The sequence below is a fragment of the Syngnathoides biaculeatus genome, chromosome 3, assembly GCF_019802595.1.
Source record: "Syngnathoides biaculeatus isolate LvHL_M chromosome 3, ASM1980259v1, whole genome shotgun sequence".
NCBI classification, from domain to species: Eukaryota; Metazoa; Chordata; class Actinopteri; order Syngnathiformes; family Syngnathidae; genus Syngnathoides; species Syngnathoides biaculeatus.
The window spans coordinates 19,157,153-19,229,241 of NC_084642.1; the positions used below are offsets into that span (position 1 = coordinate 19,157,153).

At 42.3% G+C, this 72,089-nt stretch overlaps 1 protein-coding gene across 1 annotated transcript; it reads right to left on the reverse strand.

The window, feature by feature from the left end:
- Nucleotides 1–1,846: 1,846 nt before the first annotated feature.
- Nucleotides 1,847–57,426, reverse strand: nkd1 (NKD inhibitor of WNT signaling pathway 1). Its single transcript, XM_061814817.1, has 10 exons — nucleotides 56,121–57,426; nucleotides 55,975–56,007; nucleotides 55,722–55,828; nucleotides 14,967–15,018; nucleotides 10,364–10,470; nucleotides 9,965–10,060; nucleotides 7,396–7,540; nucleotides 5,204–5,285; nucleotides 4,832–4,965; nucleotides 1,847–4,433 (listed from the first exon to the last, which is right to left on the reverse strand). Exons 1-10 carry the CDS (start codon nucleotides 56,143–56,145, stop codon nucleotides 3,898–3,900), a joined length of 1,317 nt encoding a protein of 438 aa, XP_061670801.1. The 5' UTR covers nucleotides 56,146–57,426; the 3' UTR covers nucleotides 1,847–3,897.
- Between the last annotated feature and the right edge of the window lie 14,663 nt (nucleotides 57,427–72,089).

The window sequence follows — 72,089 nt, forward strand, 5'->3', positions numbered from 1 at the left end:
AGTACAAGCTTTCAGACTTTAGAATGCATGTACTAGGAAGAGGGGGTGCGCCAAATCTGTCAAGATGGGTAAGGTGGAGCGTCTGACATTTTTGAGGGCATGTTGCAACTTTTTCGGATGTTAAAGGATGTACGTATTTGTGGAAGGCAGCTTTGTGTGTATTGAAGTGGAACAATGGAATGTTGGGTCATGAAATGAGGATGCGCTTTTTGAAAACAAGTTGTTGTCTGGTTTCGGGCGTGACCAATCGCTTCGCCCTAAATTCCTCGTAAAGAAGGCCTCGCAAGTGGTGACCGATTACTGTGGACTGCGGTGGAGCCATTTCTAAGCGCCAACAACGTATGTGGTCGTGTAAAAAAGGAGTTGAGGAAGTCAACGTATGGGGCCCAGCTGCAACGGCCCATCCCTGCTTTTCTGGGATGGCGGCGCCTCCAAGTTACGACGGCCCGCAGCTGTGAGAGGAACGCGGCATTCCCGCTCACCCCCAAAATGCACGTTGATGGCAGGCTAACGTGTCAAGCGGTCATAAATAACAGATAAACCGTTCACAGGACGACCCGGACCAGTGCCGGACATTTTTAGGGCGACTCCTAAGCCACACGTATACCACAGTAGTGCAGTTCAGTCACTGTGGTATTGTTTGAATCTGTATATCATCAATGATGTGAGGATTTTGAAGGGGAAGCGTGGCTTGAAATTTTTTTCTGAGGGTGATTGTGGGGGACAAAGTGCGTCAACTCGGTCGGTTCCAGCCACATTTATGTTGTGTGGATGCGTCGACGTGTGCGTGCCTGTTGCATTGTGGGACGGGCAGGTGAGCAGACAGGCACCCAGGGTGGGCTGGGGCGGGAGATCCCCCGGCTTGGGGAGTGGAGACAGCTGGGAGAGGAACAACACAAAATGTTTTTGGCGGATGCCACATGCTGAAATAGTCCGAAGCGTTGAGGGAGGGGTCGACACACGGGGATGCCAGGAAAAGAATTTTCCAACCATGCAATAAAATGAAATAAACATTTTAAAAATCTTTTTCTGGGGGTGTTCCAATTCTGTCTGTATGTTGAAGGAGGAGTAGAATGAACTTTGAAACTTTGAAATACGAGGCCGCTTCAATAGCTTTACAGCCTTTTTGTAAGCGTCGACGAGCGGGGGATGGGGGCTACACCAGCTCCATTTAGATGAATCAAAACGTTTTCAATAAAAGGCCTTTCAGACTTTTGGAGGAAATGTGCACAGGGGACTGGGATCTCCAGATTTGTTTATGGGAAGGGGTGTGGGGTTCAAGGGTTTTGGAAAGACTGCAATAAAAACTGTCCAAATGGTAAATGACCACAATCGGTCAGTGGATGTTCACGCAAAAATGACCCATTTTGTCATCATGCTATTAAGACGTGGAACAATGACGAGATGCATCTGGAAAAAAAAAATGAAAGCACTCGTGAGCTCGTTTTCAATCGGGGTCCTTTGAAATGCGGCCTCAAACGAATTGCTGTCTGATCTTACCTGTGATTGATCACAAGCAATGTCTTTGAACGCATCACGGGACTGACACGTGAGAGTCACATCAACATTGAGATGGCGGCTTCAAAGGAATGTTTTATAATTATTATGTCATCTTGATAAAATGACTTGGATGCCTTTATTATCAAAGGCTATGCTCACACTGCAGGTTTTGCCCAATGTGATTTTATCATGTTCACGTAAACAGTATAATTGGGAGGGTTTTTCTTTTCATATTCTCTCAACAGCTTATCCTCACTAGGCTCCGTGGCCTAGTCCAACAATGTGGCTATTAAATTGGATAAGGATGTGACGTGAGTGCATTAAGGACCCTCAAACGGTGAGTCAATTTTTCCTCATCAATAAAAAACATTTCTTTAATTTTATTTTAAGAACAGTTAACAGCAATCACAGCAAATCAAAACACTTGTTTATTTTTCAAACACACACACTTTTTGCTCATAATAGCTCCTCCCCGGCACACAAAGATCTTAGAACAGTGGAGTTATTATCTCTTTCACATACTTCCATGACACCAATTACTACTTTCCTACGAGCTAACGGTCGGCCACCATCTTGTGGCATGTTACGGTGATAAAGAAAGCAGAAAAAATGTGCCTGGAACAGCAAATAGGAAAATTTTGCAGTGAATAGCTGAGCGAAGGCTCCACAGAAAAAAACTAAAATGTTTTAATATTGAACTGCAGACAGGCCCAGGCTAATCTATTTAGTTGTCTTTATTTCAGAAAATATTTTTCCACTCTTCTCTTTACGGTGTTACCTGGAATCAAGCAACCATTTGCTGACCACAGCAGAGAGTTGGGATTTTAATTTATACGGGCGTTAAAAAAATAGGAAGACAAACAAGTGATCATGTTTGGATAACATTGTTGAGATGGCCGTGTGAGACGGAACCAGACAGACACGAAGAGAGAGAGCGCGTGTCACCGGAATACAAAACGAGGCTTTGCACAGTCATAAAAATTGGAAACAAAAACGGAGTTTTACAGCATCGACGCAAAGATGTCACAGAAGCAATAAAGCTTATAAAATTCATAGCAATATAGATAGTTAGATAGATAGATATGTACCTTATATACAGTCAGTTAGTCAACGTAAGGAGCGCTACTGCAGATTGGAAAAAAAAATATACATGAAAAAAGTGAAAATGAGGATTAAATTAGAGGTAGCAGCAGATTTGGGATTTTTTTTTCCTTCCATTTTCTTTCCAACATTAAGGGACACTCAAATGGGATTCTTCATTTTCCAGTTTAAATACTTGCGCGGCCTTAAAAGAGTTTTCAAGCGAGACCGACCAGTGTTGCGACACGCACACACTGCTTCCTTCATAATATGTTGAGCTTTACATCACAGTCCTGCTTTGGGCTCTTGGCTTAGTGGTTTAGAAAGGTTCTTCTGGGTTGGGCCCATTACTGAACCACCCTCGGTGCCGCATCCATGTAAAAAGGGCACTAGACTGCTGGGTGTGGGGAGGTCCTCCTGCCATGATCCTTCTCTGTACAGTGGTCCTAAATCCTGTAATCTGGTCGCAACACAAATTTATCTTGTATTACACATATCCTGATCCCCCTGACTTCTGGATCACCGTCTTGGGTCCCCACTTCCTGTGTTGAGGATGCTTCCCAATGGTTCCCAGACCAGGTGAGCAATTCAACTCGTAGAACTGCTGGCAGTGGTACTTTAGTGAATCCACTTGGTCTTGCTTTATTGGAGAAGCTCCCAAAAGGTCCCCGTTCAGGACTGGTAGAAGTGGGGGAAGGGGCTGTGGTGGGAGTACCTTCCTGTGTTCTAGAAATTCCAGAATGTGCCCTAAGCTATGTAGCCGTTCAAGACTAGTGCTGTTTTAGTACCACCCCCGCTAGCTTGGTCCACCCCACTTCTTATGTAGAAGAAGCTCCCCAAGGGTGTTAAAGTGGGGCAGCTATTCTGGGCTATTGGAAGTCTTCCTAGTGGAGAGTGCCACCTCTACTTCCTGTCTCAAGTAAGACTTGAAAGGGTCCCAGGTGGACTGGTAGAAGTCACCACCACGGTCATGGTGGTGACTCCCCAAAGGGTTGTAAAACAGGATGAGAAGTGAGAATAGTAGAAGGAAAAGTAGAGGTGGTGGTGCTTGTCATGGTGCGCTAGTGCTACCCCACTACCTGTGTCAAGGAAGCCCCCCTAGGGTCAAAAAGTTGGACAGGAGATTAGGACTGGCAGTAGCAGTGGTGTTGTTTGTGGAGCTGGTAGTGGTACTCTAATCCCAATCTGACTACACGGGTCCAGCCCCACTTCCTGTTTCAAAGACTTTTTACAATAGTTCCAAAGTGGTAGACATGTTGCTAGTGGGGGGTTCGACCCAGTACTTCCGTCGAGAAACCCATCGTGGGTCACAGGCATTCAGGACTGGTAGAAGTGGTGGTAGTGGTGGTGGTGTTCGTGGTGGTGGTGGTGTTCATGCCGCTGCACGACCTGCGCCAGCCGGCCCTCATAGAGCAGAACCCCGGGAAGCTCCCTCACCTGCTCCTTCTCCACCCCGGACCCGACCAGAGTGCCGAGCGCCCGGAATCCCTGATGGTCCTTGGAGCGCTGCTTGTGCTTGCGGTAAGGGGCGGCCGACTGGTGAGGGGGCGTCTGGCTGGGGAGCACTGGGGGAGCGGGCAGACCCCTGCTCCGCATCACCCGACTGCTGAGCTGAGCGGGTGGCGTGCGGCTGTGGGTCTTGGGGGAGCGGACCGCGGCTTTTGCGGAGTCTTGGCCTCGCGTCCGGCCAGGGTGGTGGCCCTCGGGAGGGCTGGCGTCAGTGATGGCCTGCAAGCGGCGGTGGTGGTGGGGCGGCGGTTGATGCGAGTGGCTGTTTTCTGGTTCGTGGGATCGAGAACGGGTCTGGTTGGAAGACCGGGCATGGGGTTCTGCCTTAGGCTGCTCTGTAGTTGCTGAGAAACAAAAAGAAGCAGGATGGTTATTGGAAGTGTAGCATGTTTTTTTCGCCCTTTTACTTTTCTGCTTCCATCAATCGCCGTATTAACAAAGTGAAAACTTTTTTCTTGAATATGGAGCGGAGGTTAGCTTTGCAGGTTTTAAAACATTTTCTTAAGTCAATGCGAAACTGAAGTATGAACATGGACATTTTAAGACCTTTTGAAAGCCACTACTAAACCTTGAGATTTTGATCACGTGTAGAAAGTCGTTTATAAAACATAGTGATTGAAGATGGAACACAATTGATTTGGGAAAAAAAAATGCACAAATGGTCTCCTTTAAACACTTTTTGGAAATGTTCACATGTTTGCACTAGTAGCCCTGTAGCATACTTCCGTCGGGGTCCACTCACCGGCTCCAAAGCGGGACGTGTAATTCTCTATACCGGCCAAGTCCAAGTAGTGGTTCCGTCGCTCCAGGTTCTCGTCCACGCAATGGCGCTGGCAGCCCGACGGGGCATGACTGTGCTGGTCGCTGTGGTGGCGCCTGGGGGGAAGGGGGGATGGAGGGGGCGGGAGAAGAAGCAGCGCCTCTCATTTAGCGAGCGGTCCATCACGGGCAAAACAAGCGCTCCCTTGTCATCAAGTGGCCATTGTCAGAGCAGTCGGGGAAAATCACAGGTCTCTCTCAGAAACAAACAAGTCAAACGATAATTTTCTCTGGGATGGGAAAAATATAGAAATAAATAAAAAAGTACAACTAAGAGGAAAAAGTAGGGATTTACCTTATCACCGCTCGACTTTTCTTCTCAGCACTCTTGGGGTCTTCGGCGCACTTGTCATTTCTCTCCTTGGGGTGGGACGCATCTGTGTGTGGGGGGGGACAGAAGGCTATTATCAATGAGAACAACATCCAGACACACACACAAGAAGAAAGCAACCTTTGTTTTGGGTTTTTACTTTGAAGATCTACAGAGGAGGAGGAAGAACAAGAAGAAGAAGAAAAAACAAGGCTTCATTTATTCTAGTTTCAACTCTCAGCATCTTCTAAATTAAATTGGGGAAAAAATAGTTCGAAGAGACTTGAGAAATAGTTTAATAATAGAGGCGCCAGATCTGACGCAGGCTGAAATTAGCATAAAGACGAACGGGCGATGTCAGAGACTCTCGAGGTGTATTTATAACTGGAACAACAGGACGGCGGCGGGTAAAAATACAGGATATGTTTTTTTTGTGCAACTTCCTCCCCTCATGAGTCGTAGTAGAGAAAGGTGAACATTGACAGATATTTTTGACAGCTTTTTTTTTTTTTTTTTAACTGAGCCTCAAGAATGATAATGTAAAATGTTTAACTAATTTTTGAGAATTGGTACCTTCTGGCATTTTTTTTTTTTTTTTTTACAATTTTTGGGACAATTTCCACATATTGTATCCCCCCACCTCATATTCTTGACAATGTTTAACTAATTTCAGTGTTATTTCCACACATTTTTTCTAAATTCATTTAATCATTTCCACAATTTTTTTTGTAAGTTTTCAATAGTTATGTAGTCTTTTTTTTTTTTTTTTTACCATTTCACTCAGTGATTAGTTTTGCACAATTTCTCAATTTTTTTGCTGCACATACCATTTGGCCATTTTCACTCTTTTCTAAATTGTTTTTAAACAAGTTTGATGACAATTTTTCATTTGCTTTTTAAAATTTCTTCACTAATTTGACATCATTTAATTTATTTTTGACAATTTCCTTTACAATTTTTTTCTCATTTTTGACATTTTTCACACAATTCTTCCTTTATTCCATCTTTGACTTCCAGCATTTGCCACAAAGGGAAAAAAATACTTTCTTTTTTAAATAAATGTCAACAATTCAATACGGAGTGCTGTACATTAGTGAGGGAAATAAAAATGGACCTAAATGATTTTAGCAAATGGCTGCAACAGAGTGCAAATGTTATGTGGGTCTGAATACTTTCCCGACTGACTAGCTTTCATTCATTCCTGATCAACTTCGTTTGTGAAAAAAATGTTACCATAATTTCTCAAGTATAATACACTTTTCTCTTCTTAACCAGAAGGTGCGTACAATACATAGGTTCAACAGGGGAAAATTTTCATTGTATTGACGTAACGATAGTGAGGAGGATGTAAAAAGGGGTACTTTTACTCTCATATAGTAAGTAATGTGTAATGTTAAAGAAAGTTTTCTCCGCTTACAGAAAATCATAGCAGTCTCATGAGCACTACCAGATACTGTAGGATCCCTGTTCCTATTTAGCCAGGCTCTATTTTTCACCTACTTTCCATTGGAATGCGATCTACGGCTGGCTACCTTTAAACGCTTAGCTCGGGAAACTTACCCTTTTTCTGATTGCTACTTGGCATCGCTACAGAAGCTAGCTCTTAGGCTAGCAAGTCTCTCCAGACACGGAGCAAGTCACCCGTGGGAGAAATAACGGCCAGTGGACTGACTAAACACCAATAACTTGATTGGAGCGCAAGCACCCTAACGGAGTTCGACCACTTCAGTTTTGTTGAAAAACGTAATAAAATACAAATTACTATGTAGATATTACTTCATTTTATAACCATGGATATCAGAAGTTAGAGGAGTATGATCCATAGGAAGAAGGAAAAATCACGCTTTGAGATGAGCTTTCAGGGGAGCATATTTGATATATTTGAGAGCATGTAATATTTAGAGAAAATATAGTACTTGTTCTAATCCTTTAATAGGGAGAAATTCCACCCATTTTTGTTGAATAATCATTTATTTTAAACATTTGCATTACAATTCATGCATTTTCTCATTTGTGTTTAACAATTTTCACATGCATGCAACTTTTTAGTTTGTTTGGCAAATTTAGAACATTTTTGAGAGTATTTTACTCTGTTTTTTTCGTCAAATAATATTCACTCATTTGGACAATTTCTTAATCCAGCGTTTGACAATTTTCACACATACTTGTAGGCATACCTGTGGCCTGGGCGCAACTCCTCCACCGCTGGCTGGAGTCTGGAGCCACCGACAGTTTGACCCGCAAGGTCTTACTGTTACTGGGTGAATGATTGACGGAGGCGTCCACTACCTCGTAGATCGTGTGGAGGAGGCTGGTAATGTCCTGGAAGGAAATGACCACACAGACAGGGATTACTGTGATAAATGGCCTTTTTAGGGAGAGTGATATTAAGGGAAGGAAACTGTGTTTCAAAATGTGTTGTAGTACGTCCAAATGTGTTTAAAGAAAGTGAAAGGGGTAAGGAATTAAAAAAAGTTTCTTTTATATGGTCTCTCTGATTTTCACCAAATTGGGTCTGGAACATACCAACCACGATAAATTCTTAAACTGCTGAGAATTGAACAGATGATGGCTTCCTTTTACAGCAAAAAAGCGAAATATGCAGGAACGGCTGCGTGCACATTTCAGTTTCAAGCACTGACACTCAATACAAAAACGGCTGTGGCTTGACGGCATGAAAAGGAGCATGAGAAGAAAGTGTTTGCCATTTCGTCAGTCGAGCGACACACAGCCCAAGATTTTTTGGGTGTTCTCTTGGATCTCTCAGGGCACTGAGTGCTGCTTCCCCATCTGAAGATGAATCCTGACAGTAGACTTTTTATTTGGATGTAGTGGCTTCACGGTTGATGCTTATTATGCGTGTTACCGTGCCCGACATCACCTCAGCCGTTTTTATGGATGCTGCAGAATTCTACTACACAGCCTGCACTTTGCTGGGATGTATGTATGTGTTCTTGTTGCCCTTAATCTCCAATTGGATAAAAATTTCTTCTCACACACAGTACCAAATATCCAGCAGAGTCCGGTTCGCCATTACGCAGATGAACAACAAATATATTGTCTAAGAATCTGTTTAGCTGATCGAGAACAATTTTGATAGACTGAATCCGAATATTACATTGGTTTTGCTCAACAGGGGAGATTTTCTGAACAACGGCCAATTTTTTTTATTTTTTTTTTGATGTACAGTTGTATTCACTTTAGTGGTTCAAGTAAATGGCGGTTCATGCCCTGAATTTTAAACAATGACATAACAGTCCATTTACATGTACTTACTTTTATCATTATCTACTATTCAATTTGGCAGCACGATGGAGCAACTGGTTAGAGTGTCTGTCTCACGGTTCTGAGGACTGGGGTTCAAATTCTGGCCTCCCGCTGTGTGGGTTTTGACCGTGCATTCCAATCCCCTCCCACATCCCACAAGTATCCATTCATTGGGGACTCTAAATTGCCTCTAGGTGTGATTGTGAGTGTGATTGTTGTCTGTCTCAATGTGTCTTGAGATTGGCTAGCAACCAGTTCAGGGTGTAGCCTGCCTCCTACCCGGAGATAGCTGGGGGAGGCTCCGGCACTCCCGTGACCCCTGTAAGGATAGGTGGCTCAGAAAACGGATGAATGGATAGTATTCAATTTACACGAAGCAAAATGTGCTACATTTTATTGAAAAACTTTACAACTAAAATAAAAACCTGACCTGAACAAGAGGAATAGATCTCATTTTTGAATTCAGCAAAGCAAAATCAGTTGAAAGATATTTACAACTTTTTTGTTTTCCCTCCCAACAAAAAATGTTTTGTGTTACCCAGTATTATTGTTGTTTGTCAGTGTGTCTCGTCTGACTGATGTGTTTCCTGACGGGCCCTCATCTCCACTTGGATAAAATTGCGGCTTCATTGTAACATTTAAGGCAACACAAAAACTCAGTTATGATAAATTAATATAAGTGCAATGTTAGCATAGCTGGGAAAAAGATGGATGGATGATGCACTATCATATTCCACAGTCTCTATCCGAAGTCTCCTCTTGGACAGAAATGTGTCTCTGTCTAGATTGCCGAGAGGGAACAGGAGAGCTTGGTTGTTCTCAATTATTGTTTGCTGACAAATTTCATCCTAATGCGTTTTCTTGCTGCCTTCAGTCTCCTCTCACATAGAATTGTCGCATCGTTGGAACATTTGAGCCTCCAAGGCTATGAATGTCGAAATACAGTCCCCACTCGGATGCATGCTGCCCGTTTTCTTGACGCAATTAAGCTCTACTCAGATTAAAATTGCAGTATCACTGGAACATGTTGGGGCAATATAATATTTGAGGCAACACAGCTAGAAATGAATACAAAAACACACTTGCTACTGTCAGTTTAGGCGATTGATATCCTTTGGATGCTCAAGTATTATAATCCACACTCGCCACGGTGGCTGGTTTTCATACCAAGAAAACATGAGAGCCGTGCTGTTTGTCACGCGTCTTCATCCCTTCAAAGTATTTAAGACTTACTTTGGGAATGTGTTCACTCTTTGATGTTTTATTAGTGAAATAAGATCGACTTAAGATCTGCGGTTTGATTAATAAAAGAAAATTCCAGATGTTCATGTGCGTGGAGATGTTTTGGCAGATGTTTGTCGGATTTACTTGTTCATTCATTGATCAAAGACTTGCTGCTCCAGAGTCAAAATCACCCCCCCCCCAAAAAAAAAAAAAAAAAAAAAACAAAAGCCCACCCTTCGGCTTGAAGACAATTACCTCTCTGGTGACTTTCCCGTTGTTGTCAAAGTCGTAGAGGGTGAACGTCCACTCCTGTCGGTTATCCTCCTCCATGGAGACAGCGCACTCCAGCTCCTGAAACAGCACAGGCCCATCAATGTGTGTGAGTGTAGCTCTGTGTGTCAATGTGGCAATGTCTGTCTGTTTGAGCATGTATGCATATGTCACAGTGTGTTTGTGTGTGTGTGTGAGTGTAAATACGTGCTTCTATGTCAGAGTCATTGTGTGTCAGTGAGTGAGACCGAGTGAATGTGTATTGACGTATGTGCATGTCAAAGCATTTGGGTGTCAGGATGTACACACGTACTTGTATTTTCTCTCTCTCTCTGTCTCGCCTAATGGAGGTCCCATTTAGTTTAGACAAAGTGGCAAACTCACTTCAAACTGGAGCTGCTTGTGGGTCCCCCCAAGGGATTGGCCGTCCCGCTCCTGCATCATCTTGTCCTCCAGGCAGCAGCTGTCCGTCTTCTCCGGGGGCAGAGCCACTGCAGACACATGACAAAAACTCAGCGTCAAATGGTGGGTGCGGCAAAACCTGATGATAGGTTGCTGCTTGTAAATGCCAGCATCCTACCGAGGCAGCAGCTGCAATTACACGTTAAAAGGAACAAGCTAAAAGTGACACACTGGTAGATGTAATATGGATTTTATATACTGGACTTGAATGGTATGAAAACCATGTGCCAAAAGACTCCTGGCATCAATGCCAGCCCTCTTAATTTACTTATAAGTTCACAATAAGACATCCTTATATTAATTGGACATCAATTGAAGAATTTGTATTATTATTTTGCTTTCAAGTGGATGTGTCCAATTTGTTCCATTGAAAATTAAGTACCAGCAGCAAAATAACAGTAGAAACAAAAGAGACCTTTATAAAATTACAGAAGCACCTTGATAAAAGGGATTAACGTATATAAAGGATATTCCAAATATATCCATCCATCCATCCATCCATTTTCTTAGCCGCTTATCCTCACAAGGGTTGCGGGAGTGCTGGAGCCTATCCCAGCTGTCAACGGGCAGGAGGCAGGGCACACCCTGAACTGGTTGCAAGTTAATCCCAGTACACATGAAGACAGACAACAGTTGCACTTACAATCACAACTTGGGGCAATTTAGAGTGTCCAATTAATGTTGCATGCTTTTGGGGATGTGGGAGAGAATCGGAGTGCCCGGAGAAAATCCACACAGGCACAGGGAGAACATGCAAACGCCACACAGGCGGGGCTGGGATTTGAACCCGGGACCTCAGAACTGTGAGGCCAACACTTTTCAGCTGATCCATCGTGCCAAATATATATTAATAACAACATATTTTTAACCTGCCTTACATTTTGAAATCATATGTGCAGTGACGTAATGATTTCCACTTCTGATGCAATGTCTTGTGTAAACGTAGTAATACGTTTTATATTTATATTTCTAAACACGTATTGATTGGCCTGTTATTTTGTTCTTGGCTACTCATGGTTCCAGCCAGGTTTATGTGTATCGTTCCACCAAAACAATTTTTTTCAATGTTTTTGCGATTGGTTGTAACAAAATCTTAGCAACGATCACCTCGTCTTCCCTTTGTGACACTTTAGTGAGAAGTAAGTTAAAAACTGTATGTTATTCGTTTGGATGGATGTCAATGACGCCCGTTGTATTGACACTGCGCAAAAAACTTTTGCCTCCGCGACTTGGCAGCTGGGGAGCGAAATAAAATAGCATACACTAAGCAGGTGTTCAAAATGCTGCGCTGGTAACATCAGATGTTGTTGTACCCCCGCAAAATTTCCTGAACAATCAAGTGTTGACAGCCATAACGAGTCAACATTGTGATTTCTGTAACAAAATACGTTTAAAAGACGTTCCGTAACATTTGCCAGCTCTGTGTCAGGGGTGATTTTAGAGGGTAAAAGCCTCAATCAACCAATGCTCTGTTCCACTTTGCAGAATGTATTGTCCCATGCAATGTTTTAAAAAACTTGGTTAAAAAAGTTAATTCTCATTGTGGTGGTTTTATGTTACAATTAGTTAATTAATTGTGTACATGTGAAATTTATGGTTTGAGTTGCACTGTTTTTTCAAGAAACTGCGACTTTAAGTTGTATGAAAGAGTTTAGTCCGAAAGGCCATTCATTGTTGAAGCAAGAATTTTCTATCAATACCGTTGCACAATTTTAGCTCAGCGCTACTAATTGAGATCCGATATATTAATTGATATATTAATGATATTAATATTATTATACAACCTCTTGTGCTGTAGTTAGTTGTCACAACCACAGGTGCAGTCAAAATAACCCAATTTAAATTGAACGCCAGATTATTTCATGAAAAAATATGCGGTATGCACCTTAATGACAAATATCGATAAGTGACTTGACTGATAATCGGTAAACTAGCAAAAATTAAGAAAATTAAGTACAGGAGTTGAATCAGCACTTGTATTTTAAATACTTTATTTTCTTACACAAGTATCTGTATTTCAACAGTGTGTGAGTACTTTTGCCACCGCTGCGATCCACACCCCCGCTCTTCCTCTCTTTTTAGTCTCGCCTCCCATCCCACTTTGAAGTCCCCATTCTCAGACCTTCTGGAAGCGGATCAGTCCAGCCCGTGGAATAAAAACAGAATCACTAATTAATTAAGCAGAGTCAAATCAGAAACACTGTTTGTTTGTGCGCCAGCCGGGGAACCAGACACAACACGAGGGCTCACTTTCTTCCCGCGCCATCCGAAAGCGGATCAAAGACGAGCTGTCTGATCATCCCCGTCGCGTCAGGAGGAGGCCGGAAATGAAAGGCGACATCCTGGGGAACTTTTTTTTTTTTCTGGAGATTGGGAGAGGCGGGGCTCCCGCTGTTTGATCGTGCGCATGAGGGGCAAATCTGTTCAGTGGCAGGCTCAATATGGAGGCAAGATAGCTAATGAAACGCCGGGAGGAGAAACAGTAATGTGGGACCAACAGAATACCCCCTTCTCTCCCCCCACCTCTTAAAGTGCATACGCCAGGAAGCCGCCGCAGGATTGGCTGCGAGGGGCATGGCGAGGGCAATCCGACGCTCGCAGGTTGGGAACGCTGCCAGTTGCACTCATCCAGCTTGGCTACTGTATTACACATATTTCCTGCCTCCTGTCCCGCTTCCAAGGCAAAATACAAGGGGATGAGGAGGATGACTCTGGATTTGTGGGCAGGAGAGTGCACGTTTTCTTCATCTGGCGACAATGGAGTTAATTCTACTCATTTTTTATAGCTTCTTAGCAACCGAGTGTAATTGGTAGCCAGTGCGCAAATACTACAAACAAGAAAGCATCTATCTTCTCGGGATACATCTGAACTGGTTTTAAACTAGACCCTGTATTTTTATTAAAATTAAAAACAGTTTCCAGGAGTCTTAATAATATGCCATTAAATACCGATGCAGCTCGTTTTATGTTCTTCCCACATCTGAGACTCACAAAAATTAGCAGGAAGCATATTGAATCTGCTTCTGTTGACGCGTGGTTTAAGACCCCCGCCTACGCCTGTGTGTGTCTGCGTGTGAGTGTTGGTCCACACAGAGCAAATAAAAAATATGAATCCTGTCTTGGTGTGAGCCAATCAGAGGGGAGAGTAGAGCAGATTAGCCTTAATCTCGTCTATACAATGAAAACACAGGATTTTTTTCTTGGCTCGATAAAAAAATGAGTAGACTTCAATCTTCTTCATCCCGATTGAGTAGCTTTTATCAGTGACTCCCAATTCCTGTGACACGGGAGATTATAAAATATGCTGCCCAATTTCACTTAATATGACTGACCAGTATTATAAATTTACTACAAAAAACCTCTTCAAAATGTCATTCATCTATCTACAGCAGGGCACGGTGGTGCAGCTGTAAAGTATTGAGCTCACAGTTCTGAGGATTCGGGCTCAATCCCGGCCCTGCCTGTGTGGAGTTTTCATGTTCTCCTTGTGCCTGCGTGGGTTTTCTTTGGGCATTCTGTTTTCCCCCTACATCCCCAAAATATGCAACATTAATTGGCTGGCACCCAGTACCCCCGCCTCCTGCTCGTTGACAGCTGGGATAGGCTCGGACCCTTGAGAAAATAAGTGGCTAAGAAAATAGGTGGATGGATGAACAACTATCTATGGTAGGGCATCTAAAGACAGACAGAACAAATGCAGAACGTGGATAATTGACTTGTGTATCCACATTTTTTTTAACTTACACTTGTTGAATCAAGATTTGGTGTGCTGTAAGATTTTTCAAATCTACGATATGTGCCTTGGCTCATTGAGGATTGGGAATCACTAATTTACAGCATGCCAGTGACGTACAATGACTGGTCCCACTTATCAGAATTAAATGCTTTGCCCCTAGATGACCAAAGTATCTATCATATTGCTCATCATCACTGCAAATGTCAGTATAGGCTGGCACAACCATAAATTAGAAATAAACAACGTGAAAACCTCTTAGTTGGATCTTAAAAATACCAGTAATTATCTAGAACTGTATATAGAATATACAATGTGTCTGAATGTCTATTTTTTTTACCAGCTTTGAAGTAACTCAAAGTAAAATGTAAAGCACATGCAAAAAGACCTAAAAATAATGCTCATTTGAGGACCAGTCCAAAATTTTTATGTGCACTCCTGATTTTAATGTGAAGGTCTGAAGGTGTGCCAACCTCAACAATTTTCTGTCACCTTTCTGCTTTCTGTCTTGGTGTCAGCAGCTCTCATCCAAGTCTGACTTTGAACAGCGAAGGAGGGGCTTCCAAATAAGAAGGATAATGTCACACTAGGGAGGGGGAATCTTTGCGTTGGGTGAGGGGGTAAAAGTAATGGGGACCTCATCAGCACATTGTAGCAGTTTAGAGGGATTGGGGTGGACCTGGGGGATGTAAAGCCTTAGCCTAAATGAGGATGTCAATACTTGGCATTTTGTTCATCCTAAACATAGACATTGGGTTAAAAAGAAGAATAGAATGTTTGTTGATGGCTTACCTTCTAAGCGGTAGTGCTCATCACCTATCCGCTCAGCTTCATTTATTGAGTCCTGAAGGAGAAAGAAGACAAAAAACACAAAAACCCAAGAGTCATACAGCGTGTCAGTGAGGCTCTCATTTTGGCACATAAAAACAAACAGTGCAAATCCACAGCATGACATTCCGACACGGAGTGGCATCCCGACATCTAACCACGAGCAATCAGACATCCATACACAAACAAAGTTTTACATCAGCCGAAGAAGATAATTGCAGTGCCAGAAACGCACAACACTGGACCGGCAGTCAGGCCAAAGCTACTGCGTGCAACTGGAATTCTCAAAGTTTCTGGGTACAAAAATACATCAGGGGTTTTCAAGGTTTTTGGGTCCAGAGACCTCGTACAGGGGATACACTTTCAGGGACCTACGTTTGACAATTACTGGCGTAGACGTCAGTGGCAAACAGACCTATTTCAGTGGTGCTTATTCTGTTGGAATACTGTTATTGAACGGGCATACGATCCCTCGGTTTTACGACATAATGCTATGATTCAGATATCCACATGGTTGTCCTCTGTCCGAAAAGCAATCACGCACTAACTGACAAGGTCCTTTATAAGCATGCACCTGCTAGCAATAAAGCAGAGGCCATGTTTCCATGAAGAGGGACAGTAAATCAGTATGGTTTGGAATGTAAACTGAGTGGATTCCATCATAGGATATATCCAATACGTAAATAGCTGACGCAGCAAATCAAACAAATACTGATACCATACCAACCATTAAGCTACAGACAAATGTTAGCGATACCTCAATATAGGCTACGGTTGAGATTGCAACTGATCATTGTCGTTTATACCATACAAAATGTTGATCGAAAATATTTTTGTTGCTATAAGTAATCCACAAAGGTAGAATCTGGTCACAAATGTATGAGTGCAGCATCTTTGAGCTACTGCAGGGCATAATGCGGCTTGTTGGTGGTCACCTAGGCGCACAATACAGAATACAATTCATAGCGTATCAATTTATTCACTGCTGTCTTTTGTGTTCATGTTTACTTGTTGTGTAGCATGAATTTTGAGTAACTGTTCTAGCAAAGAATCAGGTGTAACTACTGTATTGATGTTCTATGTGCTGTACTAAGCTACACTTTGTACTATTGATTATAAAAAGAAGCCAAGAAGATTAGCAAACTTCCACAGCACAATGGGCATGTTAGCATCCGCCGCTGCTGCCTCAGACGGTTATTGAGACTTTCACCAAAATACTTTGCTTATGACACAATAGTCAATATCCAAAGTAATTTTGCATATCCTCATCTGAACTTGATGAAATTGTGATCATCATGTGATTTTGTGTTCAGAAGTACCACAGTCGCCGCTGAGCTAACTTAGCTGGCTTGCTTAAAAGAATAAACAGACGCAGTGCACTTGGGCCATCTCATTTTCCGGGTCATACTGAGAGCAAGGGAATTGTCAGATTTACTTCAAACTCCACAGAAAACAAGAAAAATAATAGTGAATGACATCTACGTAGTTCTGTTTTATGTCTGAATCCCATGAACGTGTGATTTTTTTTTTTTTTACCCTGATAACACTTTTTGCAAGCAGATTTGCGCTGGAACAACCACAAGGAACATTTGAATCTTTGTCAACACTTTGAATAAACGTGAACATAGCACAGATAACCAATGAAAACTTATCCTCTAGGAATCTGAAAGGTATTCGTATGGATTTCATTGCCTCTGATCAAATAAGAGGTCTGCTTTTGTTTTTCGTCATTGTTGTATATAGCAGGGATATACAGCTGTGACAATATTTGATTCTTGTGTATTGATACTGAATCGCAAGCGAAAACGATGTTATATTTTGTCCCAGGCAATCATTACATAGGGATTACATACAAGCACTCCATCACCACCTGATTGCTTGTTTTCCTTTGACCTTTAAACTTCAATATTTCATCAAGTAACTAATTGGCTTTCATGACATTTTTGTCTTGCACCAAAGACAAAAATGTCTTTTTTGACTCCACGGTCAGCATTCCACTAATTCCTTCAAAACACACACACGCACACACCCACACATGCACACACACACACACGCACGCACGCACGCACGCACACACACACACACACACACACACACACACACACACACACACACACACAAAGATTGAGCCTCCTTGGATGTTTTCTGCTTTTTTTTATGATGAGTAGTGCAAAATTATAGCAGAGTAAGATGACAACACGAGAAACGAGAACCAGGAATGTGCTAATTGGTTGATGTCTGTGGTGATGGATGGAAGCAATTTTATTAAGTAAGTTCTGGTCAGTGTTAAAATGAGAAATATTGTACCTTAGGTCTTTTGCTACTTTTACAATAAAAATATGCATGCACACCAACGTCAATTTCTTCTCACGCACAAACCGAGTCCTTAAATGTGACTGGCTAAAAGAGGACAAATGACTAGAAAATGTTCAAATCTGTTCAAATGATTCAAAAATTTACTACCATACACAGGGCTTTACACGATCAGGATTTTTGAGACCAATCAACAATCAGCTTTTAAAAAAGATAACCGATCAGAAGATGGAGCAATGTGTCGATTTAAATGACATGTTCAATTACGGTGTATATATATATATATATATGTGTATTTAATTGCCAAAAAATATATCTACAATAAATGCATATCTTTGTTCATCTATTTATGCCAGTGAGACATTTTGACATATACAACATATGAACTATTAGATGTCAGGAAGTACGTACAGTAATTCAAGTACAGTATTCAGTTTTTGTGACATTTTTGTTTGTTGGTGTGCCATGAGATTTTTAACTGTTAATTACCGCTCTGGTTAGGTCATGTATTCACGTATTCAGTCAGGTCAAATCACCTTTACAACAAGTTTCTTTCGGCTTGTCCCCTTAGGCGTCGCCACCGCGTGACATGTCAGATGAACGCTCATATTTGTCTGGCACAGTTTTTATTCCGGATGGCCTTCCTGACGCAAACCCTCTTGGGGAGTAGAGGCCGCAGTGAGATACGAAGTCACGACCCCTGGTTTACCAAACCAACGCTCTAACCACTGAGCTATGGGGCCCCCATTAAAACCGATCAGATGATCGTCATAAAATGGTCATTATCAGCTGATGCTCATCAACCCGATAAAATCGGTGTTAAGGGGATTTCATTATTCTAAATTTCCACATAACACTATTATACACATACGCTACACGGACAAAGTATTGGGCCATTTCATTTACAGGTCGTGAAACTGGAAGAAAATAGCTACAAACTAAGAGGATGTTCCTGCAATGGTAAAGTGTATGTTGACAAACCACTTTTGGAAGCATGGTAAGATTCTGGCCATAATCCAACTCTGAACCTGCAAAGGACCAACACTTGGGTCCAGGAAAGCCATTTTCCAGACGTGTCGTTTCAAAGTGCATAAAAAGTGCTCGACTTTCATCAGCAGCCATGTATGGCGAAACTTGTACAGGATTGTGAGGCCTCCCCCTTGTGTGTTCAAAAATTGATTGATGGCCGACTGTAACGTAGAAGCTTGTGTGCCTGCCCTATAACAACATGTAGACTCGCTGTTCTGGATTGTTTGGCTTGGCCTTCGGTTGTACTGTATCTGGCAAGCCTCATCAGTTGAGCAAATAATGAACTTGAAGGTGACAAAGACATCATCTCATTTAATTGTACTATCAATTAAAACTGCAAACAGCTATGGATAAAATATTAGGGTTCTTTGCTGAATGACAAGTCTTCAAAACTTTCTGCCACACAGCCCATACAAAATGAATTTTTCACAATTAGTGTTAGGGTATTCTTCACAATTTACCATTTCAGTCTGTCCTGCACATGTAATTCCAATTTTGTGGCAATTGAACAAAAAGTTACTTTATAAAACCCCTGGAAATAACCAAATGGCTGCTTCAAAGCAAAATGGCAATCTTTGTCTCTCTTTTGGCATGACTTTGTGCACTTTTTTTTTTGTCTATTTACGAGTGACAAGACTGAAAAAATTTGAAAAACTGACTTGTATGGCTCAATTTTGAAAATATGCCTAGGTCCATAGGCCTATTGAAAGAATTTGGGACGCAGCATCTTTACTACATTTTAACCAAGATGACAATGCTTGGAAAATTTGGTGAGTTTTTGAGTATAGGAAATCCGTGAAAATGGTGATTTAATTGGCCTCAGAATAATGTTTTAACCATAGTCATGTTGAAGGTCCAATTGCATAGATTGACACAACAGTGAAGTCTCCTAAAATGTTACATATTTTAATTTAAGAAAACCATAACTGAACCAATTTCGAGCGTATGTTTGTTGATAGTTGTTAGTTTTGTTTCAATTTCAATTTTAACAAGCGCTTTCAGCGGGAACTTCCCACTGAGAAGTATAAGTTACAGTGACTGTTCCATTTTAAGTAGCATTTTTTCCCAAATGTCTTCATTTATCAGTGATTTTCTGTTCTCTTGTTCTTTGGCTCATTTTACACACACAATCTCTCTCTCTCCTTGTCTCTGGTTTCCACACCACTCCCGATAATGTCCCAGTTGCATCTACAGAGGACGAGGTGTTACCACAACAATGACATGATTTATCAAGTTGTGTCATTTGTACTGATGGAATCATAACCAGCCCCACTCTTCCACTGATTGGATAGCACCAACAGAGGACTCATCCATCATCCATCCATCCATCCATCCATCCATCCATCCATCCATCCATCCATCCATCCATCCATCCATCCATCATCCATGCATCCATTTTCTTGGCTGATTATCCTCACGAGGGTTGCAGGAGTGCTGCAGCCTATCCCAGCTGTCAATGGGCAAGGAGGCGGGGTACACCCTGAACTGGTTGCCAGCCATTCGCAGGTGACAGAGACGAACAGTCACACTCACAATCACAACTAGGGGCAATTTAGTGTCCAATTAATGTTCCATATTTTTGGGGTGTGGGAGGAAAACCGGAATGCCGGAGAAAACCCACGCAAGCACAGGAAGAACATGCAGAACATCTAAATAAGCGGGTCTGGGATAGAACCCGGGACCTCAATTCGCTGAAGCACTTTAGACACACACACACACACACACACACACACACACACACACACAAAAACACATGCACGCACACACATACATACACCAGTAAGCAATGCTGTGCTACGGAGGAGACATTCACCGTACTTTGCGTTCCTGATCATTTGGAGTGTGCACATTGAAAAAAATCCATGCAAGTGCACGGGTTAAATCATCCTCCTTTTCGGTTCACTTGTGCTACTGCACATTTAGCATCACAGGATAGTTAATTATGATGTTTTTTTTTTCTTTTTCTTTTAGTGAGGAGTAGTTTCAGAAATTTAAAAGACTTGGCGACCAGAAAGTGGCTTCTGGCACCATACCGACTTTGGCACTGCCGACATGGACTTACTGTTATTTTTTTTCCTCGTTGAAAGCAAAAGGCTATGTTAAAATATACCTAATATATACTTGTATGTGATTGTGGGAAAGTCCCACAAGGCCTCTTTGGTCTGTGCGCTGTCTCGGTGAGCCGCCACACAAGCTGACAATTTATGCGGCTGACGACAGCTCCCCCTGATCAAGCGCCAGGGCCCCGGTCGAGTCGGGCCTCTGGAAATGCGGCAACGGCGGCTACTGGCACTCCTTCAACACCCGGAAAAAAAAAAATTCATTAAGGCTGTGAGTGGGTGCTTCCTGCCCAGCTCCTCACCCGGCACGAGGAAACACCTTCGGGAGTGCGGTGTTTTTCTGTCACTGTGCCAAATTGTGGAGAACCACAACGAAAGATCGTCTTTCAGCAGAGTGCAGGGCATAGCCGAGGCTGAGCTATTCAGAAAGTGTTTGCCTGTTAGCAGGCTGCTTACTGGTTCCCATAGGTTTTATCCTTTTGACTCAAGGGGCAGTGGCTTAGAGATGATTTCAGAAATACACAACTATGTCATCTACATAACCCACAAAAAAAAAATTGTCAAGCGATAATGCCACGAATGCAATAAATAGCCGCTCAGCTAAGCAAAAACATATACACGGCTTTCTGTAAGTTTCGCTAATAAGACGGGCTAAATTTAGGTCATCCTGGACATAAAAAGATCTTGGTCTTTCAACCGAGATGTACTGAATCACTTGAACATATGTGCCTGACACCAATTACTAGTTACTTCTAAGCAAGGTTGTTGGTGAAATCTCATGGCATCTTTAGTTTGTACCAAAATATGCCGGCGAGATAGGTGAGTTTTTCAGCGAGGACAGGTTACACATAAGGGAAAAAAAAAACCCTTGAAGAATTGATGTACTAAATGGTAAAACTGCAGGGGGTCATTATATCTGAATAACACCTGTGTGCCATTGTGATTGTGGACAAAGTTCTTCTCCAGCTGCACTACTGAAGTAAAATAGCAATCCAAAAACTGCTAAATAGTCTCAAGGTGTAGTATTACTTGGGGGTGGGGATCCAGAGAGGAAATACCTCTCCCCTTCTGACTTCCCGGGTTGTAAGTTGAGGTGCTTTCAAAAGGCCAAGAACACGAAACGGCACCCATCCTCCCAATTTACATTGTGAAAACAAAAACAAACCACCATCATTAAACACCGCGAGGTCTTTTGCTTTGCCACTCCCGGAGTGCTGCTGAGATGGAGCCAAGATAGAGGGTTGTTGATATGAGCTGGAGCAGTTCGACTTGCCCATCAAAGGGGATCCGTTTTCCACACATGAAATAACGATCTCGTATAAACACGTTGCAAAGCAAAGCTGACGCAAGCCGTACACGGAGGGAGGGAAGACTGATCGTTATGGCAAATAAATGTCTCCATGTTTCTCCAGTCCGAAAGATAAATCTTTTATTGACACTTATTGCAGTGCGTTGAACTAGTTTCAAGAGAGGGGGGATACGAGGTACATGTCAAAGTTGATAAAAAGCAAAGACATGTAGAAAGGCGGAGCCAAGAAGATTTTTTTTTTAAAAAGAGATTTTGATAAGATGGTCTTTGAAGTTGAGTCATTTTTCATGGCAACACCATTTGCCTTCTCCATGTTTCTGTTTTACACACACACCTCACCTATTTTATTGCCACTGCTGCCTGTCATTCTTTGTTGCACGGCAAAAGAAAGGACTACATGCTGCTTGAGTGCGGTACAAGAAAAACCGAAATGTAAAAAAGGGTCTCGGTTTACAGTTAAAATGCTCACAATCAATCAAATAGTTTTGTTCCAAATAAGCCTATTAGTCCCCTGTTTTTCCCAAGTTCCCTATACAGGAGGACCGTGGTTTAAGGCGGAAATCATGTGCGCAATCGCGGCCGCGCGCACCATGAACTGCAGTGTAGCAGGAGTAGACTGCACTGTGAGGGTGGTTTTTGATCTGCTCCATATGTAAGGTGCCCTGAGACAACTTCTATTGTCATTTGTAACAATATACGGTAAATAAAATTGAATTGAACTCGCATCATAGGTCAACTGAAGACCGTTGCCTATAGTTGGAAATGTGAGTGTGACATATCGATTTGTCTATAAGTTCTCTGCAATTGGCAAGCAACCAGTTCAGGGTGTATCCTACCCCTCTCATCCAAACTCAGCTGAGATTGGTGCCAGGAAACTCTCAACCCTAGTCAGGGTAAGCTGTATGGAAAACTTTGTTTAAATAATAGAGCAAGACCAAAACTCTGAATGATATCTGGTTATCAGAAAGTTATGAGAAATATAGAATAGAATAGAAATAGTCACTACAGCAGATGAAAACATGAACTCAACATAGAGGTACCAACATGATAATTTATTATAGTTCCTTTTCTTGCACAGTTTACAGCTATTCTCAGTTTCCTCTATTGAGGGGCCTCTGCCAAATGTGGCTTGCGTTACCACAATGAGCTGGAGCGGAGATAAGGGCTGCTGCTAGTCCTGACTATGGAAAAAAAAAAGGAAATATACATAAAGAGTAAAGAATAAGAGAAAGTGGTTACAGTTAAAACCATGCATTGCATTTGCATTGGTGAAAGCAAAACATCATTACCAAGCTGCAGAATTACTTACACTTGTCAATTTGTGTAGTGGATCCATAAATGTGGTGCATGCTGAGGACAAGTTCTATGTCAACATCCTCACTGAACATTTTGCACATGTATTGTTCATCAGACGCTAACGCTGCTGACATTGGTACCTAAAGCAAACTTGTGCAAACACTGCAGCGCTGTTCTGGATTTGGCTTTGCTAAATTCCGGTCCCCTTAGAAAATGGGGGATCTTCACAAAACCCAGATGCCCACTCCTACTATTAATCATTGGAAACTGGGTGTCAGAGTGGGATTATGAAATTTAGCCAGCTCATTATGTCAGAATCTGGCAAAATTCTAAACATTTCAGTTTCAGGCACATTTTTGGAAAGAGGCGCCTGTCAAAAAAATTACTGGGTTTAATTTCACACTTGATGGGTGGGCAGGAAAGTCAGAGACTCTTTGCAAAAACAATTAAAAAAGGAAACTTCCCATAAAATGAATGGGAACAATGCACAAACATCATAGGTAAAGTCACAACTTTAACTTTGAGACCAAACAGCAATTAAAACCCGCAAAACCTTTCCTCCTCTGTCTGGCAAACAGGCACCTCACCTTGTCACTTTGCCTTAAGAAAGACAACCACATCAATTAAACACGGCATGCTGAATACATTAACAAGCCTCGAAGTATGCCGAAAGAAGATCTCCGAGTGCCATTCGGCCGTTCAAGACAGACACCTTCTCTCGGGGAGACTTTGGGGCCCACGCTTGACATCCCCTCCGTCACGGCACACCCGCCTCTCTTCCTACGCCGCAGGAAGCAAATTATAGCCACAGAGTCGGTGTCCATTGGCAGGCAGGCGGGCAGCTCTGAGGAAACTGCACTGTGATTAAAGCGTCTGCGCTCAGCAACACCGGAGGCCACACATGCCAGAAGGGTTACCATCGTGACAGGTTGGTTGGCAAGAATCTCCACACAGACCCACACACAGAGGAGAAGAGAGACCTGGGATTCAGCATATTTATGTTGTGGATGCATTCATACATGTACAGTAAACCCGTGAAGATATTTACACAATATTGAGCAGTTTATGCTGTTTCCCATTTACTCATACATCAAATCAATATTTCCCAAAAATATTTTGACAGGAACTTCCCTACCTAACCTGGTATTTGAGTTCCCCGTGTTTCTACTGAAACAAAAACCAGCTGGGTACAGAAGGTTCATCAAGGATTATTTCATCCCTCTTGTACCAGGAACTCTTGACATCCAGGAACTCTGAAGGCGGTATAGTCTGACCTTGTGCAATCATGTAAGACCAAATTTATCTTGTAGTCTGAGCCACACATTATGTGATGTCTGTCCTACACCACCAACCTTTTTTTTAAATAACTTTATTGGCTGTAAGATATATACAGTATTAAGTCAAAGCTAAAAATAAACTTGCTTTTGGATCCAAACATATTTTACATGATGGAGACATGCAGTAAATGTGTTTAGCCGAGCCAATCAATCATGCCACTGATCAGACTGGTAAATGATGACATGAAAGCCGATCTGCATTGAATGCTAATTATCTTCCAAAACTGATCAGCCAGATGTGATCAATGTTAAGTCTACTGGAAACATGTTGCTTGTTGAAAAGTAATGCAATAAAAGCAAATATTTATCTCCAGCACGGGATGCATTTCCACCAGCCAGCCCACAAACTTTGAATTCCTGGCAAGTAGCAGGAGTTCCTAGTAGCAAAAGATTCTAGTGGCCCATGTGTGTTGTGTTTCCATCACACTTATTAGGGCTTCTTTATACTCACGTACGCGGGGAGCATGCTGACTTTACTTCCGTTACGTTGAGGGCACCAAACGCCCATTCATCGTGTGGACCGACCACAAGAACCCGAAATACATCCGTTCTGCTAAAATGCTGAGCTCCCGCCACGTCAGATGGGTATTCTTTTTTTGATCAGAACACCAAGGCATATGGCTTGTCCCATCAGTTCACCTCTGATTATTCCCAGAAGGATCCAGATCCAATTTTGTCTCCTCGTTGCTTTCTGGGTTCCATCACATTAGAAATGGAAATTCTGATAAAGGAAACCCATGAAGAACACGCTGATCCTGGTGGTGGTCCCCAGAATTTCCTGTTTTCCCTGATTTGGTCTGCCCCCAGGTGCTACAGTGCAACCATTTATCGCGACTTCCCTGTCACCCTGGAATCCCCAGAACCCCTTCCCCCGTTAAAGCCTCTGGTAGACCACAATGGATCATCACACCCAATCTTTTGTCTCTGCATGGACTGTATGCGCTCGAAATAAGACAAAAAACAAACTCTGGCTTATTATCTCAACTTCCCATCCCCAGACGCTCTTGGTTGCACATCACCCTGGACTTCATTTCTGGACTTCCCCCCTTCAAATGGGAACACAGTTATTCTCACTGTGGTGGATAGGTTTTCCAAAGCAGCACACTTTATTGCACTTTCCAAGCTCCCATCAGCCAATGAGACAGCAGACCTATTGGTCTAGCATGTTTTCTGGCTGCATTGCATCGTATCTGATATAGTCTCTCACAGTGGCCCATGTCTCTTTTCCAGTGGTCCTTTGGCTATCAACCTCCACTGTTCCCATCATATGAGCATGAGCGTGCAGCTCTGTCAGTGCAAGCTCCAAGATCTGGAAGCAGGCCCCCGCCGCTCTTCTCCGGTCCTCTGCAATATCTCAGGTACGAGACAACCGTCACTGCACCTGCTTACACGGTTGGTCAAAAACTGTGACTCAGTGCAAACCATCTGTCACTTAAGGTTGACACAAAAAATCTCTCCGCCCGTTTCACTGGCTTCTATGATATTCTGGCTGTAGTAAATCCATGTGGAGGACACTTGAGGCTACTGACCTCTCTCCGCACTTACCCCACCATCCATGTTTCCCATGTATATACACACACACGCACAAATACTGTATATATATCCTGCAGTAACTCACAATGCCCAGTATTCAATTTCAGGTGCCCCTTTTGTAAATATCTGTTCAATCTGTCTTTGTGTAATGTGCTGATTTATTTCATTTTTAATTTTTGATCTTGAGCGAGTTGTTTCTGTCTTTTATCGTTATTATTTGAGTTTTTAGTAGAGTTGCAATGACAATAACTCTCTGAATCTGAATAAAGCCGGTTTCATCCAATCCTCTCCCATCTGCTCTGGATCCCTGCAACCCAGTGCTCACCTCCTCCGGCCCACTGACAGCCTGACCACCCACTCTCCCAGCCTCGTGCACATTGACACTCTACGAATTCCGAATCTTGTTTTCAGAGTCCCTTGGTTCACTTCTTATTCAATAAATATTCATTCACAACCTCATCTCCCTGTCCTCTCTCCATCTGAGTCCTATCCGCAACCTGACCCCTGACCCAAATACTTACTAGCAATGTTACTCTGCCTGCAAACATTCTTCTTGGTAGGAAGTTTTATTATATAAAGATACATTTCAATAAATTAGAATATGCTTATTCTATTTCCCGAAGCCTTATGCAGTTCCACTACAAATTTGTGAACAATAGATCACATTTGTTATCATCTGCAGGCTTAAACATTTATATATCCAAAAAGAAGTTTCAGCTTTGGAGAACGTCCACTCAAATCGCTAAATTAAAAAATACATGACTTTATAAATAACCCTTAGTCAGTTTTCAAATACATAATACATCAGTGTGAAGTATTTGGTATCTATAAATGTGTTTGCATTTAAAAAAAAAAATGACATTGCAAATATTTATTTGTGGACGTACAAACATCCGGATTTCGTTTTGTGGTATTGCACTATGACAAATGCAGCATTTTTTGGCAGTCTGGAGGAACTCCTGTCTAGAAACCTTTCAATTTTTTTCCCCCACCGTGATTGCCTGGATTGAACCATCAGCGCACACCAGTGTTGGTCTCCCCTGATGTGAAAGATACACAGCCTTATTAGGAGTCAGACTACTGATCCTTACCGGGACCGAGTCCACCAGTGGCAGACCTTGCCTCTGGGCCAGCTGCGGATCTCGGCATTGAGCCCGTGGTGGCGGCAGAACTCTCGGCGGAAGACATCGCTACCGAGTCCGTCACCACGGCACGACAGCTTTAGCGCTGAGACGTAAGCTTGGCCGGCACAGAGTTTGTCCAGTCTTCTCCTTGTCCAGCAAGTGCGGTTCAGCAAGAAAAAGTAAAGATCTGTGTGGGGAAGTTTAGCTTTTCAATTTATTTTTATCCTCTTATTTCTAGTCTTGTGTAAAGCTGCATAAAGGCTGCTCTGTGAATGAAAAAGTAAACGCCGACAGAGGTCTGTCACCCAATCAGAATTTGTCATCAAAACTTGCCCCATTAAATATTTCCTGGTATCTCTCAGAAAACCCGACCTGCGAGGAAGCACGAAATAATCCAGGAGGAACCTTACGTACCCTGGTAGTTATTTTTGGTTGTACCAGAGTGGTTAGGGAAGTTCCTGCAAAGATTCCTCGAGTGGGAACGCCCCTATGAGGAATAATTGTGATTAATGACACTTATTGAAATATTGGTCAAAATAATCCTGATTATTATTATTTTCACAAAAATCTTGCAGCCCTACATCTTGCAATCATTCATGAAAATAGTCAGTCTTTCGAGAACGACATTGCACTAAGCAGCAAAAAGCTCTGCTGAACAGAACTCGTGAGGTATGCTAACGTCTCACGTGATATCAGGCTTGATGGTGGCCCTTTTTATTTTTTTTTTGGAGTGCAAAGAAAAGGAAACAAAAAACAAACCGATGGCAGTAGATCCTTTGATTTTTGCTGGACTAATGTCTTGTGAGTTACATCTCAGATAATATAGCGCTTGAACATGGTCCATCATTTTAGAAAATGTGTCGGAAAAAAGGCAAGAGAAACAAAAATGTTAATACTTTGATTCTTCCTGATAGGTCTCGGGAATTCTAACATATCCCCTGATCTGTTTCATGATGATCCAGCTTTTGGAATAACTGTTGCCAAAAAGCCCCCAGAAATCCAAAGAAAAAGCAACCAGTCCTTTGATGCTCACTAAATTGAGGTCTCAGAGCTTTATGGCACTTATTTCAGTCCCTGGCAAAGATGATGACCTGGAGTAATCATCCCACTACTCCTGGTTCCACACCCCCTTTTTTGTTTTGTGTAGGAAGTTGACTAATACTTGAGTGAACCATTAAGAACTTTTACACTTGAGAAGACAAACTTTTATTCTATTTGGGTTTTACAATTCTGGCAGCCCCTGGGGGTTATTTATGAATTCCACCTGTTACCTCAAGGTGGGTGCCACTATTAATACTTGAAAAGCATACGAACAGTGCAAATTAACATTCATCAGTGTTTATCAAAGCGGTGTGACGGCAGAAGGGTGGAGCGGAGGTTGAGACAATATGTCAAGATCAAGAGTCAAAGCGCACGTTTGGGCCTGCAGCAAATTTAGATGAACCACAATCCTGCTGTCATGCACATGACAGAGTAACAGAAGCACCTTCCACAGGCATTAAAATACATATTGTTTGATATAATATATGTTATATTAAAATGTGATTTTTTTTTTGGATGGCTTGCAACCTTCTTCTTTGACATTACACCAGTATGAAACATACTGTAGGGAGCGCTTTTAGGCCAAAAAAAAAAAAAAAAAAATTGGATCTGAATTCTAAGCCCCCTTCTTGTGGTTATGATCAACTTTCAATATACCTTGACTGCATCAAGGAGTACAAAACTACACAATGTAAGTCTGTTGACCATTTTGCATCAAGCTTTATTTTCTTTCAAAGGAAGCCCCTTTAGGCAGTAAGTTCAATTAACCAGAACAACGAAAGCCCCTTCCCTAGCTCCTACCCAGTGATGACCTCTGACATGCTTCGATTGTATCGAGACATAGCAAACTACAACACAGTGACGTTGCTCATCCTGGGTCATATATTGCCTTCTCTAACAAGCAATGTGCTCAGACTGAAAACCTAATCAGTCGTGATGGTGGGTGCCTTCTGCTCGTAGCTGCCAAGTGGTAAATTCCGATATGTCTCTATCGCATTAAACCACAGATGTCAAACTCATGGCCTGGAGGCCAAATGCGGCCTGCCACATGATTTTACGTGGCCCGAAAAAAGGAAATCATGTTTCAACTTTCATGATTTGTGTTGAAATGTGTCTCAAGATTTCAAATTGTCATATCATAAATGATAATGACATATTGCAATCATTTTTGTGTTACCCAACATCATCAACAGTTGAAAAACCCATTATCCTTAATTTCTGACTAGACAACTAGTTCATAAATTTCATGTGTAAATATGATGACGCGATTAAAGATTTTTATGATTTCACTCATAACGGCCCTCTGAGGGAAACCATAACTACCATGTGGCCCGTGACAAAAATGAGTTTGACACCCGTGCATTAAACTATGCAACATAAACACACTGATCATCCTGCATCCAACTTTGCTTTCTCTCAAAAAGCAGCCCTTTTAGGCAACAAACTACAGTAAATGCAACAGAATTCATACCGCCTTTTTCTGGTTGCTTTCGATGGTGACTCTCAATATCCATCGACTGCATCAAGAAATAGCAAACTACACATTTCATCTTTGAGCTTCCTGAATCATATATTGCTTTGATCTTTGATTTCATCAAGAAGTAACCATCTACTATGTTTTCAACACTACAAGGCGCCTTTAATCTTCTAAAAAATTGACAGTCTGCATTTTAATTTGGTGAAATCTGCGAAAATGTTGCCGTCCGACTTTGGTCAGTGCTCTGCTTCATCGACTGTCGGAACATATTCACTTGACACGGGGACGTTGTATGTACATTATGTATGATGACACCGACACACCAATCGACAACATTACAAAATACGTACACTACATATGCTGGTAGCGATGAACATTAGTAGCTATCAGTGATGCGGTTGTTAATGGTAATAGAGACTGTGAAAAATTCAACAATGAATCAAGAGTTCGGAAGTGGGGTACTAAAAAAAATGAACTCCGCCAAATTAAGAGGACGAAACAGATTTTTCGCCGTAACAATGCGAGGTGGCCACAGTCAGAAGACCAACTGGAACAATGGATTATTGAACAAAGAACACATGGGAGAAAGTCTAAAATTATTCAACTGAAGGCAATAATGATAGCACAAGACATGAAGAGCGAACACTTTCAAGAACGTCAGTCTTGGTGGTTTCATCATCTCTTCATCCGCGCAAGGACTACCATGGTGCACCAACTCCCAGCGGATTACAAAGAAAAAAAATTATTTTAAAAAATAATGTTGCCTTTTTTTTGTAGACCGTATGTTTTAGCATACACCCTATAATACGGTGTGCCTTATGTATGTGTTAAGTACAGAAATAGACCCTGTAATTGAGACTGGACTATATAATCCAGTGCGCTTTATAGTGTGGGAAATACGTTTCATAACATAGATATAGTGATATAGGAAACTGCGTAAAATAACCTTCATTTTCCAGCATCAACTATCTCAATAAGCCAGCCTGTTCGTGCAGAAATATATATAAATGGGCCAGAACTATTAGCCTCTCCAACAAAAACACTTACTTTGCACAGTTAGTATGTGTAATGCAACTACCGGTAGTGCAAAACATAGACTATAAATAAATAAATAAATAAATATTTTCAGAAATTTTTCTTTCCCTCAAAGACAACACGTTGATGCAGCACAGATTCTGCATGGCACAGAAAGCCAGACATTTGGAAGCGCAACAGTCACTTGGCCATAAACTACAGGTGCCGCACTGCCAAAAGTGACAAATTACAAAATTGCAACCCTCTGAATCTTCACAATAAAACAGGCTTCTAAAAGAATGACGAAAATTTAAAAAAGGAAAAAAAAACAGGGAGGGTAAAACGACACGTCTCATTTCCACGAGCTCGTTTGGATGCCCTTGGATTTTGTCGCGTGTCCTCGAAAGGAAGTGAGTCATCTCTGGAACCATCCTGCTGCGAGGCCCCACGCTTACACGTGTCACACTCGCTAATGGAAAGCAGGACGGATTATAAAAGCCCAGACAACTCTGTGGCAGCCAGCCTGCCTCCCTGATGCTTAAGTGTCGCTGAGCTCGCTTAGACGAGTCTGGAGGGTCCTCACAATTAGTCATTTGTCTGACGCCGGAGTCGAGTGCCACGACGAGGATGTTTTGCCTTAAGGGCGCCAAGGAAATGACAGGTACTGCAACCTTTCAGTGCGCCAGACAGATGAAAGGAAATACATGGTTGACTTGTCAGCGTCAACGTCAAAGGATTTCCTCTTTTAAACGCTTACTTATTCATCACAAGAAAGACGGCTCCTCTTTAAATATCATTCCTATTTTTTTTTCCCTTGAGTGTCATGGTTTGACTATCCACAAAGGATGGGAATAATAATTAACTGATCATTAAGACTTTGACTGTGCAGATTTGCCACGTCTTACTGCATATCTGTAAAAACCAAGGCCTCTTCCATATGTGAAGAAAAATCTGCTACATCTGATATAGTGCAATGCTAATGCAAAGTAAATTCTCAGATCAGCTTCAGTACACCCAGTCAGTGATGGCTTGATGTCATCGAAATACACTAAACGGGTGCAAAAACAAGAAATAAAAATATCAAAAAAATGTAAAGTTAATCTACAGAAAAACCATAAACAGTTAAAAATGATCTAAATATGCTACATGAGAGATGTGTACATCAGTAAGTGAGCAAAATAATTCCAGACAACAGCTAATGTAAAAATGTGCCAGTTATCCGTGTGGGGAACAAAAATCACCTGATGCCAACAAAACACCATGTAACGTTTAATATCTATTATTCATGTAATGCTAATTCGCTGGTGGCATGGTGGTACTTTGGTGCAGGCAGCGTGGTTCTGTTCCTACTCAGTGATAGTGCGTGTGTGTAGGTGTCTGTCTGTCTGTCTATACGTCCCCTGTGACTGATGCCAACCAATACAAGGTGTAGTCCATCTTTTCCCCAAAGTCACTTGTGTTGAGAATAGGTGGATGAGTGTAATACGTTTACTTTATGGAGTTCAGTGTGTGTGTGTGTGGGTGGGGGGGGGGACATTATCCTGTTGATTCTTTATCAAGGAAATTTTGTCATATTTAGATGGATTTATACAGTTGGCCCAAGTGCCCAATTCCAGGGTCGAGGGTGGTTAGCATTGAAAATTGTAAAAGTGGAATAGGTGATAAACCAGGGTTGGGAGTTAAAAATTGTCAAGGGGGCATCTGAAATAATCCGCACCTCCCCTGTCATGATGCCGCACCACCCACTTTGAAAACCACTGCCTTGAACTGACTGTACAAGCTCTCCAACGGATTTCTGGTCGTACAGTTAATACATAATAGAAACAGGATCCACCGAGCCACCATGTGATCTCATACGATAAAATGTGTTAAATGATAACCGCAATTTACTGCTAGCTGGTCTCATGTCAACTCACATTTCGCACACCCTGGAAACCTCTCAAGTGTTCATGTTCAACAAATCAGTGCCAACTTGGCAAAAGTCCTTTTTCACCCCGACAGCTCCACATTCATGTTGAGTGTAAGACTTCCTGCCAGACGCCACCTCTACAAACATCCCTCTCATCTGACCTTTTAACGGCGCACCTAAAATATCTAATTACAAAGAGAGCCCAAGATAGGCAAGTAAACACTGGCGTCAGAAATAGACACTGGAACTACTTTACGCAAATGCACCCATTTGCAAGAGGCACATTTCTATTCATAGCCAGCTTGGAATTAATGGCTTGTCTATAATGAACTTGGAGCCCCACATATGACTGAAAGATGCAATATCTCATTAAATGACACACACACACACACACACACACACAAACTCACACACATTCAAACAACATACTCTTAAGGGTCCTCAAAACAGTTGGTCAGTAGCAGTCCCTGGAAAGTTAAAAAAAAACAAAAAACTGCAGCCTCACACAACATTTTAACAGATTGACATGAAATGTGTATGTCTTCATCATTACAGGGCATAAAAAACTCTAAAAGGACCCATGCCATGAAAAATTGGATCCAAGGGCTAATTCATTGCTGCTTCCATATGGTGTCATTGTGAGTATCATTGTGATAACCGGCTAAGAAAATGGATGGATATGGATATATCTGCGAGTGTCTGGCAACCACTTCAGGATGTAGCCCCTCTCTCGCCCGAAGATAGTTGGGGATAGGCTCCATGAGGATAGGTGGTACAGAAAATGGAAGGATATATATATTATTTATATAAATATTTAGAGGATGGAGATTTTTTTTTTGTCCAATAAGGTTTCAGGTTCAATGTTTCGTCATTTAAAGCCAAGCCTTCAGAATCCCGACCGGTCGACAAACACACACACATACAGTTGAAATGGGCGAACCAATCAGATTTTAGATTCACCAATCTGGGCCCTCATCAAGGTTGAGTGATGTCAGGATTTTTCCATTCCTCTGATTGGGTCAGATAATTTCTCCTCTGATTTACTGAGGAAGCACAATGTGGGACAGTGATTAAAATTTCATTTTTGGGCACACTTTTCATGAAAAAAATACACTTTGTGAGGCTCGGACAGAGTAGTTGCTGTCTGGATTGTTTCAATTTAGCAAATTATTTATTTATTTTTGGGGTGGGGGCGCACTTTCAGAACAGTATTTATGACCTATCTTGGACACACAGGCAGGAGAAAAGGAAGGGCAGCTCTGCATCTGTATAGCATCTCCGGTCAGTAAAATGTATTCTATTTAAAGTTTTTTTTTTACATGTTATTAGATGGATTGTGAATGACTACTGGATATGTTAGTGTATATGCTATAACCTCAACAGAGGTTTGAACCTGCTTGTTGGTGATGTAATGGAAGATAAAGGTAAAGATAAAGATAAACTTATTCCTTGCTTTAGTATTAATGGTATTAATCCTAAAATAGCTGAAATTCCTCTCTCCTTTTTAACACCACACATATTATGCATGTAGTGCACAGGGTTTTTGTACATTATTTTTCAAGATGATGGTGTTATTAATAGATGTATTTAGTGACTGAAACTGCCCACCACTGATTTGTTAATTTACATTAACTTTACCGTTGGATCATGACTCGATAATCAATTATCGATAAAGTTAGCATGTAATTGACCCCTCCGTAGAAATTGGGTCATCCGCGTCGCTGACCCATCAGAGGCCAGAGATCTGCATAAACCACGCCCCTTGTTGTCATCCGCTATTACCTCAGACAACGTTGCATGGTCCAGTATAGCTTTTGTTAGCATTTTATCGCGTATTTGGGTCCTTTAACAATAGATATGGTTAAGAGTTGTAGTCACAGACTATGTAATAGTGACGACAGGTATCCTGAAAGGCTAGTTGGTGGAGTTCAATTCGTACCCTTTCCAAAACCGAAGACCCAGTACGAAAAATGTCTTCGATGAATCAAACTTTGTGGAAGACCGCATCATCAACTGAATCCATCTAAAATCAACCGGAACACAAGACCGAGTACAAAAACTGTCTTCGATGGATCAAACTTTGAGGAAGATCGTTTGATCAACTAAATCCATCTAAAATCAACCGGAACAGATATGTTTGCACGAAGGTAAGCCCTATATTTGATTTTCAATACATGTCTCATATAAATGAATTAGCAGTTCTTCGCTTGCATAATATACCTATGTGTGAATGATTGACACACTTGATCTATGTTGAGCGATATTTTGCGATAATCTGACTGCACAAACGTGTCTCTGTTGGCGGCTACCGAGCTAAGCTAAACCGGACTATGTTTGTATGAAGGTATGTCCTATATTTGATTTTCATTACATGTCTCATATAAATTATATTTATTATAATATATTATATTATGTGGCTTCTCGGTCTTCCTCTGACCCCGGAAAGATCTCGCGCTATCAATGGTTTCTCCGTCGATATGCATGTAAATACCATTGAAATACCCCTCGCTGAAATACTTGAAGCGCTGCTGTCTGCTTTTCAACGATATTTCACTATTCGCTAAGAATGCGAGTGAGAAATCAGCTGGTAAATTGGACAATTTCGCTCTAGTCTTTTCTTCCTGCGCCGCCATTTTTGGTAATTGTTTGTCTGAGGTTAGCACACGTGGGGTGACGTAACTTCAGGAGGCATGGTTAAATGCCCTGTACGGAGGGGTCAATTGCCTTCATCCATCCATCCATCCATCCATCCATCCATTTCTTAGCCACTTATCCTCACTGGGGTCGCGGGAGTGCCGCAGCCTATGCCAGCTGTTATTGGGAAAGAGGGATATACCGTGAACTGGTTGCGAGCCAATGGTGAGGCACATTGAGACAGACAAAGGTCACACTCATAATCATACTTAAGGGCAATTCAGTGTCCAATTCATGTTGCATGTTTTTGGGATGCTGGAGAAAATCGGAGTACCCGGAGAAAACCCACAGAGGCATGGGGAGAACATACAAACTCCACAGTAGGCGGGGCTGGGATTTGAACCCCGGCCCTCAGAACTGTGAGGCCAACACTGTCCAGCTGCACCAACAATATATACAGTGAATAAAATGAGTATTTGAACACGCGCTATATTGCAAGTTCTCCCACTTAGAAATCATGGAGGGGTCTGAAATTTTCATCGTTGGTGCATGTCCACTGTGAGAGAGATCATTTAAAAAGAAAAATCCAGTAATCACAATGTATGTATCAAGGTTCTGGTGTGGCCAAGCCAGTCTCCAGACCTAAACCCAATAGAAAATCTTTGGAGTGAGCTGAAACTCCGTGTTTCTCAGGGACAGCCCAGAAACCTGTCTGATCTAGAGAAGATCTGGAGGAGTGGGCAAAAATCCCTCCTTCAGTGGGTGCAAACCTGGTGAGCAACTACAGGAAACGTTTGACCTCTGTAATTGCAAACAAAGGCTACTGTACCAAATATTAACATTGGTTTTCTCAGGTGTTCAAATACTAATTTGCAGCTGTATCACACAAATAAATCGTTGAAAAAAAATCATACATTGTGATTTCTGGATTTTTCTTTTTAGATTATCTCTCTCACAGTGGACTTGCACCTACGATGAAAATTTCAGACCCCTCCATGATTTCTAAGTGGGAGAACTGGCAATATAGCAGGGTGTTCAAGTACCTATTTTCTTCATTGCATACACACACACGCACGCACGCACGCACGCACACACACACACACACACACACACACACACTGTATATATTCAGACATGGGTATACATATACATACATATCCCGTAAATGCCCAATTCGTTGTTGTCGCTGAGGCGCTTAACTGTAAGTAAAACTACGGGACTAAGTTTGGGCAATATGCAAACAGGCATAGGGCCTGCGTGGCAAATTGGGACCAATTATCTTCTTCATGCCAGTACAAAAAAAAAAAAAACGGCCCTCATTTCCCGGCGGCCAAAGAGCCTCTGCCTACAGCAGCGGGCAGACAAGTTTGGCGGCAGAGGGAGCTAAGAGTCAACAGGCTAATTATGGCTGCTTACAGACAATGGACTTGGCTATGCTAGACAAAAACCCTTAAATGGAAGCGAGGTGGCCACGTTGCGAATTCCAAACTGCCGTAGTCGTTGGAAATGTGAAGAAGAGGCCTTTATCCTGCTGTGGATAGAAAATGGCTGATGATGATTATATTGATAGAGACTACACGGTGTACTGTAGAGAGCATCACCAACATCAGCCATTATCTATCCACTGCAGGATGAAGGCCTTTTCTTCACATTTCTAACTACTACAAAAACATTTTTGCCAGTGTAATCCATACAGTGTATGCAACAAAAAAGATGAGACCTAAAATCAAAGTCACATCTTATTAGTTGCTATTCAGGGCTTTGTTACAAGGCAGGGGGGACAAAATGTCTTCGGTTGTGTGTACCGGGGTCTCCGTCTAAATTCCTGAATTTTGGGCCCAGGGCGTCCATGCACACACCCATCAAAATCTGACACCTCCCTTCAATGACTGTCCTGCTATTGCCGAAAACAATTGATCATAGATTCACTTGAGGGAGAAGAAACAGAAAATGACTGAGGATTAGGAATTTGAACAATTCCACTAGCTATCAAAAACTGTATCCACAGATGAAACTTATGATGAGGTCTTATTGGGACAGTTTAATATCTGGAATGTATGGCTTGTTGATTCCTTCCTGACAAGTTTGCTGTATAAAGTAAAACATGACGTCTACTATAGGAACTTGGGGTCAATGTCCTTTGAATGCAACCCTTCATCATTAGTAAAGACAACTTGAATAGAAGAAGATAAATTCAAAGGTCTTTGTAGTATCACACAGGGTCAGGGACTTCTCTGGGCACCCATGGAGGATAAACACTCCAGGAGGACGGTCTGTTTGTCTTTTCTCCCCTCCAAAACATTCCCATAGCCCACAATACAGACACGGTGGCACAGGAAGAGCCAAGGAGCCAATGTGGAAGCGCCATCACAATGCTCTGTTTACCTTTGTCCACTTCTTTGAGTCCCTCTACCTAAGGTAGCCTTTTGGCCTTGCTCACCAGTGCTCTCTTACACAAAGAGGACAAATACTCAAGATGAGTTTACCCAACATGCACAGTGCATGCATGGAACCTCCCACATGCCTTTCAGAGTAGGAATTTATGAACTGCGCTACCTTTTGTCCTAGTGTGCGCAGAGGGTCTGCGTGCAAACTCTTTCAGGATGTTGAAGAAGGTCTGTGGCAGTAATATAAAATAAAATAGACAGTAAAAGCTTTTCTGTCATTTTTAGAGTTGTGGGGGAGTCTGTTGGGATGTCTCATGCAGATACAACAAAAAAACAGTAGAATGCAATGAGGAACACCGGAAAATGGCCAAAGTGTTGGAGAGTCTCATGCTGTTGGTCATCTTGTCCTACCTTTAAGAGCCATTTTGTAGTGCCCAAGTGAAATTATTCAGCATGTACACTATGAGCCAAAGCGTAATGCACAAGGGGAGGCGCAGGGGTTATGGGAGTGAATGTGATAAACAAACAAGGGAGAATTATTCAGTGTTTAAACAGTTAAACATCCACTTGACCGCAAGCCTTTAAATGGTTGATTAAAACACAAAAACCGACTATACACACATTTGTCTCTGAGGAGTTCTTTAGTGATTCCACTGCGGGAAGACAGAGGTTGTTACTACACATCGGTAACCATGAAAGACATAACTTTGTTAAACTGTTGTCCACTTTTCAAAGTGCATATTTCGGGGGGAGGGGGACAGGGGACAAAGCACAATCCTAGCTGCTAATCCCTGGAGATTCTGTTCACATTCCACGCAGAAGACTTTGATCACTGGTGTGCATCGGGATATCGACTCCAGACCAGACATACACTTGTATGCACTTGTAATATGATTAGCATATGGCATACGCAAAGAGGAATGATATTATACACTATGTTTTCTGAACTTTTGGTTGAAAACTATATTGGAAAAACCTTAGACAAAGGCCTTTATTATGGCATTTAGGGCCAATCCCAGTACTTGTCCTTAGCACCAGGGGTGTCAAACAAATTTTTGTCACGAGCCACATTGTAGTTATGGTTTCCATAACAGGGCCATTATGACTGTGAGACTCTAAAAATCTTAAATCACCGCACCATATTTACACACGAGATTTATGGACTAGTTTTAGAATCAGAAATCAATGGGTTTTTCAAACAGTGTTGATGTTTGATAACACAAAAAAATGCTTGTAAAATATGTCTATTTTGGTACAGATTTGAGCAAAAATCATACATGATTTGTCTTCCCAGGCCGCATAAAATCCTCTGGCCCCCCGCCCTCGAGTTGGACACCTGTGCTTATTCCTTCCCCTTTCTCTAAGCTCTTGGTTTTGCACGTGCTCGAGAACGAAGGGGTATCCCATTGCCTAATGGAAGAGGTGTATAATCTTGAAACCAAGTGTGGTTGGGGAGCTCATTTGAAAATGAGGGGTAAGGTACACTGACACCCAAGGTGCTTGCTTAGAAGATGAAAGAATACACAACGAAGTATATAAATCTGAGCATAATTACTGATTGTCATACTTATGACAGTCATGTTTTTCATTCCGTTAATATTCATGTTCGGGATTGTTGGTTAAAGGGCTTGTTACAGTATGACAAGCTCACGTATCACTAGTCCATCGTCAGACTACAGTGACAAATTCACAGCACATTCACATTAGGAATCTACAGTATGTAGTATGTAGATTGTGCTTCTGAGTCCTGTTCGCTTTTCATATAATTAAACTGTGGCTTCATCACTTACATAATGCAGTACTTCATCACCATGGTGCCATTAGCTGTGATTCCCCATGAATATCTTCGTCTGACACAGGGTTAATGAAAGAGAATGGAAGTGAATGTAATGAATAACCTTGACAGGGACGCGATAAGGGACAGTCTTCTATAATGGTACAATACTCCAGAACGTCACGCCCAGTCCAAGAATGACAATGTACATTCCAGTGACAAGGTTATTTTCTACTGTATTCTGTTTGGGATATTTTCTTATTTTTGTGTGTGTACAAATGTTCGGTTTATTTATTTATTTGGGGACGATGTTGATGATACTTATAGGCCGACGTTAGAACATAAAGTTCGTAAAAATGTTCCTTGAATAAAAATGCATTTTTAGATGAGCTTAAGACGGAAAAGAGAAATGTCATGTAGTAACAAAGACAAGGCACCTTTAGAAGCTTTATAAACAGAAACATTTCAATTTTAAAACACTATAATAAAAGACACAAGACAACATCTTGCAAATGCAAACAATTGTCTCGTCTGACTACGATACACCCAGCAGGGGTGAGGGTGAATAGGTGATCTACTAATTTACCCCTTGCCCCTTTTGTGCATTGTCGAACCAAAAAATATTATCTTAAGATTTATTATATTATCTCAGATGTTTCTAATTTCTGGGAGCTGTTATTGCTACCTAGCGTTAAATATTACATTATTTTCCTCTTTAAATGCAATCTAATTTGCCTGCTGTTTTGAAATTCAAAATTAACGCAGTTCCAGAAACAATGAGACAACTGCATTGTACTACACAATCACTTATTTTGGTGTTTTGCGACATCATGTGATATCTTAGCAATTAGCGTGGCGTTCCACTTGGTCTCTTATCATACTTGTTCTTTCCATCGTGAATAGTGATAATGATACTTGTCTGAAAGTGTAATTTAATCGCTGTCACAGAGGCGATGATTCGTGAATTATGTTGTGCTGACAACACACGCATAGCACACATTTGCCTACGCGGCTCAGAATCATACTTAGCCGTGTTAGCTGTGGCTTGTAGGTAGCTTGGGCACAACAAAATAACAAAATAGGATGCAACAAGCATTAAACTCCTGAAAAACAAAAACAGAGACACTCCATTTGGGCTAGTAGCTTAATGACGAAAAAGCCATGCAGTTCCCAGAGTTAATCATGACATCCAAATCTGAATTACAGTGTTCTCTCGCTACAACCTGGTTCACTTTACACGGTCTCGCTATTACATGGATGTGTGTGTAATTTTTTTTTTTTACAGTGTAGGAGGTTTTTTTTTTTTTTTTTTTTTTTACAGTGTATGAAGGCATATTGTGTTCTGTATCTTTGTTTTTTATATGTCCGTTTATGTTACCAGGAATTTGTAGAATGCACTTAAGTTAACATTTATGATTATTTCACATTTATGGTTGATTGATGGCATGATGGCACTACGTCGTTATTGCAACTGAGAAACAAGCAATCAGATGGCATCCCTCCCAACCTCTGCGAATTCTGCATTGCCGCTTTCACTACTGATGATACAGACGGTCACAAGTATGCCTAATTTATCTCACCCGGACCTGAAACTAATTGACAGTTACCCTAAAAAGCTGGGCTTCCAGTCATCAAAGAGGGCTAATGCGCAGGCTAATAGACCGACCAAAAGTTTGAAAACCTGCTGGTCGCAGTATTTTTGTTTTGAAGTTCAAAGGACAACTTGCTCCTTTCAAACACAATTAATGGAACACAGGCCAGCTGGGACAAGTGATGAAATGTTCATAAGGCCCTCTGGGGACAACTGATGGAGCATGAGGGACACCCACCTGTGGTTGCGAGTTACTGCCAGCTGCAAGCTGTGCCACAGAGTTCACCATAGTTAAAGGTGCACTGACACGTAAAACATAATTTTTAATTAAAAAAGTCAGCCGGAATGGACCCATCCATTTTTTCATCACACGTCAGGATGTTGTCACATGGATTTTTGCAAATCTCGCCATGAAAATCCTCTCGAGGTATTTAAGTTCGAGAAGAACCAGGAAGTGACGGTTTTTGCAGACGCCCACACTGGCGAGTTCAAGTGTTTAAACCTCTTTTACCGGCAAGAAAGTAGCTGTTTTTTTTCTGTGTGTTAGGCAAAATGGCGGCTCGTTGTATTGCTGGATTTTGCTCGAACACTCGGGTAGATGGATTTACTCTTCACACTTTTCCAAAACACCCAGTTCGTCGTGAAAAATGGACTGTACAGGTGCTAAGGATGAAAGCTTTGTAGATTCTAAATGACAGGTAGGTGTGTATAAGTGCTATTTAAAAATAGTAGTTGTGGGGGACTAATTTGTCTCAGTTTACAGCATATGCTCCGTGTGAATTCAGAATAAATCCCCTTGGTCAAACCAGCAAAATATAACAAAGCACTTGTATTGCGTTTAAGACTATTTAATCCCACACGATACAATACAACACAAAACAATAAAATAGACGTATAAAGACAGTTTAGTAGCATGTAATATGAGCTAACTAGTATAATCACCAAACTCGAACAACTTCTCCGAAAGGAGCAACAATAAAAAGCTCCGTCCGCATCAGATGACGTAATCTTCTTCAGAATGTAACAAAAGATCCGTCTCATATCGGTAGTGTCCGTGTACTTGTCCAATAGCAGCAGGATGAATAAAAAGATACATCCGCGTCCGATTACGTAATCCTTCTTTCAGAACCTAACAAAAGATCCGCGTCATATCACCGGTCGCCGCAATTAGCCACCATTTCACCCGACGCGAAGGTGGGTCGGGCCAGGAGGCTGGCTAGCCCATGCTGTCACATCGCTGGCGGGGAGGAGAAAGGAGCTCCCCCACCCCCCACCCCCACCGGCCACAGGTGTCTGGGCACCCCTAAAGTAGTTACTTCTCCCAGCATGGGTCCTCCTGAGTACACTACATACACAAGACTTGTAAAAGTGTTAGGAAATCGAACAATTACTGGCCTGCCATTTTGAACATTTCATAGGGTTCCTTGTCCGTCTGTCGGGGAGTCTGTTGTTAGTAAGAAGTGATCTGCATATCATCTAAATATGGCTCGAAACGATTGGGTAATATTGCCCCGGTCACTTTACTTGATTCTGTGATGTTCTCTTCTTCGAAATGAGCTTCAGTCACATAAGGGGCGTCAGAAAAATCCCAAAAACTCTTTTGTTCATCTCCCATACAAGGTGGCACAGCGTCTTCTCAATGGCGACTGTCCCAGTGTGACATCTGCAGGCAACATGGCCGCCACTGGGATATCAAGTGACTTCCGCAAGTTTGCGTGTTAATCACAGACTTTGCACTCATTTTTTATCGTATAGACATTGAAGTGAATAATATTATATGTATTTTTCACAACAATAAATAATTTAAAATGTATATATGGCTGTCAGTGGACCTTTAAGTCTGTTTTGATATTTTAACTTTGCATGAATGCGCCCAGTGTTTACCACCACACCAATACCATCCAATAGTGATTGTATACCTCCAAATCTGAATGCGTGATGTACAATCTGTTTGTCAAGTGAACAAGAGGCACTGTTTCACTTCAAACAACACAAATGCCACATAATCGAAACACTCATTGCATAGATTAACCAGGGTGTGTGTGCATGACAATGTACACACATTACCAGGGAACCCCACCTTATGGTTGCGGAGAGGCACTCAACGGAAAATGCAGGGCAGAAGTACACTGCCGTGCCCTGAAACCACGCTTTGGTATGTGTGGGGCAGCTTTGCAATTACTAGAACCGTTCAGAAGTAAGTGCGACAAATTTTCTTTCTTATGATGAACAGTGTTACGAAAGCGATTCGCGTAACCTACCTTTGTTTCTTTTTTCTTTCCTTCTTTTCAACTACATCTATTCCTCAATTTGGCCCAACCACCTGGAAGACCAATCAATGTCTAAATCATGTTTTACACAAAGTAAGGGTAGCGTGCTGTTCTTAAGTACAAATTCAAAATCAGAATAAAAAAAAACACAAGGAATTTTTCTCCGGCATTTGGTGCTGCACTGGTACGACATTCAGAACAAAGAACAACAAACACAACTGTTTATCGGAAAAAGGGTCCAGAGAAGACTTGGTGTATATTTGGTTTTAGAATAACGATAAGGCATAAAAAAAAAAGCTTGTCGTTCCGATTTGAGTCGTTTGGCCTAATAAGAGTTCCGAGCTTCCGCATATCCATTTCCATACTCACTCACTGCACGCCTACATCACAAGTTCAACCTGCTTTACGAGTGCCCTCCCCCCTGCATCAGTTCCCTGTAGTTTTTCCCTTTAAAATTGAAATACATTTCCTATTATATTCCACTTTTTGTTTTGAGTTTAATTGTGAAGCTGCTGTTATTGAGAACATGTATTTCATAAAGGTCGCAGGTTTTTACAAAACGGTGATTTTTTTTTTTTTGTCACTTTTCCTAAAATGTACTAATATAAAAAGAGACTCAGTGACTTTACGAGACAAAGAGTTTGATTCTTACACTAAATTTACATCAAACGAAACCTGAAGTAATGCAGGCATTAACTTCCTTCCTGCTTAGTCTTCATCCAAAATGAATTACTTTTTTATTCCAAACCAACACACACTATATTGTCAAACCATTAATATAGGCGGTGTATAATAGCTCCCAGTCAGTTAAATTGGACTGTCAGGAAAGCTCTGTAGGGCACTGCTTGTTAATAGTTAATTTAGTATATTTAGTATATTCAACATGTGCAATGTATGTTACATGGTATTTTGTTAGTTTTATTTCAGTGTAAAAAGTATTTAAGTCCAAAACAGAAAATGCATTTACGTGCTATTTTCAGCCACAACATTTCAGCAGCCGAAATGTCATTAACTGATAACCCTGAGTACAGTAGCAGCCCAGCCATAACATTCAAACACAAGCACTGGCCATTATTGGGGGCAAACATGGTTCCCACAAAGTTTTAATGCAACAATAAGGGGTCGGCCCTTTTTTTCCAGCCATAATTAACATTTTAACAATTTGTGGAAAAATTTAAGAAATTCCAAAGGGTTAACAGTTTTTTTCCTCTCACTGCAGGAAATGCTATCAAGGAAGTATGTTGAAGTGATATATCTCAACTGAGGGGCAAACTCTGGATGTTGGGAAAAGTTTAGCATGGGTTGTAAGAGAGAGTCTTCGCCACATGCATGTGCATTTAACATAGGTGTCTGGTAATCTTTTTTAAAAATCAATTTGTAAGCAATTAAGATTTAAGACAGGGTAATGCTAGACGAGTTTGAAAGTAAAAACAGTTTTGCGATCGTAGTTTATGGGCATATTATTTATATACAAGGCAGACAGTGAAGACCAAATAAATTACGTTGTTCCCTCCAAGATAGTACACACACAAAACACTGTGAAGCGACAACATCGTCAGAGTCTATCAAAACGCTAGTAGTTATTAAAAGTCTTCATATTAACTCATCTGTAATACTGAGAAGAGAAAGCTCTGCGCAGTAATTCACCCATTTGCACTTTCAGTACTGTAGTTATCATTAGAAACACACTTCAAATAATCCCCTTAATGTTCGTATCTGAACGAAATCTTGGATAAAGATTATAACAGTTACTATTCACTTAATTCCTTATGGAAAAAAGGGGCTTTTATTCGTCTGTGTGGATCCCAAGCATCTGGCGACTAATTGGGTCATGACTTCTAATGAGGGGAAGGCCACTATTGAAGGAACTATGGTAATTTGCTGAAATGACTGCACAACTCCGTCTTTTTTATATTGCTTGTCCTTAATAGCAACACGTTTGCGCTGGAGCCTATCCCATCTGATTGGGCAGGGTCAACACTTCAACTGGTAGCCAGCCAACAACAGGGCACATGAGACAATTGGGCACTCACATTTACACCTATTGACAGTTTCTAATCGTCAATGAACCTAACATGCATGTTTAGAGGTCTATTCCACCTGACATTTGCAGAGTGAAGCCTGACATAACCTGTACCGGTTGTCATTAAAGAGCACATAGATAAACAAGCATTAACACTCCCATTCACGCCTCTAGACAAATTAGACTACACCTAGTCTTCAACAAACATCACATGCACAGAGAAAAACCATGCAAGCATAGGAGAGAACACGCAAATTGAAATTCGATTCCTGAACCTCAGAAGTGAACTGCGAGACAGTCGTGCTAAGCACTTGCTCACCATGCAGACCAGCGATTTTTCTTACAAAATCAATCATTTCTCTTACAAAATCAATCATTTCAGGGACTTTCCTCAGCTATAGTTCCGGTAAAACATTTATTTCCACACCATCCAACGTCAAATGTGGCATTAAAGGGACCAGCATTCCACCTCTGGCAACATTCACTTCCACCCCATCCTCTCATGGAAGCACATAGAAAAAATAAAAATAAATCCACATAGCCCCCTCTATGGCCAGGTGCTACCACCCCCACCCCTAAAAAAAAAAAAATTCTCCCTGTAAGCTTGAAGCTTTTCTTCCCTATAGAAGATGCCTTCGAACTTCACCCTCCCCTCCTTGCAGCCACTTCAAAGACCAACAACAGACTCTTGTCCCATGGGATCGCAGAGGGGGGGTAGAGCATGCTGGGAGTTGGCTATACGTCACACAAGAGGGCCTGCCGGTTGTAGATGTGGAAGGGGGGATAAAAAAGTGCAAAAAAAGGAGCGGAAGAGGAGTCTACATGTGAAAGGTCCTTTCAGCATTAGGACGGAGGCCCTCGCTTTGTGACATTAAAAAGACATCAGCCGAGCACAACCTGTCTTTTATCGCGCTTGGAGGCTGAAGGAATGCATCTGAAAGGGGCCCACATGCTTTCTAAAAACCTTTTACCTCAATAGTCATAAAACAAGAATGAACAGGCAGTGGCGAGGGACAGGTTTTGCGGTGACTCGCTTTGGAAGATAATTTTTTCAAGAACGACTTCAATATAAGATTGCATACAAGACTAAGTGCAAATGTAAAACCTACATGGGAAAAATGAAACTTTTCATTCCCGATAGTTTTGTTTTGGTTTTCATGTACGGCTGATAACACTGTCAAAACCATACAAGTTCATACTGACTTCTAAAGTAAAAATCGTCTGCTCTGCATTCCAGGCCAGTACTTTGCATTATCGCATATCTTTTTTAAATTTTATCCAAAACATCCTTGGATATCATCTTTTTACTTAAAGTTGAATGTACACAAAGACAAACAAAAAAAAAAGTTTCCAAAAGTACTTTTCAGTGTGAAACCCCTTCTGCTGGTCTTAATAATTAAATTTTCAAAATTTATTGGCATTTAAAATGTCCCAGGTCAAATTGTTCCTGAGTCAACTGGTTCTATTCCTGAGAAACTAAAGAGGAGGGTTAATGGAAGGGCACAATTTCAATTCTGTCCTTGAGTAAAACAGTTCTAGGGGCAATGATATCCATCCATCCACCCATTTTCTTAGCCGCTTAACCTCACGAGGGTCGCGGGAGAACTGGAGCTTATCCGAGCTGTCAACGGGCAGGAGTCAGGGTACACCCTGAACTGGTTGCCAGCCAATCGCAGGGCACATAGAGACAAAGAGGCACACTCACAATCACACCTAGGGACAATTTAGAGTGTCCAATTAATGTTGCATGTTTTTGGGATATGGGAGTACCCGGAGGAAACCCACGCAGGCAGGGGGAGAACATGCAAACTCCACACAGACAGGTCCGGGATTGAAGCCAAGACCTCAGAACTGTGAGGCCAACGCTTTCTAGCTGATTCACCATGCCGCCAGCACAATGATAGTTTGGATTAATTGTTTTGAGGTAGGGTAATACTTTAAACCTCTGCTGATTCACAAATCATCATTTGCAAACTCACCTGCATGCACAAAACTCAAGAACTTGCCTATTTCAAGATATCTGGGCTATTTCTCGAGTGTCCCAAAATGTTGTTCAAACACCCTACGTCTTGGGCCCCCATGACCGTGGAAGAGTTGTCACTATTGCCCACCTGCTTGACAGCGAACAGCAGCGAGATGGCACTTTCTTGTAGAGGATTGACAAACAGCCAAGGCTCCTTGTGGAGTTAACTTCTCAAAATCATCAATCCATCCATTTTCTGTACCGGTTATAATCACCAGGGTAACGGGGTGTTCTGGAACGTATCCCAGCCAACTCTGGGAAAGAGGTCAAGTCCACCCTAAACTGATCGACAGCCAATCGCAGAGCAGATAAACAACCGACCATTCAGAACCGATCGGCAATTTCTAATCTTCAATTAACTCACCGTGCATGTTTTTGGAATGTGGGAGGAAACAGGTTTACCCAGAAAAAAGCCACAAAGGCATGAGGAGAACATGCAAACTCCACATGGGCGTGGCTGGCTTTGAACCCGGGGCCTGAGAACTTCTCAAGATCTGTGATTTTCAATTCATGGGCACATGTCCCAAAAGTAGGTCATGGAGTCATTTTGGGTGGTCACAGAAAGCTAGTAAGAGAATTGCATAAAATTGTATTCAAATTTTTTTGGGGGCAGTATAGCAAAGTACCATGTTCCCAAACTGAACATGATAGGAACGCGACAAGAAATGTTACTTCCTTGTGCTCTACTCGCTAGTTTACTTTGTGAACAAATACAATGCAGCTCAACCTCTGGCTGGCTGATGTCAAGGCTAGCAATATACTTTTTGCAGTCCATCTTAAATTGGTATAAACATCGCTTTAAAATAAAAAAATGAGAGGAGGGTGTCTATTCTTGTAATACACAAGTGGAGCTTTGACTGTCAATGGGGACACCTCCCTGTGAGGACCCCATTTCAAACGCTGTCTTGTTTCATCCAGCAACACAAGGCCACTGAGTAAACGCACCAAACAGATGGAGTCTGCAAGAGCAGAAGGGAGCACCAGGTGGGGGTGAGAACGAGGGCGATTTTAAAGAGAAAGGGGGTTAGAGTGGTTTTGTCAGTACAGTGAGCCCTTACCCATTCGTGGTTCACCGTTCCCGGCCCCGCATACTCCCAGATTTTTTTCAATTTACCATGCTTACAGATATGAAATGCAGTTCTTCCTCACTGACTCGTGAGCGCCAACACATGAAAGCTTGGATACACCCGAAAACACGTACTGGCATGCATGCTAACAGTGTAACCAGTGTGTTCAAGTGCACTTCATTGGACAAGTCTCCCAAAAGGTGCACATAAGGTATAATGTCCATTTTGGAGAAAATGTAAGACTTAAGTGCATCTAATGGTTGCAAAAATATGGTACATATGTAGGTAGGTAGGTATATTAATAAAAGTAATTTTCTTTCGGCTTGTCCCGTTTTAAAGGGTCGCCACAGCGTAACATCTCAGATGAATACTCATATTTGTTTGCCACAGTTTTTACGCCAGATACCCTTCCTGACGCATCCCCTCTCAGGGAGTGGAGGCCCCAGTGAGATACGAAATCACGACCCTTGGTTTCCCAAACCAATGGTCTAAACACTAAGCTATGGGGCCTCTAGGTAGGTATATTAATACTGCATCCATTATTTGCGGATTTTTGCTATTCGCAGGGGTGTAAAGAACGTAACCCCCGCGAATAATGGGGGAATACAGTGATTTCTTTTACTTATTTATTTTACAGGACTATAAAAGATAAATGCTTGAAAAGTGGCACACAATCCCATAAAAGATTTGAAAGTGGGTGCTGTTGTGCGATGTGCAATGTCTATACAAGGATGCGTATAAGTAATATTTCTAGGGAAGAGTGCAGCACAACAGGGTGTACACATGCATATCACATGACCCTGATGTCAGAGGTCAAGACCCACCTGCCAATACTGCTCAGTCATTGTCGCACCATTGCCACTACCACATGGCTGCTAGTGAGTCACTTTAAGTTGCCACAAACAATATACAAACCCAAACCCACTGAAGTTGGGACGTTGTCCTAAACAATAAAATAAAAACAGAATACAATGATTTGCGAAGCATCTTCAACCTATATTTAATTGAATATACTTCCACAACAAGATATTTAATGTTCGAACTGAATTTTAAGGCTGCAACACATTCCAAAAAAGCTAGCACAGCATCACGTTTACCACTGTTACATTACCTTTTCTTCTAAAAACATTCAATGAGCATTTGAGAACTGAGGGCACGAATTGCTCAAGCTATTTATATGGAATTCTTTCCCATTCTTGCTTAATGTACAGCTTCAGCTGTTCAGTGGTCTGGGGCCTCCGTTGCCATATTTTACGCTTCATAATGCACCATACATTTTCAATGGGAGACAGGTCTGGACTGCAGGCGGGCCAGTGTAGTATCTGCATTCTTTTACTAAAATGCCACGCTGTTGTAACAAGTGCAGAACATGGCTTGGCATTGTCTTGCTGAAATAAGCAGGGGTGTCCGTGAGAATGACGTTGCGTACATGACAGGTTGTTTCTCTAAAATCTGTATGTACCTTTCAGCATTAATAGTGCTTTCACAGATGTGTAAGTTACTCACTCCATTGGCACTAACATGCCCCCATACAATCACAGATGGTGGGTTTTCAACTAGCAACCATAACAGTTCTTTTCCTCTTTGGCCCAGAGGACAAAACATCCACACTTTCCAATTTGAAATGAAGACATAGCACTTTCCCACTTTGCATCAGTCCATCTTAGATAAGCTCGGGCCCAGAGAGTCCGGTGGGGTTTCTGGGTGTTGTTGATAAATGGCTTTTGCTTTGGATAGTAGAGTTTTAAGTTGCCCTTACTAATGTATGGCCAAACGGTTTACTGACACTGATTTTTTTGTGTGTGTATGGTGATATCCTTTACACATTGATCTTGTTTTTTCGATGCAGTGGTGCCTGAGGGATCAAAAGTCACGGGATTTCAATGTTAGTTTTCGGCCTTGCCGCTTACATGCATTGATTTCTCCAGATTCTCTGACCCTTTTGACGATATTATCGATCGTAGATGATGAAATCCCCAAATTCCTTGTTTTTGTACATTGAGGATGGTTGTCCTAAAAATGTTCTATTTTCTCAAGCAATTGTTCTCTCGCACCATCTTTCTTTGTGAATGACTGAGAAATTCCAGGAAGCTCCTTTTATGTCCAATATGGTCAATCACCTTTTCTCAATTAGCCTGAACCTTAAATGTCTTGTCTTTTGTTTTAGTCATGTTGAAAAATACTTTTGATTCAGTGAAAAATAAGCTGCTTCAAATAAAAGGTGCTACATTACTCAGTAGCACACTTTGGAATGTTAGATAGTTCCAGACAGTTTTTGTCAAATGACAGAATTTGCTGGAAAGGTCTACCATCGCATGATGCATGGAAAAGTCTCAAGGACACATGCCCGAGATTGAATAGAAAGTCAGGCAATGTTTTTTGAAGCAGATATTTTGAGCCAAATTCCAGAAAAGATGTTGCTCAATTGCATTTATTTTACTTATGCCATCTAATTTCAGCAGCATGGAGTCATAGTTTGATGATTATTTTGAGGGTTCGCAATGAAAACGGGGGTACCCAGGCCCCTTTCTAAAATAAATCTGACTTTATATTATACCAATTGTCACAAAAATCTGTGGCAATGTCCATCAAAACAGGACTCGTGGGAAAAAAAACCTCAAGGACCTATACTGAGAATTGAACAGAAAGTCAGCCATTTTGCCTTGAAGCAGCTAATTCAGACGAATTCCAGACCTTACATTTCAAAGTCCGACTAAGGAATTGACCTGTATGCGCAGGGTAGTGGTCTCAGGGATTAGAAAGACAGTTCTGGTGGGCAAAAAAGATGCCTGGGATAAAACATTTTTCCATTAATCAGGCTTCATACCCAGTCGGACCCAAAACATTTAAGGGCTTTTTAGGGCCATTCTTAGGGGCTGACATGAAAAATTTAGGACTGACACGGAAAAAATTTAGGGCCAACACGAAAAATTTAGGGCCATCGTGGGAAATCAAGAGTAAGGAAAAAAGACTCACCCAATGGTGCCATCGGCTGTTCTTGGTTCATCAAAGGTTCCAGTACCTCAGTACCTGTGACAGTGATCACCTGTCGCCCCTTGTGGTAGTTCTCATTGATATGACCCTTGTCAACGTCTTCACATAACAGTATACAGAAAAACTGATTCTAACGACAATTGCAACTATATACAGAAATGTCTTCTACTGATGTCTGTCTCAGCACCCCTACTCTGGCTCCTTGAGCCTACCCAGTGCCTCCTCTATTTGTTGCTGCAGAGGTGCCAATGTGGCTCTCTTGTCCTTTGCTCTGCCTCTGAGTGCATTGGCCTTGGTGATTAACCTCAGATTCCGCTTTTCTTCTGCCTCCTCACACAGCCTGTCAGCCTTCTCAATAAGCGTTGATATGTCAGTCTCTATTCTGGCTTTTTTGGCTTTGAGGCAGTAGAGATGAAAAGTGGGCAGCGATGCCAAATGTAGCCAGGTACGAAGTCATCCTTTCCCCACAGTGGTAGTTTTTAGCAATGTCACTGTCTGGCAATCTGACTGCAAACACTTTCAAATTATTTTCACAAGATTTGTAACTGTAATGGCTGCAGATCACTTTTAAAGTCCACACGATCTCTGCCTTTACTGAGTCCGCCTTCGTGTATTGAACTACGTTCATAGAGCCTGACTTCTGGCTGGTTGAAGTCGATGGCTGGACAACTGTAGGTGCGCATGCACTGCTAGTACCACTGCCTGAACTTGATGCTTCACTAACTTTATATTTTAGAAACCGATTCATACCAACGGAAGATGAGAGTGTCTTCGCCAAATCAGCGTGTCTCCTGTTTTTCCGGTGCGACTCCAGCGCTTTGACACCCATCTTTCCTAGCTGGTAGCTCTGCTTGCACAGATGGCAGTAAAACATGTGCCGATCTTTTGCATCTCGACGAACCCAGCTTCCAAACTCCTTACTTTCAAAATAAGCATCTTGAAAAATGCACTTCCCCATGATACAAGTTGGTTCGATGAAAGACGTAACGAAGACGAAGTGAAATGCCGACTCATGGAAACAAACAATGGAATATCGACAAGATGGCGACTAGTTGTCAACACGGTGACTTCCGTTGACAATTTCCGGCTGTTTTGGACGCCAGACGGATCGCTATTTTTTTTAAATAAAAGATATTTTTTTAGGGAGAATTTTGGCGGTAGAGGTCCTCCCTTTGATTTTTTATAATTTAAGGCCTTTTTAGGGGCTTAACCAGTTTTCGCGGATTTTAAGGACTTTTAGGATCACTTAATGCACCTTTGAAAATTTAGGGGTTTTTAGGGACTTTTAGGGAATTTTAGGGACGCGTGCGAACCCTGCATTATTTAACTACACAATTGGAAGAGAACGGACAATCTCAAATTAACAGTCATCAAGCGATCTAACAAGATAACTATAGTGTCATTAAGTATGTGTATTTCATTTGCAGTATTTTGGAACTTTAACTCTCATTCTCACTATTGGACAATATATAGGGAGTCCTCAGTTTATGACATAGTTCCCTGACTACAGTAATTGAGCATGTGTTCTTGTGACCACATATTCTACCACTTTCCAGCAAGATATAGTAATTTGTTCATCTCAAAACCTAATATGTCAGTACCACCATAAACCGAGGGCACACGAGTAGCTCAATTCTTAATTCCTGGACAAACAATAACTGCATTGTCAACAAGCCTAATGTATGTACAGTACCATCATTGCCAGATTACTAGCAACCTTTTTATTGCTCTGTGACTATTCTCGCAATGGCCGTTTGTTGTTGTACTAGAGCGGCACCATCTACCGGAGACAGATTCCTTGTGGTTTTGACATACTTGGCAAAATAAAGATGATTCTGATTCTGAACAGTGCAGTGCAGTGTTTAAATACAAGTGTGACAAACACCTCAGAAGATTTTAGACTCACCAGATTAGTTTGATGTTTTTTTTTTCCAGCACAACAGTAAACACTCCTATCCCAAGGGCTCACTTTTACAGCATTTGCTTCATAACCCAGCTATTGTGACCTTTTACACAACGTGGCGTGTCTCAGAAGGTTTGAATTACTCCTCATGGGCAAAATAAAGCTGTTCTAGCAAGCTGCATTCAGGAGATAGACAAGTGTGGGTGGTGGATGAACTCTATTTTCCTTTGCCTTCACGACGACCACCAATTTTCACCATTTGAGGATGACACTGCCAACCAAAGAGGCTTAAAGCTCCTCTGAAGCAGTTCCAAAGGATTTTCCCCTCACAACAACAACAACAACACTGTGTGTCTATGGCAATACCAAAAGACAAAAACGTCGAGCCTGACCAACATTCCCTGGCTCTTAGCATCATCACATGTCAGCAGACTGTCACCCCATAATGCTTTGAACTCTGGCTTGATCTATTGTCGCCTTTTGAAAAAACATCAACTGGCCTGAAAACCAACATTTGTTTCTCCCGGAGAGACCAAACAAGTGCTGAAATTCACATTGTCAGTGCCAAACAAAAAATGAATAAGATTAAACATAAGAGCTGTTTCCAATATGTTGGATTTTTTTGACACAAATAACTTTTGTCACTTTGTGACTTTTACTGTCGGAGAGAAATGTTATTAGGGGATAAGGGTACAATTTCACAGCCATGTGTTTCCTTCTGAGCGGGATTACCCAAAAGGACTGAGGCTAGGGCTCAAGAAGAATGTGTTGAATTTAAATAGAGGAATAGAGAAAATGCAAAATGTACCACATTATATGTATTTTTTTTTTGGTTTAAACGTGCGAACATGAATTAAAATATTCAGGCATATACGGGATGTACACTTATAAAGGTGTACAATTTGTTAATAATCCCAATTAGAGTTGTTTGGCCTTAACACAGGGGTCATCCATGTACAATTTTAATGAAAAAAAAATTCAATTCAAAAATTATTTTAAAATGTCTTAAATTAATTTATTATCCATGCTTTCATTGTCCACACCGCTTATCCTCACTGTGGTCGCAGGGGGGCTGCAGCCTACTTGAGCTGATTTCAGGCGAGTCAGGATACACCCTGAACTGCTCGCCAGCCAATCACAGGTCACATGTAAACAAAAAAATGTTCACACCTACGGACAATTAGCATCTTCAATTAACCTAGAATGGAAGTTTCTGGAATAAGGGATGAAACCAGAGTACCCAGAGAAAAGGAACGCAGGCACAAGGAGAACGTGTAAACCTCACTGACGACAGCCTGGATTTGAACCCTGGTCCTCAGAACTGTGAAGGAGATGTGCTAACCTCTCCACCGCTAATTCATCCAGTATTTGAGCCACTTATCCTCACAAGGGTCGCAGGAGTGCTGGAGCCTATGCCAGCTATCTTCAGGCAGGAGACGGGATATACAAATAACCATTTAGACTCACAATCACACCTCAGGGCAGTTTGGAGTCTCCAATGAATACATGTTTTTGGGATGTGGGAGAAAACCCACATAGGCATGGGGAGAACATGCAAATTTGAACCCCAGTCCTCAGAATTGTGAGGTCGATGCTATAACCATGCTGCTGGCTCATTGACAATTTTTTGATGGTCGATTAACTGTTCAGAGACCTTGTTTAACTTTAAACTCTGCATATGATTGGAATTTCAGCCTCTCACCAGTAAATATTAATATTTACCATAATGATAATGTTGTCAATATAGATAACTAGATTATAATAATAAAACAGTGATTATTTGTTTCATCAATATAATACCTTTGCAATTATCAAAATTTTTGCAAATTTTTCTACAGATTATGAATTTAAGTGGTCACTGAATCACAATCAATTTCAGTGTATACATTTTCTGAACTGTGAACTTGAAATAGTGTCTTCTTTTTGAGTAAAAGGATGGGAATTTGAAAGTTTGTAATCTGATTTATAAAATATAAATATATTGTACAGATTAAGCAATCAGGCAAGCAAACGTTGTTGCAGCCCTAGTTTGTTAATTCATGAAAATGTTTACGCACTTATTGACATGTATTATGAATGTATGTACGTAAAACTATTATGTGTATTACGTGTCCAAATTTTGAGTTTTAACATCATATTTGAATTGCTTTTTCCAGAAATAAATAATACAGTGACATTTTTTAAATGATTACCCATACGCTTAGGATTCAGGCTTTATTCAGTGAGAAATTACAGAATATGTTGACGAACGCAGTTTTGTACCAAATTCCAGGCTAAAATCTGCGTTTTTTTGTTTTGTTTTGGGGTTTTTTTTGAGGGGGGGGGGTCCCACGTACACAAAATGCCATGGAAACGAGTGCATTTATTCATTTAAAAATACGTATTGTAAATTTGACACAATTGCAACATTTTGATGCCAATTTGTCCTTAGAACAGTAATATAGCTTGTGGACAAAATGCTGCCTTCATGTTATCTTCAGAGATGGGTTAAAAAAAAAAAAAAAAAACAGACAGACAAAAAGAAGTACCAGAAAAGAAGCGTCCATGCACAACAAAAGGCAGAAAGGGAATATAAACGGGGTGGGGGTTATGGGACCCTCGGTTGACTCACCCGGGTGGTCAACGGGCACTTGGTCTTGAGAGGACAGTCCTGATGCTTCACCAGCCAGTCGTCCAGTCCTTTCCGAGCCAAACAGGCACTGACTACAAAGCTGTCGCCTGAAACAAAAGGCAGCATTATGATTGTGTTTCGTAAAGAAGATGGAAGTAGGAAGGGGGTTGTCTGTGCATATGGTCACACAGGCAAGCCCGGCTGTCCTCACAAAGTGCCCCAAATGTTCCCGAAAACAATGAATGCGGCTTACCTTCCGGGCTCTCCCTCGCTTTACAAATAGCGGCTTGAAGTGGATGGGGTTCGAAAGAAAACAAAACAAAAATAAAAAGAAAGAAAGACAATGAACACTCAAGTATGACAAGTGGGATAGTTGGAACAAAACAAAACAAGCCTCACCATGTTTCGAGTGCAGTTTCCCCATCTCTCGGCATCGGTGCACACCGTCAGACGAGTAATATCGTCCAAAAAGATGCCGCCAAAGTAGCGGGAGATATCCGAAAAGAATCCGCGGAGAGGAACCGGGGAGAACGACGGTGCGGGACACTCATACACGTCCGCTCCGCAGGCGAGCAAACGAGCATCTGAGGAATCAGAACGCTCACCACGAGACCCGAGCAGCAGTACCGCAGTAGTACACGTCCGCTTGTGCGCTTTCACAATAAAATGCAGGAAATAAAGCGGTAGCGGCTTTCGTGACAATACTAGTTCCCCTTTACCGAGCGCGAAGATGAGTAGATATAGAAAAATAGATGAGACATATGCGGTCATATACAGGGAAGGGAAGCAATATATTTGTATCATCCATCAAACTTTTGTAACATGAGGTTTATCTCATATATCTAGCGTTAGTAAGTTTAACCGTATAACGTAACAAGACTAGCTCCTGTACATACGCTAAAATCTGGTGTCATTTTCGGGCATGCACCAGCAGTTTCCCATATCAAATAAGGTGAGAAATCTTTTTTTTTTTTGTCTTTTTTATCACAATATGAAGGTTTGGGTCAGTTGATGCCAAGGAATAATTCTTCTTCTTTTCCTTTCGGCTTGTCCCGTTAGGGGTCACCACAGCATGTCATCTTTTGCCATCTTAGCCTATCTCCTGCATCTTCCTCTCTAACCCCAACTGCCCTCATGTCTTCCCTCACCATATCCATAAACCTTCTCTTTGGTCTTCCTCTCGCCCTTTTGCCTGGCAGCTCCATCCTCAGCACCCTACCACCAATATACTCACTCTCTCACCTCTGAACATGTCCAAACCATCGAAGTCTGCTCTCTCGAATCTTGTCTCCAAAACATCCAACTTTGACTGTCCCTCTAATGAGCTCATTTCTAATCCTATCCAACCTGCTAACTCCGAGCGAGAACCTCAACATGTTCATTTCTTCCAACTCCAGTTCTGTAAACTTTGCCCTTCATCCTAGCAGAGACTCTTCTGTCACATAACACACCAGACACCTTTCGCCAGCTGTTCCAACCTGCTTGGACCCGTTTCTTCACTTTCTTACCACACTCACCATTGCTCTGGATTGTTGACCCTAAATATTTGAAGTCGTCCACCCTCGCTATCTCTTCTCCCTGTAGCCTCACACTTCCCCCTCCACCTTTCTCATTCACGCACTTATATTCTGTTTTAGTCCGACTAATCTTCATTCCTCTCCTTTCCAGTGCATGTCTCCATCTTTCTAATTGTTCCTCTGCATGCTCCGTGCTTTCACTGCATATCACAATATCATCTGCGAACATCATGGTCCAAGGGGATTCCAGTCTAACCTCATCTGTCAGCCTATCCATTACCACTGCAAACAGGAAGGGGCTCAGAGCTGATCCCTGATGCAGTCCCACCTCCACCTTAAATTCCTCTGTCACACATAAGGCACACCTCACCATTGTTCTGCTGCCATCATACATGTCCTGTACTATTTTAACATACGTCTCTGCCACACCAGACTTACGCATGCAATACCACAGTTCCTCTCTTGGTACTCTGTCATACGCTTTCTCTAGATCCACAAAGACACAATGTAGCTCCTTCTGACCTTCTCTGTACTTTTCCACTAGCATCCTCAAGGCAAATAATGCATCTGTGGTACTCTTTCTAGGCATGAAACCATACTGTTGCTCGCAGATACTTACTTCTGTCCTGAGTCTAGCCTCCGCTACTCTTTCCCATAACTTCATTGTGTGGCTCATCAACTTTATTCCTCTATAGTTCCCACAGCTCTGAACATCCCCTTTGTTCTTAAAAATGCGAACTAGAACACTTTTCCTCCATTCTTCAGGCATCTTTTCGCCCGCTAGTATTCTGTTGAATAAGTTGGTCAAAAACTCCACAGCCATCTCTCCAAATTGCTTCCATACCTCTACCGGTATGTCATCAGGACCAACTGCCTTTCCATTTTTCATCCTTTGTAGTGCCTTTTTGACTTCCCTCTTAGTAATCATTGCCAATTCCTGGTCCTGCACAGTTGCCTCTTCAACTCTTCCTTCTCTCTCATTTTCTTCATTCAACTTCTCAAAGTATTCTTTCCATCTATTTAGCAAACTACTGGCACCAGTCAACACATTTCCATCTCTATCCTTAATCACCCTTACCTGCTGCACATCCTTCCCATCTCTATTCCTCTGTCTGCCCAACCTGTAGAGATCCTTTTCTCCTTCTTTTGTGTCCAACCTGGTGTACATGTCTTCATATGCCTCTTGTTTAGCCTTTGCCACCTCTACCTTTGCCCTACGTCGCATCTCGATGTAGTCCTTTCGCCTCTCCTCAGTCCTCTCAGTGTCTCACTTCTTCTTCGCTAATCTCTTTCTTTGTATGACTCCCTGTATTTTGGGGTTCCACCACCAAGTCTCCTCCCCTTTCTTACCAAAAGACACACCAAGTACTCTCCTGCCTGTCTCTCTGATTACCTTGGCTGTTGTAGTCCAGTCTTCCGGGAGCTTCTGCTGTCCATCGAGAGCCTGTCTCACCTCTTTCCGGAAGGCCGCACAACATTCTTCCTTTCTCAGCTTCCACCACATGGTTCTCTGCTCTACCTTTGTCTTCTTAATCTTCCTACCCACCACCAGAGTCATCCTGCACAATACCATACTATGCTGTCGAGCTACACTCTCCCCTACCACTACTTTACAGTCAGTAACCTCCTTCAGATTACATCGTCTGCACAAAATATAATCCACCCGCGTGCTTCTACCTCCGCTCTTGTAGGTCACTATATGTTCCTCCCTCTTCTGGAAATAAGTGTTCACTACAGCCATCTCCATCCTTTTTGCAAAGTCCACCACCATCTGTCCCTCAAAGTTCCTTTCCTGGATGCCGTACTTACCCATCATTTCTTCATCGCCCCTGTTTCCTTTACCAATATGTCCATTACAATCTGCACCAATCACAACTCTCTCGCTGTCTGGGATGCTCAGAACTACTTCATCTAGTTCCTTCCAGAATTTCTGTTTCAACTCTAGGTCACATCCTACCTGTGGGGCATAGCCGCTAACCACATTATATATAACATCCTCAATTTCAAATTTTAGTCTCATCACTCGATCTGATACTCTTTTCACTTCCAAGACATTCTTAGCCAGCTCTTCCTTTAAAATAACCCCTACTCCATTTCTCTTCCCATCTACTCCGTGGTAGAATAATTTAAACCCTGCTCCCAAACTTCTAGCCTTACTACCTTTCCACCTGCTCTCTTGGATGCACAGAATATCAACCTTTCTCCTAATCATCATGTCAACCAACTCCTGAGCTTTTCCTGTCATAGTCCCAACATTCAAAGTCCCTACACTCAGTTGTAGGCTCTGTGCATTCCTTTTTTTCTTCTGACGCTGGATCCGGTTTCCTCCTCTTCTTTGTCTTCGACCCACAGTAGCTGAATTTCCACCGACGCCCTGCAGGTTAGCAGTGCCGGGGGCGGGCGTTGTTAACCCGGGCCACGGCCGATCCGGTATGGGATTCTTTAGATGAACGCTCATATTTGTTTGGCACAGTTTTTACGCCGGATGCCCTTCCTGACGCAACCCTCTGCATTTATCCGGGCTTGGGACCGGCCTACAGATTGCACTGGTTTGTGCCCCCCATAGGGCTGCATTATGCCAAGGAATAATAAGCAACAAAATATCTGTACAACAGCAGCGTCCAGGATTTACCTGAAATACAAAGTTCAGAGTCATGTGGAGACCCATTTTTAAACGTGTTGAACCCATAAAGTTCTAATGCGGTGCCGCCGAAGATCTCTGCGGTGGACGCGGTGCCGCCAAAGCTTGGCGGACGAGGAGCCACCGAAGCCATGCTCGGCGGATGTGGCGCCGACGGAGACATTGACACATTTAGCACCCCTGACTTACTTACGCACATCTTTTGTTATGTTCTGAGAGGATTATGTCATCTCCCCCAACTATTGTTTTTTTAGTAGCTCTATACCCACCTCCCTCTCATTTGAAACCCACAAAGCTCTCGTCCTTTGAACCTGTGCAATCCATTTTTAACGACGAACCGGGTCTTTTGGAAAAGTATGAAGAGGGAATCCATCCTCCCGAGTGTTCGAACAATATATCCACCAATACAACGAGCCGGCTTTGTGGCTAATACAAAGGAACAAAGAGCAAACTTTCCGCAGGTAAAACTAGTATAAACACACGAGACCGCCTGCGTGCGCTCCTGTTGACGTCACTTCATGCATCTTCTCCAAAACAAATCGCTCTTGAGGATTTTCATGGCAGGAGTTACACAAAATCATATACGTCAAAATCATGTAGTGTGGTGAAAAAACGGATGAGTCCGTCCCAGCTGCCTTTTTTTTAATCATTAAAAACGTACTAAAAATCATGCTTTTCGTGTCAATGGGGCTTTAATTATCTTGCCTTTGTAGTGCCATTGTCATTGGAATTTTATTTCCATTCAGTATTTGGTAGATTATTCCATATATAATTATATCACATCAAATTCATTCAGAATTTGAATTCATAACAAAATTCATTAAAGTGAAGAAACTGATCATGTCATTGATTTTTCACAATAATTATCAATAATGATTTAACAAAGTAGGAAACATCAATATCAACATGTAACACCTTTCCATAATGCGGCAAGTGTTTACTTTTTTAAATGATGACATTTCTAAGAAATCACAATGTCCCATACTTACTATCCAACAACACTAGCTGACTGAGTTTTTCCAGAATCGACCCACGAGCTAACTACCCATGAGGTTTTTGGGGCGGACCCGATGTGATTGTGAAGTTTTGTGATTGGCTGGCACTGGCTCTCGCTGAAACTCAGCTACAATAGGCTAAAGATCGATCTTTAAAAACAATGAAGAGATGGATCATTTTAATTTAATTTTACTGTCACTGTTGAGGTAGTGGTACACCCACCTTATTTGGATTTGGCACCATGGGCTCAGTTGCCACTTAGTGAATGGTGTAAATCTTGTGTTTAAATAGTCATTTGTCTAGAAATGTGCATTAGCATGACTGGCGACCAATCCAGGGTGTAGCTCTCCTTTCGCCCCAAGTCAGTCAGACACTCCATCTCTCCACAGCTCTGAACAGGAGAAGCAGTATGGAAAATAGATTGCTATTTAATGTCGTCTAAATTTCAATTTTAAAATCCCCACAAGGGAAAAAAAAAGAAGTTTGGGTGGTGACTAATAAAGCATATCAGCATTTAAGACCGGCCTCCTAGGGTACGAGAGGGGTGTCGCGGGTGGCCCTGTGGTCAGTGTACATCTGCTCTGAGACATGAAAAGCTCTTTTGGGAAAGTCGAGTGTTTTTTTTTTTTTTTTTTTTTGTCGAGGGGGCTGAGGCAGCAGATGAAAGGAGGCGCGAGGTTCTTTTGAAGTTGTCAAATATATAATGAAAGACAGACGCCGTTGGAGGCGGCAGAGCCCCCAACATGATAGACGGATGGATGGACGTCTTGTGACAAAAAAAAAATGACATTGATGTCCCATTTCTGTCACAGAGCCCTCCGAAAAGCAGGTGGAATTATTTATTTGACTTAATACAAAGAGCGCAAGTGAGCTCAGTCTGTCGCGTTATATTCATCTTCATCCATTTTTCACATTTAGACAGTGTTAACTGTCATGTCCGATGGATCCCACGAGTTAGATCCTAAATGAAACATGAATTGAGGGGCTTGTTTCATATAGCTTTGAAATAATAGATTGGCTGTTAAACGTCAATGAAAGATTCAACTCAACTTTATTTGTAGAACAACATGTCTATTAACAAGTCTTTTCCGTAGAGACTTGAGTCTTAAAATTGCCTGAATATCATCTTTACAGTTGAAATGAGATAACTAAGCCTATGCTTGAACGTCATAACTGTTTTCTGGTAGAAGTAAGCTTTCAAATTGGATTTCTTTTATCTTTATCCATCTATTTTCTGAGCTGCTTATCCTCACCAGGAGGAGTGCTGCAGTTTATCCCAGCTACCTTTGGGCAGGAGGCAGGCCACACCCGAAACTGGTTGCCAGCTAATCGCAGGGCACATAGAAACAAAAATTCAGTTCACACTTGTTGCCAGCTGTAGCTTTCACCCTACAGTCTAAAAAACACTGTGCTTCTGTAACATGAGGAACTAAAATAAAAGCAGGACTTTTGTCCTGAATGGGCAATCAAAAACACAGAACAGAATATGACAGGAACGATGCTGAAAGGACATTGATAACTTTGTATTCCTCTCAGCTCTGGCTGAATATGAAGATTTTACTTTATCCGATCTCTTATTAAAAAACAAAATAAATAACATATCGGGACAGTGTGATCATCCAATTTAAACCAAAGCATTCTAATACAAATGATAATTTTCTGAGTAATCAATTTTTACAGTTTATGTACTGTATTACTAAAGAACCACCGAAGAATACATTCACTTCCGTTTACATACCAGAAATTAACTAACTTCAGTTCACGCTAGAAACTATTTAATGAACCTTCGTTCATTGAACTCATTCAGGAGTGTATACAATATCATTTATTAAAAACAAAAGACATTGTATCTTTTTTATGTTTCTACAGGTGCTTTGGCCTCAGGTTCTACCAGTTATCTTAACAAGAAGAAAATGCTTGGACCTGTTTTTCTGAATATGGAAGTTGGTTGCGCATCACCCATATTAAAATGGCTTATCTATGTTTTAAGCAGAGGTTAAAATAATGTTGTTGTTTTTTTACAGTACAAGATGTGGTAGCTTGGTCATTCTAAACAAGCTAGCAAAGCCGAGCTGTGTAAAATTTGTATAAATGTCCAAGGGGCCGTACAGGACAATGACTTTCTTGGTCCAGTTTTCTCTCAACACAGCTTTTCACCATTGGGTCATCGCTCGCTTTTCCTGCTGATTTTCATCAAGGCATCACCATTTTTCTTTTCTGAAGGAGTTTTGTTGCTAAAGTCTATGATGTCTGATGGCCGTAGGCCAGCAGATGGCCATTCCCGAGTTATAAGATGGTTAACTAGTTTGTGCTACTTGGGCAAGCCTAGCTGTTTAGAAATAGCAAAATTAGCCCCAAATTAGTCACTGTTTTAAATGTTTGGCTAAGATATTGCCTCTATGTTACAATATATCAGTATGGACTGACTGTGTTGATCGACCACTCAAACGGCACCATTTTTGTTTGGCTTCATTACTGTATATAAGTGAACCCTCCTGCACTGATGCAAAAAAGGCCATTGGGTTTGACATTTTTAACAGCTTTACCTTAAAGCCCCCTCCCCGCCCTTCCAAAAAACAGCTACAGCAACAAGTGGATACAATGCCAAACTCAATGTACTAAAATAGTTTAATCTTCTTACAGATATACCAATCAACGACAATCATGATATTTAGATGACAAAGGACACTAGCCCATGTGTTGCCCTCCTGGGGTTTGCCACTCTATATTTTCCCACATCCTGATTCTCTCATCACATGTTCTACATGTTCCAAATAAAACTAGGCTTTGAACACATACAAATGAGATGTTGTTATTCCAGCAACGAGTTCTAATATTGTACGAAAGTACGCTTGTCTTTGTTACCCATTTCCTGTCTTTTGAAAGGGGGCAATGCAGGGGCGGCTTTGGACTACCCTATATTCTTCTTAGAAGCCAAAAGAGTCCCATTAGAGGGAATCACCATTATTGATGGACAGTGTTTATTTTGGGGTTAGACATTCTGGCCATTATTTGAAAGAAAAGACTTAATGATGATATTTATTGACATGACTTCATGGGACTCTTTGGGGTATTCTCTGGATGCCACATTCAGGGAGAAGTAAGGCCAGATATGCAGATATGGCAAGCGGTCCAGAGTGTAGTTCACTTTGAGATTTAGACGAGTTAAAAGTGTAAGCAACATTTAAACCAGAAGGATGACTGAAAAATAAATTGTGAATCTGGAAAATTGTTAAAACCATAAATATTACAGCCGTAACCAACACAAAAAACAGAAAGATGTTTTGAGTGAAAAACAAGCATCTGCGTTTCTTGTCTCTGACGTAAGATTTCAAGTTTTATGTGGGCGAAAAACATGCAATTGTGAAACTGAGAAAATGTCAGAAATTATTTAAAAAATAATTCACACTGCATGTCTATGCTCAGTTTCAGATTTGGGTTTTGCATATGAAAACTAGATTTATACTAATTAGAGGTGGAACCAACAAAACAATCTAAGCTCTTGATGGGTGAAAAATAAGTATTTATTAAGAGGGAATATTATTCAAGCAATAAATAACACTGATTGTCTGGGTTCTCTTTTAGATTTGTATTTTTCCCAAGAAGACTACATGTACTAGCTAGAAGTCAGAAAAATGATCTACTACATGTCTATAAATGTACATCAATAGATCTATATTGTATAAATTTCTCAAACAAAGTTACTGACGCGACAACAGTAAAAGTTTCAAAGTAATAGAAAGCATGTAGCTGAGAAGTTAATGATCTATTCATGGTCAAGACCCCCCAACCCAGCCCCTCCCAAAAAAGTACACAATCAGAGCCGTGATGTGAAACAAGGTAGAAGGCTGACGGATGGTGGAGGAAGTGAGGAGGTGGGAGGATGTGAAGAGCAGCTGCCGGGCGCTTAAAAAGCTCCAACATGATGCTTTTATCAGTGAGAACAAAAGACATTGTAAAGGAGCCAAGACAATCGGCGCTGGAGTACAGTGCCGGTTCCTGACTCTGGGCGCTATTGTGGTGACTCAGCATGTGGCGTGTCAGGGGGAGAGTCCGCGACAGGCAGGAGATGCCCGCCTGACGTGCGTGGTCCATTCAGAATGCCAGGAAGTGGTGACACCAGACCACATTTAGGGTTATTCCCGTGTCAGTATATTTTTAGCTTTTTATTTTAGATTTTGTTAACATTGCAAATTGAGTCAAATTCAAGTAGGTGTGACGATAAACTGGACATATCCAACTGATGGATGAATATTCCCACTGTTCAAAACAGATGTAACTTGGGTCTTAATTGTACTTTCAAACATCATCAATCCATTATCTGAGTCACTTATCCTCCTTCCTATGCAGGAGTGCCGAAGCCTATCCCAGCTTTCAACAAGCAGGAGGCGGGGTACACCCCAAACTGGTTGCCAGCCAATCGCAGTGCATATAGAAACAAACAACCATTGGCACTCACAATCACATTCAAAGGCAATTTAGAGTCTCCAATGAATGCATGTTTTTGGGATGTGGGAGGAAATGTGAGTGCCTGGAGAAAACCCACGCAGGGACGGAGAGGACGTGCAAACTCCAAACAGGAGGAGCCGGAATTTAAACTCCAGTCCTCAGATCTGTGAGGCAGACACTCTGACCAGCCATCCACCACGCTGCCCTTTTCAACATCATCATGCTAAAATTAGTCTGTTTTGAAGAGGTGGTTGTCTCATACCCCTCTAAAACTAGTTGCATCGACATGAGAGAACGGCGTTCCTTATCACGATGACCAAGGATGGCGATAGGGAGTCGGTACTTGTTGAGTGTGAAAGAATGGAATGTATTTTTACTCATGGAAGCAGTATTTCATCACCAAGCCATCAAATTACATGTTTAACAAATGTGTAGATTCCTGCATTTGCCGAATGCAGAGTACATAACTGGCCTTCTAAAGCTGCACAAACCTTGAAAATGTCAGCAAATCTCACAAAAATTTAAATTTTCTTTAATTAGTTTTTATTTCCAATACTTCCATCCATCCATCATGTTTTATAGGGTCTATTCTTATTAGGGTCACAGGTGACCTGAACCCCATCAGTGAGGCAGACACTCTCACCACTAATCCGTTTTCCAAGGTTCTCCTCATTTTTTTCCTCACCTGTTGAGGCTGCTCAATATCACGGAATATGCAAACTTCAGAAAACAAGGCCCGAGATGACATTGAAATCCCTGACCTGTAAACTGTGAGGCGGATGTGATAACCACTAGGTTACCGTACTGCTTCTTTTAACACTGAACATTGTTCCAAACGCATAAAAATTTATATTCCTGATGGGGAAAAACATTGTTGTAAAAAAATTACAAATTACAATGTACAACACTGTGTTTCACATTAGGGGTTTGGCTGTATTTTTATGTATGCTATTAATCCAGCAAATATTCAGGAGCGTCATTTGCAGTTCAAAGAGTTACAGTAAGCCGCTTAAAGCTCGTTCTGGCCTTCATTTGTTTTGTCACGTTTACCAGAGAAATCATTAAGCCGCAGCAAAGGACAGCGAAGGTGGTGAGAGGCTTTTAATTTATGCAAACATCAAAAAGTATACAAAAACCCTTATGTATGGGATTAGCAGCCGAATTGTAGCATTAATATCGACACTTTGTAGAACTGGGCGTGAAATAGGTTTAATCCTTACATCTCACTGGATTTTGTTTTAATATAGGGAATAAAACACCCAACGAGGCACGGTTGGTGTTAACGTGTGAAATGAAACACCCTTGTTGGCAGAAGTGGAAAAGGTACTCATTTTCTGTACTTCAGAAGTACTTCAGAAGAAGTACAGATATCCATCCATCCATCCATTTTCTACTGTTTATCCGAAGTCGGGTCACAGTAGCTTCAGCAGGGACGCCAAGACTTCCCACTCCCCAGGAATTTCCTCCAGCTCTTCTGGAGAGATCCTGAGCCGTTTGTGCCCCCCATAGGGCTGCATTATGCCAAGGAATAATAAGCAACAAAATATCTGTACAACAGCAGCGTCCAGGATTTACCTGAAATACAAAGTTCAGAGTCATGTGGAGACCCATAATGGGACAAGCTGAAAGAAGCTTACTTATCTTTAGTTTGCCAAGTATGTCAAAATCACAAAAGGAATTTGTTTCTGCTAGTTTGAGCTGGTCTCGTGAAACAACTTTCAGATTATATTTTTAAACGTGTTGAACCCATAAAGTTCTAATGCGGTGCCGCCGAAGATCTCTGCGGTGGACGCGGTGCCGCCAAAGCTTGGCGGACGAGAAGCCACCGAAGCCGTGCTCGGCGGATGTGGCGCCGACGGAGACATTGACACATTTAGCACCCCTGACTTACTTACGCACATCTTTTGTTATGTTCTGAGAGGATTATGTCATCTCCCCCAACTATTGTTTTTTTAGTAGCTCTATACCCACCTCCCTCTCATTTGAAACCCACAAAGCTCTCGTCCTTTGCACCTGTGCAATCCATTTTTAACGACGAACCGGGTCTTTTGGAAAAGTATGAAGAGGGAATCCATCCTCCCGAGTGTTCGAACAATATATCCACCAATACAGGTTACCGTACTGTTTTTTTTAACACTGAACATTGTTCCAAACGCATAAAAAATTATATTCCTGATGGGGAAAAACATTGTTGTAAAAAAATTACAAATTTCAATGTACAACACTGTGTTTCACATTAGGGGTTTGGCTGTATTTTTATGTATGCTATTAATCCAGCAAATATTCAGGAGCGTCATTTGCAGTTCAAAGAGTTACAGTAAGCCGCTTAAAGCTCCGAAGTCGGGTCACAGTAGCTTCAGCAGGGACGCCAAGACTTCCCACTCCCCAGCCACTTCCTCCAGCTCTTCTGGAGAGATCCTGAGCCGTTCACAGACCAGCCGAGAGACGTAGTCTCTCCAGCGTGTCCTGGGTCATCCCAGTTGGACACGCCCAAAACACCTCACCAGGGAGGCGTCCGGGAGGTATCCGGATCAGATGCCGCAGCCACCTCATCTGGCTCCATTTAATCTGGAGAAGCAGCAGTTCTACGCTGACTGACTGAGCTTCTCACCCTATCTCCAGGGAAGAAACTGAAAGAAACTCATTTCATTTCAGCCGCTTGGATCTTGTTCTTTCGATCACGAGACCATAGGTCAGGATAGCAACATAGATCCCAGAAAGGTTATGAACAGAATCAATGACAAAGGGCCACATGCTATAATACTTGTCACTAAATAGCTATGTACAACCACCATTTCAATGAAGTTCGGACATTGTGTTAAACAAAAAATATCATCATATTGACCTTATATTTAATTTAATACACAACACAGACGAGATATTTAGGTTCAAACTGATGAACGTTATTGTATTTAGCAAATAATCATCCATCCATTTCCTTTGCAGCTTATCCTCACGAGGGTCGTCGGGAGTGCTGGAGCCCATCCCAGCTGTCAAGGGGCAGGAGGCGGGTTACACCCTGAACTGGTTGCCAGCCAATCGCAGGGTACATGGAGACAAACAGTCACACTCACAATCACACCTTGGCGCAATTTTGAGTGTCCAATTAATTTTGCATATTTTTGGGATGTGTGAGGAAACCATAGCGCCTGGAGAAAACCCATGCAGGCACGGGAAGAACAGGCAAACTCCACATAAGCGGGTCCGGGATTGAACCTGAGACCTCACAACTGTGAGTCCAACGCTTTACCAGCTGCTGCACAGTGCCGCCACAAGTAATCATTAAATTCAAATTTTATGGCTGCAACACATTCCACATAAGCTGGGACTGGTGGCAAAAAGGACTGAGGAAGTTGAGGAATGCTCATCAAAAACTTATTTGGAACATCCCAGAGGTGAACAGGCAAATTCGAAAGGGGGGGGGGCATGATAAGGTATAAAAGGAGCTTCCCTGAATTGCAGGATTTGGAGAACCATATGCTGCCATCCAAGAAGGGCTTTTTCATGGACACCCCTTCTTATTTCAGCAAGACAATCCCAAACCACACTCTGCTTGTGTTACAACATCATGCCTGAGTAGTAAAAGAGTTATTCAATGTTGTTAAAAGAAAAGGTGATGTAAAAAAAATGGTAAACATGACTCTGGAATCCTTTTCTGGAATGTGTTGCAGCCATAAAATTCCCAGTTAATGATTGTATTCTGCTTTTATAAATATACTTAACAGACCATCCCAACTTCATAGGAACTGGGTTTGTATGATCCATTCTCCATACTACTAAGGATGTGCTGAATTTGGGCAAGAGGTGGGGTACATAAACAGGTCACCATTCAATTGCAGGGTAAGTAAAGTAGACATCCCTGAATTTTTTTTCTAAATTACAGTAACAAATTATTGTTACTTTCTGCCACTGCTGCTTGGTAATGGTGACAAATGCTGCTGCAAACTCTGCAAATGTAGGCTGACAGAATCAATATTTGGCAAGTATCTGGCGTCATCACTGGCTGGCTTTTAGAAACAGGGGGTGGATGTTGGGTTGTGGGGGGGGGGGGGTAGTGCTACAGGACGAGGACACAATTAGTGTATTCAGCCCAAAACAGTGGGGTTCCCCCTTTGATGTGGGGATCAAATGAAGGAGCTGTGTGTTTTTGTCGAAAATGACGGGCTTGCCAGGTTTACTAATGGCAAACTAAAAGAAAAGAGAGGGTTTATGATGCTCATTAATTACACAGGCCTGTCATGTGTTGCAACAGTGAGGATATCGAAGGGGTAATTGAGGGGGGGGATCACTGAGGGCAAGGAGAAGCGGTCTAAAAAGGTTGGCTATTAAAAAGAAAAGAAAGGGAGATCAACCAATGGTTTCCTGAGATAAGAGCAGCCACCAGGACAGAGAGGCTTCAAGGAGACTCTCACTGGAGCAAGGGGTTAAAAAGAAGGAAAAAGAGGAATAACTTGCGGTTATCTTCAGAGCAAAATTCACACCTAGCCCTGGGTGGGTATCTGAGGGTAGCCAAGAGGGGCCTGACGCATGCAGTGTGGCAGTGTAGACAGATTTTGTTGGTGTTTTAGCAATTCAGAACACTTTGAATAAAATGCCTCTGATAGACATTAAAAAAATACAGTACACTTGACACCCTCTGTAACTGCCTCACTTTTTTAAGGGGGGGATGTTGTCTTATCTAAATGGACCTTTCCGATGGCGACCTTAAGGTCCGCCCCCTTAGCTATGTCCCACAAGCTTTCAAAATGACGATTGAACAAAACATGTTTGAAGTAGATTCTCTATCTGTCACGATGCGGGGCTCAAGGGTGGACCCAAATGCACGACTCCAGAGACAGCAGACAGTACAGAGGAAACCTTTATTCGGTCCGAGGTCTGAGATCAGGTAGACAGTCCAAACAATCCGAAGTACCAGTACAGATGGGCTTACGAGGGTGGTCAGTGGACAGGCGTGGGTCGGTGCACGGAGATCAGAAGTCAGGAAAGCAGGAGTGCGGGAACGAGGCATCAAGAGCAACGATCTAGCGGAGTATTTGTCGTCCCCCGGGTCCTATTTGTACTGGGTCTACTCAGTGTTCATGAGGCGCAGGTGTGCACCTTCTGATTAGCTGGCCACGCCCAGCCCTGGCTGGAATCCAGGAGCATGACAGTACCCCCCCTCAACGGCCGGCTCTGGACGGCCCAGGAGCATCAGGGTGAGCCACGTGAAAAAGTCCCTGATGAGGGAGTGGTCCACGACGAAGCGGGAGGGGATCCAAGAGCGGTCCTCCGGGCCATATCCCTCCCAGTCCACCAGGTACTGGACCCCCCTTCCTCTGCGGCGAGAAGACAGCAACCGGCGCACGGTGTACACCAACCCACCGTCGACCATGCGGGGGGGGGGGACTTGAGCGGAGGAGCCAGCGACGACGTGCGATTCGGGCGAAGTCTGCTGACGTGGAACGTAGGGTGCACCCTCATCGACCTGGGGAGTTTCAGCGAGACGGCGACCGGGTTAATAACCTTGGAAATCGGGAACGGGCCAACGAACCTGGGAGCAAGTTTGCGGGATTCCGTCCGCAGCGGGAGATCTTTGGTAGAGAGCCACACTCGCTGTCCCACTCTGAGCTCTGGTGCGGCCCTTCTCTTGCGGTCCGCTGCGGCCTTGTAGGCGCTGCTCATGCGCAGCAGTGTCCTCCAAGCTGCTTCCCAGGTCCGTTTGCAGCGTCGCACCACGGCCAGGGCTGACGGGACCGCGGAGTCTGTGACCAGTGGAGGAAACAGGGACGGAGGGTAGCCATGCACGACATGGAGTGGAGCCATACCTGTTGAGGCGGAGGGTAGAGAATTGTGGGCATACTCCACCCACTTGATGTGCTGGCTCCACATGCTCTGGTCCCTGGATGCCAGACAGCGAAGACCAGTCTCTAATTCCTGGTTAATCCTCTCAGTCTGGCCATTAGACTCTGGGTGATGACCCGATGTCCGACTAGCCGAAGCGCCGATGAGGTTGCAGAACTCCTTCCAGAAACGGGCGCTGAATTGCGGACCCCTGTCCGAAACGATGTCCTGGGGTAGGCCGTGGTAACGGACGACCTCGTCTAATACCAACTGGGCTGTCTGCTTGGCCGACAGGATCTTCGGAAGCGGCACGAAGTGGACCATCTTGGAGAAACGGTCCACTACGGACAGCAACACTGTGTTCCCTTGTGAAAGCGGCAGGCCGGTGACGAAGTCCAGCGCGATGTGTGACCACGGACGAAAGGGGATGGACAGGGGTCGCAACTCACCAACAGGCCGTAGGCGGGAAGTCTTATTGGCAGCACACACCGGGCAGGCGTTGACGAACTCCCTTACGTCCTTGCTGAGGTTAGGCCACCAGAACCTTTGTTCGACCACTGAACGCGTCTTCGCCATACCCGGGTGGCAGACCGTCTTGTTGGTATGGGCCCAGTTGATGACGTCTCCCCGCAGAGATGGGATGACGAAAAGGCGGCCCGACGGACAATCCGCGGGTGGTGGCGTCTCTCCCAGGGCCTCCTTCACCCGCGACTCGATCGCCCAGGTGAAACCGGACACGAAGCACACCGCTGGCAGGATAGTAGCGGCGTCTGAATCTGTGCGCCCTCCCTCGTGGATCCGCGAGAGTGCATCCGGCTTGCCGTTTTTGGAGCTTGGGCGGAAGGACACCTTAAAGCGGAAGCGGGTGAAAAATAGGGCCCACCTGGCCTGACGGGCATTCAACCTCTTCGCAGACTTCAGGTATTCAAGGTTCTTATGGTCCGT

Bases quoted from the DNA above. Each gene is read 5' to 3' on its own strand.
- nkd1 (XM_061814817.1), bottom strand. From the start codon at position 56,145: ATGGGGAAACTGCACTCGAAACATG. The intron at 10,471-14,966 runs GTAAGCCATCAA...ATGTGTCTGCAG, and splicing joins TGAGCACTACCGCTTAGAAG to TGGCTCTGCCCCCGGAGAAG. The intron at 10,061-10,363 runs GTGAGTTTGCCA...GTGCTGTTTCAG, and splicing joins ACAAGCAGCTCCAGTTTGAA to GAGCTGGAGTGCGCTGTCTC.